At 34.0% G+C, this 72,089-nt stretch overlaps 5 protein-coding genes, 1 non-coding gene and 1 pseudogene across 8 annotated transcripts in view; 4 read left to right on the top strand and 3 right to left on the bottom strand.

Moving 5' to 3' along the window:
- Window positions 1-16,554: 16,554 nt before the first annotated feature.
- On the bottom strand, window positions 16,555-17,904 carry LOC131654916 (F-box protein SKIP23-like). Its single transcript, XM_058924840.1, has one exon. The coding sequence runs from the start codon at window positions 17,834-17,836 to the stop codon at window positions 16,667-16,669; it is 1,170 nt and encodes a 389-aa protein (XP_058780823.1). The 5' UTR covers window positions 17,837-17,904; the 3' UTR covers window positions 16,555-16,666.
- A 7,497-nt stretch (window positions 17,905-25,401) lies between these two features.
- Window positions 25,402-28,844, top strand: LOC131660312 (probable F-box protein At1g44080). Of its 3 annotated transcripts, XM_058929531.1 has the most exons (4): window positions 25,402-25,464; window positions 25,563-25,607; window positions 25,925-27,141; window positions 27,245-28,844. In XM_058929531.1, the coding sequence occupies exon 3, from the start codon at window positions 25,996-25,998 to the stop codon at window positions 27,121-27,123; it is 1,128 nt and encodes a 375-aa protein (XP_058785514.1). In that variant the 5' UTR covers window positions 25,402-25,464; window positions 25,563-25,607; window positions 25,925-25,995; the 3' UTR covers window positions 27,124-27,141; window positions 27,245-28,844. The 3 variants fall into 3 exon arrangements, with proteins under 3 accessions (XP_058785514.1, XP_058785515.1, XP_058785513.1); XM_058929532.1 differs by lacking the exon at window positions 25,402-25,464 and having other exon boundaries at window positions 25,471-25,607; window positions 25,929-27,141; XM_058929530.1 differs by lacking the exon at window positions 25,402-25,464 and having other exon boundaries at window positions 25,471-25,607.
- A 2,482-nt stretch (window positions 28,845-31,326) lies between these two features.
- Window positions 31,327-32,538, bottom strand: LOC131654915 (F-box/kelch-repeat protein At3g18720-like). The gene has a single exon (XM_058924839.1). The coding sequence runs from the start codon at window positions 32,468-32,470 to the stop codon at window positions 31,763-31,765; it is 708 nt and encodes a 235-aa protein (XP_058780822.1). The 5' UTR covers window positions 32,471-32,538; the 3' UTR covers window positions 31,327-31,762.
- A 7,710-nt stretch (window positions 32,539-40,248) lies between these two features.
- LOC131657546 (putative F-box protein At3g25750) lies at window positions 40,249-41,289 on the top strand (annotated as a pseudogene).
- A 22,205-nt stretch (window positions 41,290-63,494) lies between these two features.
- LOC131657545 (probable F-box protein At1g44080) lies at window positions 63,495-64,610 on the top strand. The gene has a single exon (XM_058926931.1). The coding sequence runs from the start codon at window positions 63,522-63,524 to the stop codon at window positions 64,608-64,610; it is 1,089 nt and encodes a 362-aa protein (XP_058782914.1). The 5' UTR covers window positions 63,495-63,521.
- Window positions 64,611-66,995: 2,385 nt separating this feature from the next.
- On the bottom strand, window positions 66,996-67,067 carry TRNAP-UGG (transfer RNA proline (anticodon UGG)). Its single transcript has one exon. It is a non-coding gene; the product is annotated as a tRNA-Pro (tRNA).
- A 3,151-nt stretch (window positions 67,068-70,218) lies between these two features.
- LOC131657544 (protein FAR1-RELATED SEQUENCE 5-like) overlaps window positions 70,219-72,089 on the top strand; it is a 9,473-nt gene continuing 7,602 nt past the window's right edge. Inside the window, exon 1 of the mRNA XM_058926930.1 lies at window positions 70,219-70,442. Within this exon, the coding sequence (XP_058782913.1) occupies window positions 70,219-70,442 (224 nt within the window). The remainder of the gene's footprint in view (window positions 70,443-72,089) is intronic.

Below are 72,089 nucleotides of genomic sequence, written 5' to 3'. Positions count from 1 at the left end.
TGATCTTGATATGCTTCTGAGCGTGATTCCATGACTTCAGTGCTTCTGCTTCTGAACTCAAGTTCTTATGATGCTTTTAATAGACCATGTTCTGATTCTGCTTGACCATCTTCTGATGTCTTGCCAGACCATGTGCTGAAGTTGCATACTGAACCTTCTGAGTCAAAGCTTCTTAGCGTTGATTTGTGCATACTCTTTATATATTTCCTGAAAGGGAAATTGCATAGGATTAGAGTACCACATTATCTAGAGCAAAATTCATATACATTGTTATCATCAAAACTAAGATTATTGATCAGAACAATTCTTGTTCTAACAATCTCCCCCTTTTTGATGATGACAAAAACATATATAAATGATATGAATTTGCAATCAGAATAACAGACGACAAAAGACAATTACACAGTTATAGCATAAGCATATAAACATAATGTGAATGTGTCTCCCCCTGAGATTAACAATCTCCCCATAAGATGAATAATCTCCCCCTGAAATTAATACAAGAAGAATTTTATAAATAAAAGACTTCCCTGAGTATTTCAGTAGAGACGTTCACATATGCTTGAACTTCAAAACATTCACTGCTTCTGATTTCTGCTTCCATAGGACAGCTTCAGAACATTGAATTTCTTTAGATCCTCAGAACATTCACAGCTTCTGATACCTGCTTCCATCGGACAGCATCAGAACTTGAATTTCTTTGATCCTCAGAACATTCACAGCTTCTGATTTTTGCTTCCAGCGGACAGCTTCAGAGCTTGAATTTCTTCTTACATCACTTCATGCTAGATTGTATCAGAACATTGTTGAATGTACCAGAGCATCATTAGAGCATCTCTACATCCTGAAATGTTACAGAACAAAACTAAACGACAAAAGTCAGCATGAATGAATCGGAACATAAAATATGTTTCGGAACACATAATATGTATCAGAGCCATATAAGCCAAATAGAATGTATCAGAACATATTCTATCATCAGAATATCTGAACATTCTTCCTTCTTGCTTCTGATCCTGAAGCTTCATAGCACTCAGCTTGCTTCAAGAATCCAAGAGCATATTCCTTTTACAGAATTTGCGATTCCTCATGATTTTGCTTCTAATGTTGAGCTTTCAATCCTGCAAAACAACTTAGAAACATATGAAGCTTGCAGCTTCTGTTAGTAATGTGGGGGCTTTCTTCCCAGCAACTGCTAATATAAATCAAATCATTTATCATTATTTCTCCCCCTTTTTGTCATAACATCAAAAAGAATGTAAAAGATTCAAATGTAAGCACAGGACAAATGGAAAGAAAACAAATAATCATTGATAAAAAGCAGAAGTACAAGGGTTATGCAGAATAAACTTTTCATTGATTAACCAAACAGGATTACAAAAGATGTATGCTGATACACAAGTGCAACAAGCAAGGAAAACTACAAGGAAACAAAGACTACAACCCTAGCCTAGTCCTAATCTAAGCCAGCATATCATGAATCCCAGCGTTGTTCTTGCTCTTGCTTGGCCATCAAATCTTGAAACTCTGCATGCCTGAGCAGCTCCCAGAGAAAGAAGTAAATGAATACAAGGGAGGAACTGAGAACAGTTCACCAGGAGAGAGCGTATTCTCAGATGGGCTTTCCCTTAACATAGAAGTTAAGTCCTTATGGAACCTAACTTCATCCAATATCTCAAGAAAGTCTTCTTCCTTTGGACAAATGTTGATAACAGCATCAAAGAAGAGATCTAACTTGAGAAAAACTTGGAATGCCATCCCGAGATATGTTTCTCATCCTGTAACCTATTAACCCTTCCATCCGTTCTATTCAAATAGATCAGCCACTTTTGAGACTTAGTTTCTTCAATTGGTTTAAAGTTTTGATGAAGGGAACTAGGCGAAGGATTCATGATGAACGCTAGATCGATGAAGAATGAACTAGGGTTTACGCAAAAGATATTCATAGAAAAGTGAGAGAAAGAGAGAGAGAGAGAGAGAGAGAGAGAGAGAGAGAGAGAGCGCGAAGATTGATTGAAGAATGCAAAGAAATGGAGAAATAAATAGAGGGAATGTGGGGAAGGAAACGTTCTTGGGAAGGGAAACGTTTGACGGATATAAAAACGAAAAAGAAAATAAAAGAAATGATGAATGGCATTTAATGTTACGTGACAAGAGGAGAGAGAAACTATGACAAATGAAGTGATAGAACAGTTACCTATGAAAGGCGCCTCCTCAACTGCACGCACGCTTGTCCAAATAGGATAGACACGTGTTACCATCTGGAAAGCTAGATACAGCTGTATTTACTATAAAAGATATTCTGAATCAACTTAGACAATGAAACGTTAGTAATAAACGAGTCACTACTTCTAATTGATTTAAGATCAGAACTTCTTATAAAACATTAATCCAATCTCATTTCAGAAGATAGCCATACATAAGATTTTCTCATCTTCTCATTCTGGGCATACATCCATACTGATATTCTTCAGAATGAACTTAAACCTATCTTCAGCCAGGGGTTTTGTAAAGATATCAGCCCATTGATGGTCTGTATCCACAAAGTTTAAAGATATAACACCCTTCTGAACATAGTCCCTTATGAAATGATGTTTAATCTCAATATGTTTAGCTTTTGAATGTAAGATAGGATTCTTAGATAAACATATAGCAGAAGTATTATCACAGAAAATAGGAATGTTACTCTCATATATCTGATAATCTTCTAGCTGACTTCTCATCCAGAGCATTTGTGTGCTACATCCAGCAGCAGCAACATATTCTGCTTCTGTTGTTGAGAGGGCAATAGTAGCTTGCTTCTTGCTGTACCATGAGATCAGGTGACTTCCAAGAAATTGACAACTTCCAGAAGTACTCTTCCTTTCTATTCTATCTCCAGCATAGTCAGCATCACAGAATCCTACTAAGTTGTAATCTTTGGATCTTCTGTAAACTAAACCAACATTAGTAGTACCTTTCAGATACCTCATAATTCTCTTAACCGCAGTTAAATGAGACTCTCTTGGATCTGATTGGAATCTAGCACACAAACAAACACTGAAGAGAATGTCAGGTTTAGAAGCAGTTAGGTATAGAAGAGATCCAATCATACCTCTGTACAACTTCTGATCTACCTTCTTACTTACCTCATCCTTACCTAGGACACATGTTGGATGCATAGGAGTTTTGGCTTCTTTGCATTTAGAAAGATTAAACTTCTTCAGAAGTTCTTTCACATACTTCGTTTGATGAACATAGGTTCCTTCTGATGTTTGATTGATTTGAATCCCAAGGAAATACTTGAGTTCACCCATCATGCTCATCTCAAACTCAGCCTGCATAGACTCAGCAAACTCCTTTCCAAGTGTAGCATTAGATGTTCCAAAGATAATATCATCAACATATATTTGACAAATTAAAATATCCTTTTTAAATGTTTTACAGAAGAGAGTAGTGTCCACTTTTCCTCTAGTGAAACCATTTTCCAGAAGGAAAGAACTCAAACGTTCATACCAAGCTCTAGGAGCTTGTTTCAATCCGTATAATGATTTCTTTAATTTAAAAACATGATTTGGAGACATGGAGTCTTCAAAACCAGGAGGTTGATGGACATAAACTTCTTCATCTATGTAACCATTTAAGAAGGCACTGTTAACATCCATCTGATAAAGAGTGATGCTGTGTTGAGTGGCAAAAGAAATTAATAGACGAATAGATTCTAACCTGGCCACTGGTGCAAAGGTTTCTGTGTAGTCAATCCCTTCTTGCTGACTATAACCTTGAGCAACCAGTCTGGCTTTGTTTCGTACCACTTCTCCCTTCTCGCTTAGCTTGTTTCTGAATACCCACTTGGTGTCAATGATGTTAAATCCTTTTGGTCTAGGAACCAAGTCCCATACATCATTCCTTGTAAACAGATTGAGTTCTTCTTGCATGGCAATTATCCAGTCTGGATCTTCTAGAGCTTGATCAACAGAAGTTGGCTCGATCAAAGAAACAAGACCTAATTGACATTCTGCATTGTTCTTAAGGAATGCCCTTGTTCTGATGGGATCGTCTTTCTTTCCAAGGATCACATCTTCTGAATGAGCTGAAGCAAGTATAGGTGATCTTCTGATTGTTGGCTCTTCAGAAATCCTGAGATTCTCTAAAGATGCAGCAACTTGATCTTCTGATCCATTGCTTTTGAGACTATCAGCTTCTGCAGCATTGCTTCTTGGTTCTACTGCTTCTGAGATATCAATATCAAAATCTGCAAAATTCTCAAACTGCTTTGGCTTTTCAAGACCAAGCTTATCATCAAACCTGATATTGATTGATTCTTCTACAATCAATGTTTCAGTATTGTATACTCTGTAGCCTTTAGAGCGTTCAGAATATCCAAGAAGGAAACACTTTTGTGCCTTAGAATCAAACTTACCAAGATGATCTTTAGTGTTCAGAATAAAACAGACACATCCAAAAGGATGAAAATATGAAATGTTGGGCTTTCTGTTCTTCCACAATTCATAAGGAGTCTTATTTAGAGTATGTCTTATAGAGATTCTATTCTGAATATAACATGCAGTGTTTATTGCTTCTGCCCAGAAGTGCTTAGCCATATTGGTTTCGTTGATCATGGTTCTGGCCATTTCTTGTAGAGTCCTATTCTTTCGTTCTACAACTCCATTTTGTTGTGGAGTTCTAGGACAAGAGAAATCATGGGCAATACCATTTTTTTTGAAGAACTCCTCAAAGAATTTGTTATCAAATTCACCACCATGATCACTTCTGACCTTTATGATTTTGCACTCTTTCTCAGATTGGATCTGAGTGCAGAATTCAAAGAATACTGAATGAGACTCATCCTTGTGTTTCAAGAACTTTACCCATGTCCAACGGCTATAATCATCAACGATGACTAATCCATATTTCTTCCCTCTGACAGATGTTGTTTTGACTGGGCCAAACAGATCAATGTGCAAGAGTTCTAACGACCTTGAGGTAGAAACAACATTCTTAGACTTGAATGCAGGTCTGGAGAACTTGCCCTTCTGACATGCTTCACAAAGAGCATCTGATTTATATTTCAGATTAGGGAGTCCTCTGACAAGATTTAGTTTGATAATCTGAGAAATCTTTCTCAAACTAGCATGTCCTAATCTTCTGTGCCAGACCCATTGCTCTTCAGAAACAGACATAAGACAAGTCACCTTCTGCTTCTCAAGATCAGAAAGATCAATCTTATAAATGTTGTTCTTCCTCTTGCCTGTAAATAGGATTGAGCCATCCTTCTGACTTACAGCCTTGCAAGACTTTTGATTGAAGATTATATCATAACCATTGTCACTTAATTGACTTATGGACAATAAGTTATGCGTTAATCCTTCTACAAGAAGTACATTAGTTATGGAAGGAGAGTTACCAAGACTTATGGTTCCAGAGCCAATGATTTTGCCCTTCTGATCTCCTCCAAACTTGATTTCTCCACCTGGTTTAAGCACCAGGTCTTGGAATGTAGACCTTCTTCCCGTCATGTGTCGCGAGCACCCAGAGTCCAGGTACCATGACATTTTGCTTTTTTGTCCTCTTTGCCGCCAAGGATATCTGCAACAGAAATTATCTTCTCCTTAGGTACCCACAATTTCTTGGGTCCTTTCTTGTTAGTTCTTGGGTTTAGCAAAATATTTAACAGGAGGAACAACATGATATTCTTTAGGTTTGTCAGCATGATATTTCTTAGGATGTGTCACATGCTTCTTGGTGTGAACAGTGTTAAACTTCTGTGCATGTGAAGTGAGCCTAATATCATGAGCATGGCCATATTTGAACTGATCATACAATGGCTTGTATGTGATCTTCAGATCATCAACAGGTTCAAATTTATGTGAGGTATCACCCTCATAGCCAAAACCAAACCTTCTGTTTCCAGAAACACCATATATCATAGAAGCAAGATGACTTCTGCCAATACTTCTAGATAAGAACTTTCTGAAGCTCGAGTCATATTCTTTCAGAATATGATTCATGCTAGGAATGGGTTTTTCTGTTTCAGAAGGAGATCCACTATCTTTGGATAGATTTAGAACTTTTTCCTTCAGTTCAGAATTTTCCAATTCCAGCTTCTTAGTTTCAAATTCAAACTGCTTTTTCAGCTTTTTGTATTTGATACTAAGATGAGCCTTGAGTTCCAGAAGTTCTGTTAAACTGGAAACTAACTCTTCTCTAGATAGTTCAGAAAATACCTCTTCAGAATCTGATTCTGATGTAGATTCTGATCTGCCATCCATTGTGGCCATTAGTGCCAGATTTGCCTGCTCATCTTCAGAGTCTGATTCTGAATCATCCCATGTTGCCATAAGACCTTTCTTCTTATGAAACTTCTTCTTGGGATTCTCCTTCTGAAGTTTTGGACACTCGTTCTTGTAATGTCCAGGCTCATTGCACTCATAGCAGACAGCCTTCTTCTTGTCAGATCTTCTGTCACCAGAAGATTCTCCTCGTTCAAATCTCTTTGAACTTCTGAAGCTTCTGAACTTCCTTTGCTTGCTCTTCCAGAGTTGGTTTACCCTTCTGGAGATCATGGACAGTTCATCTTCTTCTTCAGATTCTGATTCTTCAGGATCTTCTTCTTCAGCCTGAAAAGCGTTAGTGCATTTTTTAAAATTAGATTTTAATGCAACAGACTTACCTTTCTTCTGAGGTTCATTTGCGTCAAGTTCAATCTCATGACTCCTCAGGGCACTGATCAACTCTTCCAAAGAAACTTCATTCAGATTCTTCGCAATCTTGAATGCAGTCACCATTGGGCCCCATCTTCTGGGCAAGCTTCTGATGATCTTCTTTACATGATCAGCTTTGGTGTAGCCTTTGTCCAGAACTCTTAAATCAGCAGTCAGAGTTTGAAATCTTGAAAACATCTTCTCAATGTCTTCATCATCCTCCATCTTGAAGGCTTCGTACTTATGGATTAGTGCAAGAGCTTTGGTCTCCTTAACTTGAGCATTTCCTTCAGGAGTCATTTTCAAGGACTCATATATGTCATGAGTCGCTTCCCTGTTAGATATCTTCTCATACTCAGCATGATAGATAGCATTCAGCAAAACAGTCCTGCATTTGTGATGATTTTTGAAATCTTTCTTTTGATCATCAGTCATTTCGTTTCTCGTGAGCCTTACACCAGTAGCTTTAACAGGATGTTTGTAACCATCCAACAGAAGATCCCATAGATTAGCATCCAGACCAAGAAAGTATCTTTCCAGTTTATCTTTCCAGTATTCAAAATTTTCACCATCAAATACTGGTGGTCTAGTATAACCATTGTTACCATTGTATTGCTCAGCAGAGCCAGATGTAGATGCAGTTGGATTTGTTTGAACTTCACCAGCCATCTTTTACTGAAGCGTTTTTCTCTTCCTGAATCTTTTCTAAACACGGTTAAGTGCTTGCACCTTAGAACCGGCGCTCTGATGCCAATTGAAGGATAGAAAAACACTTAGAAAGGGGGGTTTGAATAAGTGTAGTTTCAAAAACTCGTAAGATAAAAATAATTTGCACAAGTATTTTTATTCTGGTTCGTTGTTAACTAAACTACTCCAGTCCACCCTATACAAGGCGATTTACCTCAACTGAGGATTTAATCCACTAATCACACAAGATTACAATGGTTTTCCACTTAGACAACTTCTAAGTCTTCTAGAGTCTTCTGATCACAACCTGATCACTCTAGGAACAAATGCTTAGACACAAGCTAAGACTTTCTTAGAGTATCCTGACCACCACGTGATCACTCTAATTACAACTGCTTAGACACAAGCTAAGACTTCCTAGAGTATCCTGATCAACACTTGATCACTCTAGTTACTTACAAATTAATGTAATCAATTCTAAGAGTATTACAATTGCTTCTTAAAAGCGATAATCACAAATTGTGATATTTCTCTTACAGATTTAAGCTTAGACTCACTAAAGTATTACAACAGTAATGTAGTGAGGTTGAAGATGAAGTTTCTGAGCTTTGAGTTGAACAGCGTTTCAGCAAGTTTTTCAGAATAAGTTCGTTCAGGATTTGTAACTTTGCTTCTCATCAGAACTTCATATTTATAGGCGTTTTGAGAAGATGACCGTTGGGAGCATTTAATGCTTTGCGTATTCCGTACAGCATTGCATTTAATGTTTCACTGTTTTGTCAACTACCTCGAGCCTTGCTTTTGCTGTGACTACTGACATTGCCTTTAATAGCTTCTAACGTTCCTTTTGTCAGTCAGCGTAGCCTGCCATCTAGTACTTGATTCTGATTTGTTCTTTGTAAATACTACGTTGAAAATCATCAGAGTACAAACAGCTTGGTGCAGAGCATCTTCTGATCTTCTGATCTTGATATGCTTCTGAGCGTGATTCCATGACTTCAGTGCTTCTGCTTCTGAACTCAAGTTCTTCTGATGCTTTTAATAGACCATGTTCTGATTCTACTTGACCATCTTCTGATGTCTTGCCAGACCATGTGCTGAAGTTGCATACTGAACCTTCCGAGTCAAAGCTTCTTAGCACTGATTTGTGCATACTCTTTATATATTTCCTGAAAGGGAAATTGCATAGGATTAGAGTACCACATTATCTAGAGCAAAATTCATATACATTGTTATCATCAAAACTAAGATTATTGATCAGAACAATTCTTGTTCTAACAGACATTAATCTGACTAATAGCCAAGGTCAAATTGCTAATGAAGGGTCTTTTATGCTTACAAAGACCACCAAAAGTATTGTTCTGAATGAGTTGGTGGAAGTGTCAAATGCTCTCCAAACTTCAATCACTTAAAGTACAAATTGAAAGAAAGATGAGTTGATCAAAGTGATCCACAATGTTAAAGAGGTGGAAGAAGACACTAGATGTGAAGAAGAATATCCAAGCAGTGAAGAAGAGGATGAAAGCTCTGAAGATAGAATCTTGGGAAAGAATATGCTTAACATGATGTGCCAGACATCTAATAAGACAAGAGCATGTTTGCTGAAGCTGGCTATTAAAGACAATTTTTTTACCTTTGTTTTTTTTATGGTATAATGATTAACTACTCCATCCTTAATCTTCAACATTTGGTCTTAATGCTACTAGGTTGTTCTACTCATGACCTGGTTGTGTATGTGCAAACATACTAACCTATGCATAACTGACATCTAGCTGCTAGTTTGGAGAACTAACCCTTTGCCAAATTATGGCAAAAAGGTGGAGTAGTGGTGTGTGATCTTTGTTAGTGAAACTAAATAACATGTATTTGTTTAGTATTGGTTCTTGAAGTACTAATTATGTGGTAGTTGTTTAGTACTGATTCTTGAAGTACTAATGATGTGGTAATTATTTAATACTGGTTCTTGAAGTACTAATGATGTAGTAATTGTTTAGTACTGACCATCTTGGTAAATACTAATGTTAATGTGTGTTTACATGCTGGAGCATCGGGCAAGACATCCGGCTCTATTGATGAGCTTTTGTGTTAGTAGATTTTCATATCCCATTTATTAACTACTAATTGTTTGTGTTTTGCAAGATTAAGCATGTGAAAGATTGCATGCTAATAATGATTGGTTTGTAGAATTGTATGCTACTAACTATGTGCTTACTCAATACATGCATGACTAAATCTGTGAATGATTGATGTTGGATTATCTTTTTGGTTTAGAGCAACTAAATGGATTGTGTGTAAGCATCTAATCTTGAAGCTACTGACTTCTGTTGTTGCTGCTACTGTGCTTAACTCTGATAAATGGAATAATGGTGCTGCTACTGATTGAATGCTTTGATTAATTCCAATAATCCTACTGGTTGTCACTTATTCTGATTAGAACAAACTGTTATATCTTGAAGAGTTGAACAAAAATATCTTGAAGATTTGTTTTGTCACAATTTTTCAAAGTGGGAGATTGAAGTTCCTTGTGGATTGCCTCTTTGGAATTGGATGTATTTTAGCAAAACAACAACATGGAGAAGTGTTAAAATCGTTCAAGATTAATCTAGATTGCTTAAGTTGTATGGAGGTACATAAGGGACACATGCTGGACACGATGTCCTAGCATGTTGCTACAACATTTGGGCCTTGCGCATTAGAACTTTATTGTTGCATTTTTTAAGATTCTCTGATCAAAGATTGGATCAAATTTTATTGTTGTTGATTTAACAATATGTTTAGGTGATTTGTTTTACAGCTGAAAGAACAATAATTCAGATTTAAATGGAGATTTAAATTGAAACAAATAATATCTTGTGGAGAGATTTAAGGAACAAATAATATCCAACAGATTCTGCATTATTTCTGGACGAAATCATATCAAATATCCATGAAGAAAAGCCCATAATCATTATGATATATAAGAAGCTCGAACCAACATTAGAATTCAAGCATTCACATTGAAAATCTTAGAGTGCTAGGTTTACAAGAGTCTTTGTTATTGCTTTATGTACACCATCATTGCTTGGAGAAATTTGTAGAGACCCTCTTGAAGACCGGAAATGCGAAAAATGTCATTGTGAAAGAAACAACACCAACTGCGTTATCAATCCATATTACTGATTTTGTGATGGATTCGAAAATCGTATGATGAATCCAAGTAAGAACCATACTATTACACCGAATTCATGGAGCATAAAGAGGATTAGAGACAAGAGGTTTGATTAGGGTTCCATCTATAAAATTTTCTGTGTTTTTGGAAATCAATGTGATGTGCATCGATCGAGCCCAGGTGTGATAGTTCTTATCATAAGCAATGAAGAGACAAGAACTAACGCCAATTTTTTTTTTGGATGGAGATAATACAGATTTGTATAGTAGATTTCGTAGAGAAATCAATGAAACTCTGGTAAGCCATTGACCTAGAAATTAAGAATAAAAAGCCCCATTGCAATTGAAACGCAAAAGGAACTATGAACGAAGAGAAAATACAGAAGAAAGGAAAGAACAATGGCTATCAGAGTTTCACAAGCCCTGGTACTATGTTAAGAAATGTGGTTGGACGTAACTCAACTCTACAAAACTGGCTTGTAGAGGAGATTGCTCCTACTAATAAAGACATGTTCAAGTCATATATTGTCCGATGTGTGACTCTTAACACACCCCTCGCACTCAGGACTAGACAACTGAAGGGTGAAAATAAATGATAGGTGACCCCGATATATTAAACGAGACTTTGATACCATATTAACTTTGAAGAACTCGTGAGAAATCTCCATGGTAGGGACGAAGAGATCAAAGAAGAAGAAGAAGAGTTTGTTAGAACTTACAATATGATAAAAGTTGTAACGGTATTATTGTTTTCACTATAGTTGAAACTACGTGTTTATATACAAAGTGAATACATCTCAGAATGAAAGATAAACTAACATATCCTAGTGTAAGAATAATAGAACTACCTATATACATGTTATTAAACTACTGAACAGGTAACAATTATATATAAAGCTAATACAACCCGACACATGATAAAAGTTAAGATAAAAATTCTTTCCATATACCAAGTTATGTTGTGAGTTGTATAAGCCGATGTTTTATAACTAGATTTCCATATATCTTAAATTTTTTGAAATTATAATTTATTAAAACTACAATGTTTATAATTTTAAGAATCTTAAAGCATGCTCTTCTTGATTTTTTATTTATTTTATCTTTTGCATATAATATTTAGAATTGCTTCGAGTTTAAAATTATACAATTTAAAATAAAGATGTTGTCACCAATATGGATACCTAATTTCCTCTTTAATGGAAATAAATATTTTTAATTGTTGATTAAAAAGGTTGGATATAATACTTATTAATTAATTTTTTATTGATGTGATTTTACCTATAATATATTGTATAAGATACCGAGAAAACAAATTCGAGTTATTAGTGAACTGAGATGGATATTTTTGTAGGTATAATTCTTTCAATTTTTTAGAGCAACATTGTAATATATTATTAAAGTTGTTAATACAATATAATTCATTGGACAAAAGAATTTAGGTCATATTCAATACATTATACTTCAAATTTGAAGAAACTATAATGATATATTTTATTTATTTTTGGTAAAAAGTAGTGACATATATAATTGCAATAAAATGACTACTACAATCAAATTTAAAAAACTAAAATTTATAATAGACTAAGTAAATAGTCAAATAAAATAAATAGGAAAAATATGAAGAAAGTAACTTCAATATCTTAATATCTTAATCAGTTTTATATCTTTTTAGATATGAGAGATTTTGAAGTTCGTACATACGATCTCTTGCACATTAATTAGTTACAATAGAGTTTTTAAAGTGTTAAAAATAAGCATATTATATACACGATAAAATTTCCTTGTGTTCAGTTTTTTAACATCGAGGAGGTGGAGAACATCAACTCATTTGATTCTCATAAACAATAATTTCAATAGAAACAAATATTGAGTATTCTCATAAACAATAATTTCAATAGAAACAAATATTGAGTATACTTATTATTTAAGTGTCAATATTGAGGAGAAAATCCTTACATAATGTGAAGTTGAAATTATTAAATAAAAATATTACCAAACACAATAGTCATAAAACTACTAATCTAATACTAATAATAATAAATAAATATTAAATTGATAAAATGGAGAAATAGACACCTTGTATCTAAAGTTTTATGGATAGAACAAAGCTCTTACGAAAAATAATAATAAACTACAGATAAATTATGAGAATGTTTGGACATACTCTAATTTAATTATTTGTTCTTGAGATAATTAAGGAGTTTAGCCAAATGTTTCGGATGAACATAATTACACTCTACTCCGATTTACCTCCGATCTCTTGCATTTACTTATTTCAAAGAAAATATAATTTTCATTGTTTCTTCTTGTCATATTCTATCTACCTTAAACCTGCAAAAACATACAATGTATTTAACATGAAAATAAAATAATTTAGTATGAGATTTAATAATAAGATAAACTAATCTACAAATTATTTTTGAAATAATTTGCACAACTCATTAAAATACACAAATCTATAAAACATAGCAATGAAAGAAGAACTTCGGGTTGAAGTTGTTATCGATAATAGACAAAGTGAAAAATTCTAAAAAAATAGTAAATAAGTGAAATGATATAGAAGTGAATAAATAATGAATGTGTGATTAAGGTTGTTTATAAAAGGTGTGGAGGAATGCAAAGGGACAAAAGTAATTCAAAGGTTTGTGTTATAAATTTATCACCAATTAATAAAAATAGTAATTAATCAATTTATTAATTAAAATTTTATATTAATGTAATAAATGAGTGAATCATAAAATTTTTTTTTGAAATAATACTCCACCGTTTTAACAAAATTTATTTAGTAATAAAGAAAATTAATTTGGAGTTACGGTGGAAAAGTTGAAAAAGAGTAACTATAAAACTGATCATACGTTTGATTTCTAATATGAGAGAATCAAATAATGATGGTTAAATTTTGTTTTAATGAAATTCATAATTGTAGCATTTATTATAATCCACCGTTTATGTTTTATTTAGTTTATACTCCACCATTTAAAAAAATATATGCTCAATATTATACATAAAATTAATGATAATTATTTGATTTTTTCTTGGAATAATATGTAGTGATTGGTTGCCATTACATTTATTATAATTAATTCAAAAGAAAATTTAATTTAAATAAAATATTATTAATCATTTATAACAATAGTTTGAATTTTTTTAAAATTAATAAAATATAAACTTATGTTAAATTTATTTTTATTTTTAAATATAAAATAAATTAAATAATAAGGAATTTTAATTTTTTTGTTACAAATTACTTAAATTTTATTTTTAATTAAAATAAAATATTATTAATCATTTATAAAAATTGTTTGAATTTTTTTAAAATTAATAAAATATAAACTTATGTCAAATTTATTTTTATTTTTAAATCTGAAATAAATTAAATAATAAGGACTTTTAATTTTTTGTTACAAATTACTTACATTTTATTTTTTAATTTAAATAAAATATTATTAATCATTTATAACAATAGTTTGAATTTTTTTAATAAATTAATAAAATATAAACTTATAAATATTATAAAAGGTGTGGAGGAATACAAAGGGACAAAAGTAATTCAAAGGTTTGTGTTATAAATTTATCACAAATTAATAAAAATAGTAATTAATCAATTTATTAATTAAAATTTTATATTAATGTACTAAATGAGTGAATCATCAATTTATTAATTAAATTTTTTTTTATAAATAATACTCCACCGTTTTAACAAAATTTATTGGGTCATGCTAATATGTGCCCTTAGGGCACATGTTAAGACATGTTAAGGATACTATAATTAGATAAAGTTAGATATAATTAAATGCAATAAAATCATATTTAAAGTTTCGAAACTTTAAATATGATTTTATTGCATTTAATTATATCTAACTTTATCTAATTATAGTATCCTTAACATGTCTTAACTTGTGCCCTTGGGGCACATGTTAGCTTTTCCCAAATTTATTTAGTAATAAAGAAAATTAATTTGGAGTTAGTGTGGAAAAGTTGAAAAAAGAGTAACTATAAAACTGATCATACGTTTGATTTCTAATATGAGATAATCAAATAATGATGGTTAAATTTTATTTTAATGAAATTCATAATTGTAACATTTATTATAATCCACCATTTTTGTTTTATTTAGTTTATACTCCACCATTTAAAAAAATATATACTCAATATTATACATAAAATTAATGATAATTATTTGATTTTTTCTTGGAATAATATGTAGTGATTGGTTGTCATTACATTTATTATAATTAATTCAAAAAAAAATTAATTTAAATAAAATATTATTAATCATTTATAACAATAGTTTAAATTTTTTTAAAATTAATAAAATATAAACTTATGTTAAATTTATTTTTATTTTTAAATATAAAATAAATTAAATAATAAGGACTTTTAATTTTTTGTTACAAATTACTTACATTTAATTTTAAATTTAAATAAAATATTATTAATCATTTATAAAAATAGTTTGAATTTTTTTTTAAATTAATAAAATATAAACTTATGTTAAATTTATTTTTATTTTTAAATCTGAAATAAACTAAATAATAATGACTTTTAATTTTTTGTTACAAATTACTTACATGTTATTTTTTAATTTAAATAAAATATTATTAATCATTTATAACAATATTTTGAATTTTTTTTAACAAATTAATAAAATATAAACTTATGAATATTATATATTACATATTTATAAAATTATTATTAATATTTATGGCTGAATATTATATTATATTATTATTATGATAATTTTATTTATTTATTTCTAATATAGGGTTAAATTAGTAAAAGTCAAAATTAAGATTTTTGTTTAAATTTACTATGAAGGTGACATGTGGCCAAATTTTGTTTAGAGATACTACCAAGGTGACATGTGGCTAGGGTTGCCATCATGACAACCTTGGATTTATATATAAGATAAGATAGAATGTTTATTATAAGGACATGCCATGTATCACTAGTAGAAGTACACAGAAGAATTTTTAGGGGCCATCGGGCATGTGATAAGATGAATTGGGGACTGAAAAGATAAAATGTGTTTTGGCCTATTTTGCCTATAGATTGTTTTGAATTTTCTAAAGGGTGTGGAGAATGATAAAGACATACTAGTATTCAACATTTAGCAACTAAAGAGTTTCACTTCATAATTAAGGCTTGACCTTTGTGAGATTGCAATTAGACTTGATTGATCAAATTCACCTTAAATCTTCAAAAGGGCATAGATATATCTTAGTAGCAGTATACTATTTTTTAAGATGGGTAGATGCAATCCCTTTGAAATTTGAAATATAAGGAACATAAATATGTGATAGATTTCATCGAAGAAGAGTTCCAAGTTCCAACCTCTCAAGAAAACACTTGTTGAAAAGCTCCACAGATTGGCTGCAAGTTCCAACACAGCATATCGGAAGAGTTTGAATGATGAAACGCCACCTTTGAACAGGAAAATAATGGTCTGAGTCCAACACAATCGAAGGCCCCTCTCGGACAAGAAATTCTTTCATTTGAGAAGCTTCACAGATGTTGCAGTGGATCTTTATGCACTTTTGCTGATATAAACCAAAAGCAGGGATTGCACAACTTTAGAAAAATATCAGTGTCTCATCAATGAGACTGCCCTGAGTCAACTGTACATTCAGGTTAGCATCTTTTCTTATTGAACATAAATCAAAGCCCAGACCAAATACAACTCAAAACACCCAACAGACTGTCGCTGATAAAATGTACTCAACAAAAATTCTAAAGGATGTAAACTTTGAATGACATGGTAAAAGAAACTCCAGTGGTCAAGACCATTTGATTTTAGGTGCGGTGCAATAGATTCCATGTTCAAATCACATAATGGCCTGTTATCTAAGTCTAAACATTCAGCCAAATGATATTGGTTAGTAATTATCAGCATACATATATCTTCTCTAATCTAATGCATACCAAATTCAACAAGTATGTAATAAATATATTCATATACAATACAAGTTTACAGTACAGAAATAGTTTACTTTACTGCATTAATACATTGATCTTATTTTGCAATCTAGAATCTCTATACACAATAAATGAATATCCATCCACATTATAATAACAAGGCATGCTTTTAAACAAAGCATTGGGAAGGAACACATATACCAATAACACAACTGAGAGTGAGATTTCTCAACTTAGCAAGGATTTGGAGAAACCCAAATTGGAAGCGGCCATCCTAACCAAGAATATGAACTCCGAGGATAACTCGGCAACAACGGGTCAATGATCTGATCCAACAATCTAAACATGCCAAAATCATGTTTCCCATAAGCATCATCATGATTCGACTCCGAATAATCATCAGTGAAATAGATACAATCCCCACAACATCCTACAAAATCACCCGCCGAAAAACACAGCGAAGAATTTCCACCTACAAACAAAGCCCTATTACCCAACGTTTCGATCTTTTTCCACGCCATTGCATTCCAATCCATCTTAAAAACCTCAAATCCCGCAGTCTTATACACAAACATATGAGATTCAATCCCCCCATCAGAAAACTCCTGTTCCAAAACCCGAGTAACCAACAACATTTCCTCACCGGAAAACACCACATAAAATATATCCCCGGAGAATTCAACCGGAGTAATCGTCTCAATAACAGAAACTCTCGGAACATCAACGTCACACACCGCAATCATCCCACCCTTACTCACAGCATAAAACAATCCTTCATGATACACAACATCTTCCCAAAACTGAAAAATCTCATCACTCATAAAAACCCAAGAATCATACCCCTTTTTACAGAAAGCCAAATTGTTAAACCCATCAACAATAGCAAACGCTACAAACTCATCCTTTTTAGGGCTCGATGATAAAACAATCTTCCTAACAAAATAGTTACACATTTGTCTCAAATTGAAAAACCCTAAATCACCGTTAGGGTTTCTAACCAAATACTCGCGACCAACATTCGAATAATCGAAGCTCACAACATTAGGGAAAGCATGAAGCGGAGGAAGAAAGAGAGTAACGTTTGTTACGGGGTTGAAAAGACGAATCTGAGGGGTTTCGTCGAGGATTACGAGGAAGCCGTGGGAAGAACCGCAGATGCGAGTTCGGTGAGAGGAAAGAGGGAGATCGATGAGGTGGGTTTTGTGGGTGGAGATGTCGAGGAAGGATTGTTGAGAGAAAATGAGCCATGGGAGTTGAGGTGGGAGATGGAGAGGGGTTTTGGGGAGGGAGGAGAACCAGGTGCGGCAGACGGATCGGAATCGGAGGTAGTCGGAGTAGATTGTTAGCTTTTGAGAAATTGTTTCTATGATTTCTGGAGGGAGGTCAGTCCATGATACATTCATTTTTTTTTTCTTTCTGAAAAGTTGGAATGCTTCTTGGTTTTGATTACATCAAGACCACATTTTTTTTTCTTTTCTATTTTGATTAGAATGGAAATTTTATACACCACATGTTTTATTTAATTAGAAAAATGTCTTTTTCACTGGGTTGATAAAAACTAATGAAAATTAAGTAGTCATCCTACCAAAACTAACTAACATCATGTGCAAACACAAATTATGAGTAGCTCCACTCTTTAGAGAGAGAGTATGCACATTAGTTTGATTGGAAAAAAAAAATCTTATAATTGCTTCCATGGTAGTAGCACAAGGGTGAGTTGAAAGAAACTCCTTGTTTGACCAAATCCTATAATTTTCAAGTTGTTTCAAGGTCTCTTAGTATGGCCAGTTATTCTTCAAGGAGGATAATATCAATCAGGCAAAAATAGAAAAATCTACGAAGTAGTTTCATAGAAATCTAGAAATCTCCCAAAGTATGATATTCTTTGACTTTTTAAACAACATTCATTCATACTAAGCTTGACAAAGCTGTTTGATGGAGGGATCTTAGAGATTATTGAAGATATTTTTTTTTTGAAGATTTCAATTAGTTGGAGGGTCAAAAACTTGAAACATGATGTCTTGAAGAGATTTAATTTGATTTAAATCGAATTAAATAGTTCACTTTTCATTCAAAAACACCTCATAATTTATTTCTTTCAAATTATCCAACAAAAAAATATAGAAATAGAAGAATTTAAAAATGGAAGGTTGGCGACAAACCAATCAAAATAGTTCCCGGTGTCAAAGAGATGAGCATGATCCAAAGATAACGAAGTTTCAAATTTCCTTATTACTTGAGACTTGAGAGTCACACGGGGTCTCTGAATAAAGGCTTTAGAAAAATTACCACATCCATGATAAAAAAAGGGTATGTTGTGACGTGTCTCGAGGATCGAAACGAGATTGTAGGTGTGGTTCTATGTGATGAGCAATGTTATGATGACATTGTTTATGGTTTTGATGATAAAAAAAAGAACAAAGCTAATTTAATAATGAACATTATCAAAGTAAAAAAGAATGGAGTTTATCGAAATAAGTTGTTTCAAAGCCTCTAAGTATAGCCAATTATTTTTCACGGAGGATAATATCAATCAGGCAAAAAGGAGAAAAATCTACGAGCTATTCTTAAAAGTAGTTTCGTGAAAATCTTTCAAAGTTTGATCTTCCTTGATTTTTTTAAACAACATCCGTTCATATTAAGCTTGCCAAAGGTGTTTGGTGGAGGAATCGAAGAGATTTTTTTTTAAAGATTTCAATTAGTTGGAGGATAAAAAACTCAAAACACGATGTCTTGAAGAGATTTGATTTGATTTAAATCGATCTAAGTAGTACATTGTTCATCCGAAAACACCTCATAATATATTTCTTTCAAATTATCCAACAAGAAATAGAGAAATAGAAGAATTTAAAAATGGTAGGTTGGAGACAAACCAATCAACATAATTCATGGTGTCAAAGAGATGAGCTCGATCCAAAGATAACAAAGTTCCAAATTACATGATTACTTGAGAGTCACAGATGGTCTGAGTAAAGGCTTTAGAAGAATTACCACATATATGATATATAAAAAAAGGAATGTTGTCACGTGTCTCGAGGATCAAAACTAAATTCTGGGTGTGGTTCTATGTGATGAGCAATGTTATGATGATATTGTTTATGGTTTTGATGATAAAAAAAGAACAAAGCTATTTTAGCAATGAACACTATCAAAGTAAAAAAAAGAATGGAGTTATCAAAAAGCGCAGCTATGAAGGTCCCAGTGTTAAGAGCAATGATAGTCAAATAAAAAGGTCAGCATCAAAAGGAACTAAAGTTGTAAAAGTTCGCATGATCACATATATGTTTGTAATTTTACCTGTTTAGGGAAGTAATGTGTAATTAAGTATGAGTAGCTCTTAAAGTATCGAGGCAATGCACACAAGCACTTAAAACATTTTACAAAACATAATTTATTTAAAACATTTCTTAAAAATCAGGTATGCCCACTAAACTAATCAATTAGGAAGCGCCGTGACCAATTACGAAAGCAAAATCTCGCTCTCTAATTTATTTGAACTTGCATCTAATCAATTAAGAAGCAAATTCCCCCACATAATTGTCGCGGCGGAAAAATTGAGATTAAGCTATTGATTAACTTAACTCACAAAGCAAGAGTCACCACCGAACTTTATTGTTTCTAAATAGGAAAAAGGAAAATATCGATAAAACCCAATAAAAAGAGAAATCTAGGTACGAGGGTTGGTTATGCAAGGGGAAGGTATTAGCACCCCTCACATTTGTGGTACTCCACATAAACCTCTTGAAAATATGTGTTTTTAGGTGTTAGCTAGATATTTCGACACCATGATTGTTACTGAAATATATATGTTAAAGATATTATGACTTTTCGACGAAATAGCATGTTACTAAGAACCTGTCGAAGTCGCCTCTGAAAGGAGAAAGTGTTGGACGTAGAAATATTTTCTAAGTTTTGTTGTTGTTTCGACGAAGAGAAGCGTTCGACAGGGGAGTTGAGTTTGAGCGAAGATATAAGTAACTTTTGTCCTTATCTGTTTTGTCAAAGGACGCATGGAGCTCCAGGGCGAAAGGAAGGCATGCCGAGTGAAACGTGGCATGCCCTGATCGAAAGACTATTGAAAATAGTTATTTCAAAGTAGTATATATAAATGCTAAGACTCTAAGTATCTGTGTGTTGAGAAAAGAGTTCTTTTGAGAATGTACGTTTAACACCATTCTTATCCTTTTTCCGTTTTATAACCCTTTTCCAAAATTTATGTCCTTATCATTAAACAGAATTTATGTTTTTATCATTTCCATAATTTATATTCTTGCAAGTTACTTTTAATTGCTTTTTACCTTGTTTTTTTTACAAGTTTTATAATATTACTTTAAAGAATCACGTAGATTAAACAAACTTTTCAACAAGAACACAAATGCAGTCAAAGTGTTCTTCATTATCAAAAATAAGATTTGAAATATAAAGCACATGTCCTAGGATCATTCTAGTTGATCTTGTGAGTAACCAAAAATTCTTGTTTTTAGAAGACTAACGCTTGTTTACCAAATTTCACGGTAAACATTAGGCTACACCGATATTGTTTGCAAAAAGATCGAGGTGATGAGAGAAGAAGTTTTTTTATTACTTTTTGTGCTCGTCAAGACCTCAAGAGTCTCGTGCCTACGTGTCCTCCATATACAATGAAGAAGTCATAGTCTCGTAGTTCGTGGTGATAGTAACCATAGAGGTTTGTTGATTTATTTTAGCGAGAGGTACTCGATCGCTTTTAAACAGAAACAATGCTACGCGACACATGATAAGAGAATGTTTGCATCACTTCAAGAATGATATGACTGAATCATGGATTTATACAGATTCTGGCCATCATCACATTCGAATGGCAAATGCTCGATATTCACATGTGGAAGCATGTTTGTTTCGTTGTGAAATTAACTAAGTGTCTCTCATTTGTGAAAAAGGTTTTAATTTAAAAAACCAAGTGGCAAAAATATTTGAATTAGTTGAAGTTGTTTTTAGAGTTTTTGAAAGTGTGTAGATATGCTTAAGTGTTTTAGCATTTATTTGGGAAAAAGAGTTTTCGACCACTTGACAAAATTAAGGTTTATTATGAAAAAGTTTGAAGTTTGAAAAGCAAGGTTGATGGCGATGCACAAGATGATCGACTTACAAAACTTGAGATATGGCTTGGTATGTGGACCAGGAATGCAGTGGTTTGGTCGATGGCGATGCACAAGACAATCGACTTACAAGAAGTAGAATAGGGCTTGGTATATGGACTAAGAGTGCGAGGGATTCACAATTTATTCAAGCACAAAAGCAAGAAAGCAAATAAAGATGAGGATAAAGAAAGCAAATAGAATAGGAAGTGTGCTTGTGGAGTTTGGATGAACTCTAATTTGAACAAGCATTACACTCATCTAGGAAATATGTGCATCAAGTATTTTGATTTTTGAAATATACATGGGTCAAGTTAAATATATGCATCATGAAAATGGGTTTTTGAGTGATTTACATAGTCATGAGTCGACTTTTGACTTGTATAGATCGACTCATACTTAAGCTGATTTGTGAAGTTTGTCAAAAACCATTCTGGTGACTTTGCACCAACCTATGCATTAACTCATGACTTACATAGGTCGACGAATGCATGCTGCAGGTCGACGCATGTAGTGCATTGTCTTTCTAGACCTCACTGCCTTGTTTTGGTTGACTCACACACACATACACTGACCCAGAGATCGACGCAAAAAAGTCCTGAGTCGACGCATACTGAGCTGAATCAACACCAAACCTCACTGTCTTGTTTAGGTCAACGCATGAAGTCCAGAGGTTGACCTGTCGCTCAATTCTGGGCATTTTTTGTGCATGAATTTTCCAGATCTTGCTCTCTCTTTTCACACACATATAAATATATTCATGCTCATATTTCAAAATAATTTTGAAACTTGAAAGATACATAAGTCTTCTCATCTTCATTCTTCTTCTTGTTCACTACACAATTACACATAATCATTCTTGTGTTGCTGATATATGATCAAGCTTGATAACGTCCATAGAGAGGAATTGTATATTTCTTTGGGTGAAGAGTGATGGTGGTTTCATTGAATAAAACCATTGGGATTTTGTTCTCCAAGATCAAGGTGATTTAGGGGTTTTTGACAAGAAGCTTTGGATTAGATTCATCCGAGTGAAAGTTTTGAAGAACAGTGGGTTCGGTCAAGGGAGTAATAGTAAACGGAGGATCAATAAAAGTTCTTGGGTGACAAAAATTTGCAATTGTAATTTAGCCGAGTGAAAGCCTTGAAGAACGATGGGTTAGGTAATGGGAGTAGCGGTAGTCGGAGTATTGATTCGAGATTGTTGGGCGACTTGGTCTTGTTTAAGGTCAAAGGGAGAGAAGATAAAGAATTGACATCAAAGCTGAGTTTTTTTGTTTATTGCTTTAACTTTTCTTGTAATAACAATTTGCAAAGTAATAAAAACTATCTCAATTCTCGTTTGGAATTGGGGGCAGACGTAGTCGTAGCGAGGACGAACGACGAAATGCCTAAACAAATCGTTGTGTTCCTCTCTCCTTACTTCTCTATTACCTACTATTAATATGGGTTCACATTTGTTAACTCAAAAATTAGTCTAAGTGTTAAATTGTGATACAAAATTGTTTTTGTATAGAGAATTGTAATTATCAATTGCATTTGGATTTCACAATCAACCACACTTAAATCACATTGACTTATTAACTATTGCACTCGTTTGTTGATTTGCTTGTGCAACAAACTGTTTGCACAACACGTGTTCGATAAATTGCCTTAGCAAATTTATCTAACTCATTCTCATTGGAAGTAGGTGATTAAGGGTTAATCCTTCAAACAAATATTTTTTTTTGAAAAACATATTGATTTATTTTTTTTCAAACTCTTTGGCATAGCAATTTTCTTCGTGGTTGTAGCATATCTGATTCTACCAATAACAGTTTGGAATTGACGCGAATCGATCCCGAAGCGCTTATGCAAGCCATCCTTAAAAACAATTTTAAAAAGCGAATAAATTTTTTAAAGGGATCTATTCTCACCCCTTCTAGATTCTGAACCTAGCGTCTAACAAATTACACAATAAATAATTGACGCCCGAGATAATTAGGATATTTAGAAAATACCAAAAAATACATAAATTTAATTAATTTATTAATTAATGACAAATAAATTATCTTGTGTATGAAATATATATATTATTCTTAACAACTTTCTAAATAAAAATAAAAATAATTATAAGGTCTGATTTTATTTCAATCAAAGTCACACATAAATCATTAGTATTTTATTTAAAAGAAATTTATCATTAATTAATATAAAAAAATAGATAGATATTTATAGGGGTGGCAAAACGGGCACGGCCCGCGGGGAAAGCCCGTTTTACCCGCACTTTTTCGCGGGGCGGGGTGAGGTTTTAGGCCCGCTCCCTTTAATGTGCCCGCCCCGCCCCGTTTTTTGCGGACTTTTGCGGACATGAGTTTTTTCATACAATTTTACTATTTTTATGCCTAAAAGCTTCATTGCCTGTGGGCTTTCCCCGCCTCGCCCTCGCTTTTTTGCGGGGCGGGACAAAGTTTTAGACCCGCACTCTCAAATATGTCCGCCCACCCACCCCATTTTTTCGCGGGCTTTTGCGGGACGGGCCTAAACGGGGCGGGCATGCCCGTTTGCCACCCCAAGATATTTGTTTCTAATACAAAATGTAGGCCAAATATTTGTCACTAATAAATATAATAAAAAGACACAACACATTTATTATTGATGCATAAAAAATTATGGAATAAATGTTTATGTTTGATTAATATAAAAAGTAGATAAATATTATCATTCATGTATATAAAAAATACAAAAAAAATATTTGAACAAAAAAATTAAACCCAGTTGAAATTTTTATTTTTTTGTTATAAATTGGAGTATCTTCCGCGCATAACTATTGTTCGCATCGAGCAAAACAGATGGCTAGTAACAGTATGTTTGATATTCAGTGATATTTGAGACAAAATGGGTTGTACTTGCAAGGCACTCCGATGCCAAAGTAAGTAAGGAGACAACAAAGGTATGAGATTTTGGGTAAGAATTGGATTACCCTGCTCTCTAGGGATATAGGGCTATTCATAGTGTTCACACGGAGCATAATGGATCTCATATCTTTTTGGGCTTGGGCGTGTTTTCCGGCCCAAAATATAAAGGACCTTTGACTAGGTCTTGGATAGTCGTGCCAGGGAGACTAGTCGTTGTAGGGGACAGGATCCCAGCGTGCTCGGCTAGTCCTCAAACGTGCTCGGACTGTTAGGTAAACGTTATCCCCTCTTGACTTTTGTGGTTGGGCCAATGCTTATTGGGCCAATTTATGCCAAGAGTGAATTGGGTCAAGTGGGACACTTGAGCTAGTCCAGAACAACTACTAAAATTAATCTCTAATTAAGCTGAAAGAGATCCGGCATCTCATTCAAGTGCTCTCCGATTGAAACTTTTAAAATAAATCATAGCAATTTGATGCACTAATTAAAAACTAAATTTAGGGCGATCATAATTATTTGATTCAATTATTTTAAAAATATAGAAATAGACTAGTCCATGAAAAAACACATATTTGTTACTTATTAATGAAAACATTAGTATAATTAAAAAAAATTGTCATTAATCACTAAAAAAAATAATTAATACACTAAGTAATTAAAATATTTAGAAAATATAAAAAATACATAAATTTTATTAATTAATGGAAAATAAATTATATTGAGCATGAAATGTATATTTCAACAACTTCTTAAGTGGCAAAATTTAAAAATATATTTTTCCAAAATATACCAATGTTTGATGTGGGGTTTTGATTAAAAAACAACAACATACTAATCATTTTTATTTATATTTATAAATATACATAAAGTTTTAATTAATTAATTAATGACAAATGCATTATTTATATGAAAAGTATATTTTAATTTAAACAACTTTCAAAATAAAAATAAGAATTATTATAATAACAAATGCTCATGAACTGAAAGATCTATAACAACAAGCGACTTCTTTTATATGTTAGGGTTTCTATTGTTCTTCTTTTGGTTGTTTCAATGTTTTGTCTTTCTATTGATAAATAATCACACAATTTTACTTTCTTGAATTGTTCTTTCAGATATTTGTCGGAGAGATCGTGGAACAAAGATTAGGATATACACAGGTTTCCTCTTATTCTTCATATAAAGAACGCTTATAAGTCCTTATTGTTTAATTATATTAGGGTTTAGAGTAAAACATAACTAAACATTATCAATATTCTACTATATGTCAATATCATTTTTAGCTTCATAGTATCGATGAATCGAGAATAAAGGAACTTCAGTGCATGGTTGTTTCAAGAGAATTTTTTGTTTTTTTCAAATTGATGTCAAGGTTGCAGTGATTCAATTGTGTTTGTTATGAACATGTTTCTAAAAAGCAATATGATATAATTTTTGTCCATGATTGATTGAGAGAGGCTAATGGTTGCTATGCTAGGTAGAATCTAAAAAGTAAATCTTTTCTGGAGTATTTGATTGAGTATATATGAGAAGCAATCGAGGACCGTAATGATGAATAGCAGTACAAGTCTTGGTGTTCCTCCGTTCCCAATAAAAGAGGGAAAAAGAATGAGCGCAGAGTGGGCTGAGTTACCGCAAGAAATCGTTGAATATATATCGAAAAGGTTGACGATCTACATAGACTATCTCCGATTCCGATGTGTATGTCGACCTTGGAATTACTATGTTCCCAAAATCCCTCTCCATCTACCTCCTCAACTCCCATGGCTCATGCTTTCTCATAATTCCTTTTTTGACCTCTCCACCAACAAACTCCACCGCCTTAATCTCCCTTCTTTTTCTCACGAGACTCGTATCATTGGTTCTTCTCATGGTTGGCTTGTTATTATCGACGGATATGGCTGGGTTCATCTTCTTAATCCTATAATATGTGCCACAGTCTCTCTTCCTTCTCTCCGCAATTTTCCTGAGTCGGTTAGAATGCTTTTTTTGGATCATAATATCTACCTTATCAAAGTTGTCTTGTCAGCTAGCCCTTTGCTCAACAAGGACTTTGCCGCACTCGCTATTCTCAGTCGTAGAAACTTAGCATTCTGCAGAAAAGGCTATGATTCTTGGGTTCTCTTCAATGCAAATGAAAATCACCACTGGATAGACGCTGTATACAAAAACGGTCTGTTTTATGTTGTGAGCGTGATAGGAACGGTAGCGGTTTGCGATGTTGAGGGTCCCAGTATCTCTATTATTGAGACGACGATCTCTACTGGTTCCTTGCATAGAATCTGCTATGTAATGTTCTCCGGGGAGGACATGTTGATGGTTACTCGGGATTTTACATTGGAATTTGAGCCTCTGGAGTTTGGGCCAGAACCCGATGTTTGGACAGTAGGGTTTGTGATTTATAAGTTGAATTGGAATTTGCTCAAGTGGGAGGAAATTCAAACTTTGGGCGAACACTCGTTATTTATTGGAAAGAATTATTCGCTTTCCTTTTCTGCTGCTGATTTTGTTGGATGCCGTTCTAATTGTGTCTATTTCACTGATGATCTTGCTGGGAAACGCGATTTTGGCATCTATAGTTTATCAGATGAGCGCATTGAGCAGTTGCCCTGCAATCCACAAAATTCGTATTGTTGTTTTGGGTGTCCAATTTGGGTTACACCAAATCCGCAATGAGCTAAAAATCTCAATGATGTAAGTTTAGCTAACTGCTATTTGTTTATTTGTATATTAGATGGATTCCCTTCTTTGAGGTGAGAAAATTACTCTTATTTATGACCATTGTCTTGTTTAACAGCTTGTTTACCATATTTTGATGATGCACACTACACTCAACATAATGAGTCATGGACATCTCAAGAAGTGTGGCTTTACCTGTACCGTAAGACAGATGGAAAATTCAAAGCAATCTTTACTATGGTTTGTGTTCTTCTTTTAACGGTAATGACTTTTGGTGGTAATGTCTCATTGAGATCTATTGTTGCAGCATAGCAAAATCGGTGTATTATTGCAATTACCTAGTTTACTGTAATTTGTCTTGTATGTGAATGTTGTCTTGTATACTATTTATTTTGGTGAATTTGGCATGGTTTAATTTTCAAAAGAAAATTGTGTCATGCTGGATGAAAATAGTATTTTGATGTTAAAAATTTGTAGAGTATTTGAGATCAAATTATGTGTTTTAGACTTAAATCTCATCTATTTAACTCTTATTGCTTATTGTTGTTTCCCTGAAATTTTCCAAAGGAACCACTGAATCATCTATCCATGTAATCATCTATCTATGGTGCACTGATAAATAAGATGCAGATTTATCTTATATACTGAAACATACTGGGTCAAACACCATTGGCCCTGAAGTGAATTTAGTAACTTGAGTGAGATCCTTGTATGGTATGCTTCACAAGAGTTTTAGTGCTACCATTAGGAACAACTTGCTTTTGTGTCTTCATTATATGCTTATTGTTTGTTTAGGACAGAGTAGTCAATAGGCACCATTAGCAGAGGTAACACACTGCTATGATTCTTGGGTTCTCTTCAATGTGAATCAACATCATCAATGCATAGATCATCAATGGATAGAAGCTGTATACAAAAACAGTTTGTTTTTTGTTGTGAGCATGAGAGGAACGATAGCGGTGTGTGATGTTGAGGGTCCCGGAGTCTTCTTTATTGAGATGACGATCTATACTGATTACTTGGATAGAATCTGCTATGTAATGTTCTCCGGGGAGGACATGTTGATGGTTACTCGAAATTTTGCATGGGAATCTCAGCATCAGGAGTTTGGGCCAGATCCCGATGTTTGGACAGTAGGGTTTGTGATTTATAAGTTGAATTGGAATTTGCTCAAGTGGGAGGAAATTCAAACTTTGGGCGAACACTCGTTGTTTATAGGAAATAATTATTCGCTTTCCTTTTCTACGGCTGATTTTGTTGGATGCTGTTCAAATTGTATCTATTTCACTGATGAACTTGCTGGGAAACGCGATTTCGGCATCTATAGTTTATCAGATAAGTGCATTGAGCCATTTCCATGCAATCCATAAAAGTCGTATCGTCGTTTTGGATGTCCAATTTGGGTAACACCAAATCCGCAATGAGCTAAAAATCTCAATGATGCACACTACAGTGTACACTCATCGTATTGAGTCCTGGACATCTCAAGTGTTGCTTTACCCGTACGGTAAGACAAATGGAAATTCAAATGCAGTCTTTACTGTGGTTTGCGTTCTTCTTTTAGCGGTAATGACTTTTGGTGGTAATATCTTAAAGAGATCTATTGTTGCAGCATTGCGATATCAGTGTATTATCGCAATGTGAGGATGAGTTAGGTAATTGAGACATTAGCATTCAACTCGAACACAGATCCGAATACACCTCGTTTCGATTAATCGATTAAATTATTTAATTTTGATAATTTGAAATGTTAGATGTATCTTCAATGTTTTGATATTTTATTTTGTATTAGCAGTAAATAAAACTTTTATATTAGCATATGCATATATTATGAGATAGTTTTTCTTAACTTTAGTAAATATGTGGATAAAAAGATAGCTGCACTCAAATTTGTTCAAATCCAAACAAATATGATGTAGATATGTGGTGAACCAAATTTCACAATTCTTTGTGAAGATTCTTAAACTGGAAAAACTACAAATAAATGACTTAACGCGGTTCAATATTTATTGATTGAACTTAAATAATATTTTGAAATTGTGTGACAACAATACATTTGTTATTGACACTCATAAAAAAACAATTGAAAGTATTTTCTTTGTGATTGACAAAATACGACATGCTTCTTTTAAGTTGGAACAAAATACACTATGACTGTCACAATCGTTTTAACAAACTATCAATGTTACCCTAAAACCAAATACACTTTAAGTCCCATTATATTCGGGAATTGCTAATGTCACCCTTTAAGGTGAAATGAAAATATTTCTTAAATCAAAATATTTCTTAAATTTTGAAGATGCATCTTTAAACGTGTTTTTTACATCATTGCAACATGATTCAATTGATTTCTACTATTTTTTTTCAAAAATTTGTTTTGAAGATGTACATCCGGAACAATACTACCATTTTATTCCTAATTCACAAGTTAGCGGCTTTTTCGAAAATGTATCTCTAGAATTATGAAGCGGAAAATTGAAAATGTGGCCTTTTTGCATGTCAATCTATTTTGGAAATATATTTCCAAAATAACCAAACGTCATATTTTGATAAAAATAACTTGCATGGTCAAACTCCATTGCCAACATTTGTCAAAACCCTTGCAAAAAAGTCTTTCATTCTCAATCAAGATTTTTCGTTCAAAAAGTTCAGTCTTGTATTTAATCATTTTAAAAGGAGCAAAAGAAATTGGAACTCAAGGTAAGATCATTCATTTCATTCTTTATTGCTCACATTAATCTAATTTTAGTGTTGTCAAAGTTACGTTGTTTCCGGAATCGTATCTCCGGATTCTAGATGAAATTCTAAGAAAAGGCATTTTCAGAATGTCCCCTATTTCAGTTTTTAAATATTATGTTTTGGTTTGCATTAGTTATGGTGCACCGAGATTGTTTCTCAAAACCTGTTGTGTCTATGGATGTCAAAAGTGTAATTATAAAAGAGGTATATGTTTGCAAATAATTTATAACCAGACATGAGTTCGAGTCCCGTGATCATATGCTTTAATGGATATACACGGAGTATTCTAAATTGGGTTTTGGTGTTGTAATTGGAAGGCTCGACAATGGTTCAAATAGAAGAACTAGATTTGTGACGATGAGATGTGAAAATCAAACGATATGACACCGGTTCGAGAAAATGTGAGTGTCATTTTAAATTGCATGGTTATCTGTTGTCGAATAAAAAAAAATGAAACTTTAATGTCATTTGTGGTTTACTTGACCATGACCAATGTGTCAAGTTAGTCGGACATTTTAAATTTTATATGTTTTTAATTAATTATTTTGGTGAAGAATATATATGAGTTATGTGATTTTTGGGGTTTATTATAATACAAATGTGCAACTTCAGTTGCATTCTCTTTTGTGTCTAACAATGTGTGCTAGTTATATGAAGAACTTAGAGTTTGATTTCTGACGGACGCGTGTCGCTTTGTGTTCCGTTTTATTTGTGGGACACGATGATTTTCTCCCTATTCCGTTCGTCTCCCCATTGAGACACGACACACACATACCTTCACATTATTTGTTGCCTGTCTGTTGCGACTCTTTTGCAAGTGTATTACTCGGATGTGCCGATACACATTCCGTCTCCGACGCACAATTTATTTTCACGTTATCATCGTTACTTTAGCTAGATTTAGCATTATTCTATCAAATAAACGAAAAGATACTTAATTTTAAAAGAATGAAATAAGATTATACTTATATAAAAAGAGAGAATGTTCAATTTTATACCATTAAATAGAAGAAGAAAAATTAGGGAACTGACCTCTTCAACACACTCTCGAGCGGACAAACTTAAAACATCAAGTCGAAATCTTCAATCTCACCCGTAAAAATGGAGGGTCAAATAGACTGACTCAGCTGCCCAACCCGTTTTCTACCATTAAATATATTATATATTGTTAATATAAAAATGCACTAATCTTATGTGCATCTCTATCTCATTTAAAAATGGAATGTGGTGTTTCTCTCTCGTGTTTACTTAAACGGTTAGGATGAATCCTTGGCTGTCAAAGTTGAATTTTCTCATGGTGGAAAAATCTTCCTACATGTTTATAGCATGGTCATTTTTCACTGAAATTTGGTCTACAAGTTTTTGTTCATCATTTTGTATCTTAGAAATATAGAAGCAACAATATGGGGAAAAGTTAAACAAAACAGTGGCCACAGTGGCCATAAATAAGAGTGTAACTTTTCTCACCTCAAAGGAGGGAGGGAACCCATACAATATACAAATAAACAAATCTTACATCATTGAGATTTTTAGCTCATAGCGGATTTGGTGTAAACCAAATTGGACATCCCAAAGGACGGTCTAAATTAAGTGGATAGTGGAGCAATAGCTCAATGCTCTTATTGTATACACTATAGATGCCAATATGGTCATCGTTAGTGAAATACATATCATTTGGATTACATCCAACAAAATCAGCGGCAGAAATAGAAAGAGAAGATCTCCACCCTACAAACAACATGACTCTGCCCAAACTTCGAACTTCTTCCCACATTAGCGCATTCCAATTCATCCTTAAAATTCGAATCCACATTCCCTGACATACATCTTTCTTTAGTAAACACGAAGAGACCAACAACATGTCCTCCCTTGAAAACACAACATCGTACATTTCCTTTCAAGAATGGACAAAGTTTGTCGTCTCAATAATGGAGACTCGAGGACCTTTAACATCATACACCGCTATCACTCCTTTCGTGCTCACAGCATAAAACAAACCGTTATTGCATACAACATCCATCCATTCGTGAAACGCATTCATTCTGAGGAGAACCCAAGAATCATAGCCTTTTCTACAGAATGCTAACGCACCAAAATTAAGAATGGCTAGAGCAGCGAAGTCGTCACTTAGCGAGGGGCTAGAAGACAAGACAATTTTATGAAGGAATTGGTTACAATTAGATTTCAAAGGCTTTCTAACAAACTTTGGCAAAGTGTAGAGAGAAGGAAGAGAAAGTGTGACACATGTTATAGGGTTGAGAAGACGAACTTTGGAGATATCGTGGAGAATGACGAGCCAGCCAAAAGAGGAACAGCAGATTCGAGATTTGTGAGAAGATGATAGAGGGAGATTGAGGTGGTGGATTTCTTTGGTGGATGGGTCAAAGAAGGAATTGTGAGAAAGCATGAGCCATGGGAGTTGAGGTGGTAGTATATGGAGAGGGGTTTCGGGACTGCGACAAACGCGTAGGAATCGGAGATAGTCGGAGTAGATTGTGATTCTTTTGGATATTAATTCAATGATTTCTTGTGGTAATTCAGCCCAGTCTACGACCATTCTTTTTCCCTGGAACGGAGGAACGCCAAGACTTGTACTGCTATTCATATCATATACAACGATTAACCTCAATCAACAATTATCCCCTGTGATGGACAAAAAATGAATATCATGATTCTGTTTAGAAACTTGTCCATAAAACACACACAATAGAGTAAAAATAAACAAACAGTAGAAGTAATAAATATGAATAACAGTAGAAAAGTTTATCATGAAATTCACAAATACTAATGTGAAGTACAGAGTTGTGACATTTGAAAGTAGTAATTTTAATTAAGGATAAAGCTAACATGTGCCCCAAGGGCACATGTTAAAAAGCTTAAATATAGTAAATTTGTATTGGAAAACGTAATAAACATATTAATTATAAACTTTTTATGAAAACAATGCACAATTTTTTAGAAAAAATTTCTACATTTAGCTCTTAACATGTGCCCTTAGGGCACATGTTAGCATGACCCAATTAAAAGTACATAACAGAGTCAATAAACTTGCATCAATACAATCAATTTGAAAAGAAAAAACAAAAACTTGTTCCATGAAACAACCTTTAATTCTTCACTCATGAACACTATAAAGCTATATTATATATTACAATATTTATAATGTTTAATTTTGTTATACTCTTGTAAACCCTAAATATAGAAAACATAAAGAATAAAGAAAAGAAAAGGCATGGAAACCCTAACACATTTGAATATAAAAATGAATCAGATTAGTAATATGTGTTTCTTACTTTACCGTTTTTAACTGTAATGAAAATCAATACTCTCTTTCTTAAGCATTTGGCACACATGAAGTTCTAAAGAGAAGAGGATTTATATAGCTTTTGGGCAAATCGGCTGCTAAGAGAAGAAACTAAATATTTCTTTCGGTACTTGTATCATTCTATTTGGGCCACATGAATAGTATTGTCCGGATTAGATTTGAGAATTTCTCATTGGGGCCTAATAGTGTGAAAAATACTCCTTGAAAATTCTAAAATGTTTTTCGGATATACATATTTGAAAGTATACCTTTTATATGAGAAAAAGGTTTATACACTTATAGTGTAAAATAATTTTACATTGTCAGTGCATATAAATTAAACTATTTTTATATTTTAAAGATATTTTAGATATGCATATCCGAAAACACTTTCTTTAATTTTTATTTAAACATTGAATTTAAAATATCAGAGGTTTTTTAAGATATGTATATTTGAAAAAACTCTATAAAATTTGAAAATTTTGGAATATTCGTTAATTTAGATATATACTTCCGAATTAACCAATATTTTAATTTTATTTTAAAAAAATATTTATTTATAATATAATTAAAGTGACTTAATACTAATAAAAAATAACTTAAATACAAATTGTTATAAATAACGAATAAAGAAATTACATAAAATTTTAATTTTGTAATAATTTATTTGTCATAAATTTTTTTTAAATTATAAAAGTAGTTATTTTTTAAATGACTACAACATAATATGGTTCAAATGTCTGAGTAATAATACACATAATATACAAATAACACAAAATAATAATGTCTATTTATGCCCCCCATTGGCTATGTGTATTGTCTCTAATGTCAAAGTATAAACCTCACACTCTGTACTAGAAATAAGCCTCCACTGCATGATCTTTAATGGCATGCGCAGAGCTAACAACGTTACCGACAAACCATTTAGTAATTCCCTCAGATGGAACAACAAGGACTGGTTGTGGGATGTCTTGGACATACCCAAACTGGCACAAACACCTCTCAGGTAAGTGTCTATCGATTAAGGTCTCCCATTGCTGATAACCGGGAAAATGGAAGTGTCATCAAACTCGCGATGCACTCTATGCTCTACATAGCGTGTCCCGATGACATCGTCTATAGTCAATGCATTAATCCTCCTTTTGTATGCCAGAACACCGCCTGTGTGTGAATTAATGCTTGGACTTACATCTTTTGGCCTGTGTGGAGCCAGCAATGGTAGGAATAACCCTCCTCTCACAAATGGAGGGAAAATGCACGTATATCCAACATTGGACAAGAACATAGGCAAAATCATAAATAAGAACCAAATTAATCAAAACTAATAAATTTATATATTTGAAATAAACTCATATAACCGGTAACCTGCCTAGTCTCAAAGACATTCGTCTCTCCAAGTGCATTATATAGAAAATTCGGTGCAACCCACCCCTATGCCTAGAGCTGTCAAAATGGGCTACCTGGCCCTAAACGGGTCGGCCCATGCGGGCCTCGGGCTTTTCAGGGTCGGGCCCAACAAACCCATATTTAAATGGACTCCATTTTTACTACCCAGGCCCAGTCCTGTCAGGGCTGCGGGCTACCTGACCCTAATAACCATACAATTGCATGCAATAATACTTTTATTATATATATATATATATATATATATATATATATATATATATATATATATTATATATATATATATATATATATATATATATATATATATATATATATATATAAATATATATACATACTAATTTTCATATCTAAAATTATGATTTCTATATAATCTATATAAGTTACAATTAAAATGTAAAACAACATATCACCTTAATTTCAACTATTCAAAATACATCAGAAATTACCCAATGTAGCACACAAAATTAAATAACTTGTTCCAACAAATTTTAAGATATAAATATTCATGACAAATTTATAATTTTATAACAATCATAACAACAAACTGTTATAAAATTTTATAACAATTATAATTAGATTGATGGGATATTATTTTATAGCAAATTATTATATATATGATTTGTACTAACTCTATCCTACCATAAAAATTACATCAGAACTTTTAAAATCTCATTTCAACCTTATTTTTAATTAGAATACATCATGATGTCTTTTCTATACTATCTACGTAATTATATTAGGATGAAACCTTTTAGTTTGAAATTAAGTCAAACCATCAACTTTTGTTTGATATTTATACCTTTATAATACAAAAAAAATAAATTAAAATACATAATACGCAAATTGTTTATAACATACCCCTTTATGAATTAGGAAAGGTTTTCGTGCTGGCGGGCTACCCATGACCCATACGGGCCGACCCATATTTTTAGGGCTTTTTCGGTCTGGGATTAAAAAGGCTCGGATGTAAATGGGCTTGAAAAATAAGGCATAAGTCCTGACTTTTTACGGGCCTAATGGACCGACCCATGGGCTTCGACCCATTTTGACAACTCTACCTATGCCCAACTAACATGGTCAAGGATACTAAACAACCACATGTACCTCGCATCAATATATACATGAGACTTATTCACTATGATAGCACATCTAACAAGATGTAGCATGTATACCCAACGGTTGCCTCATACATAAATTGTTGCACCAACTTGGCATACCTATAATTTTTTTAGCATGAATCAGTCTTTTCCACAATTCTTTAAATTTTTTATTAAAATCTGTGTTAAATATGTTTTAATTCTCTATAAATAAACAAACATTCAATTTTAGTCCCATAAGATTTTCCTTCAAACAATGACCCTTCTAAAGTTTTCGGCCCATAGTTTTAGTCCCTCCCGTTAACTTCTCTTAACGAAAGCTGACGTGGCATGTCACGCGGAAGAGTTTTAATGATTGAAAAATGGTTTTACCTACGAACAACAATTAAGTGTCACTAAAATTAGAATTTTCTTAATCTTATTTTTTTTCTTATAACAATCACACCTTTACCATTGACATTCAAGTCACAACAGGTTTTCCAATTTGACAGATTATTTTAAAAGAGCTTAAAAACTATATTGCATATTGGATTGTATTTGATTGGTGTTGTGACAGATTCTTAGTTTTTAACATGAACCTTCATCTTCTAAAATATTTTTAGTGACGGTTTTTGGGCTATAGTAAAGGTTTTTGGGCTATAGTGACGAATTATGGTTTTTGACATGAATCTTCATTACTTTTAGTGACGGTTAATGGGATTTATGACATATTTTTGGTTTTGAACATAAATCATAAGATACTTTTAGTGACTGTTACTGGGCTTTAGTGATGCATTCTAGGTTTTGGACATGAATCTCCATCTTCTAAAATACTTTTAGTGACGGATTATGGGTTTTAGTGATGGATTCTGAATTTTTGAACATGAATCTTCATCTTCTAAGATACTTTTAGTGATGGTTATGGGATTTAGTAAATTATTCTTGGTTTTTGACATGAATTTTCATCTTCTATGATACTTTTAGTGACGATTTCTTGGGTTTTGGATTTGAATATTCATCTACTTTTAGTGACGGGTTATGGGCTTTAATGACAGATTCTTGGTTTGTCATGAATCTTAATCTTCTTAAATAGTTTTAGTGATAGTTTCTGGGTTTTAGTGAAGGATTTTGAGTTTTATCATGAATCTTCATCTTCTAAGATGGTTTAAGTGACAGTTTACGGGTTCTATTTACATTTTTTGAATTCTATTTCTCGTTTATGAGTTTTGTCATGAATCTTCATCTTATAAGATAGTTCTAGTGACGGTTCTAGCTTTTACTAACGATCAATCTTCCATGTGGCAAGCCACACCAACTTCCAATAATGGAAGTTAACGGGAGGAGCTAAAATTATGGACGAAAAACATTATGAGGGCCATTGTTTAAAGAAATTTGTTTGAGGGACTAAAATTGAATGATGATATATTTATAGGGACCTCTAACATATTTAACCCTTAAAATTTATAAAAATATAAATAATAAATAAAATAAATTATCTAAAACACCATAATTATAACCCCAAACTTTCATCTTTCTTATTCCTCTAGGAAAAAGCTTAAAATTTGAGATTCTACGAATAACTATATAATTTACCTACTTCAATAAAATGTCTAAGTTCAATGCTACTTACCATAATACTTTCATGTTATGCTCAAGCTCTACTTCTGTTCTATGACCTCAAGATGGATCAAATTATCTAAAAGACATTGATCATGCTCTTATCTCCTTAACTTTTCTCCCACCCTCATGAATTCACTCAAATGATAAAGGTATCACTCAATCGTCATGCAAAAATCATTTTATCATAAACTTGATTAATTTCTAAATTATCTATCAAATCCAAATTATTACACACAATTTTTTTCTAGTCTTAAAGGTTATAACATGACTTGGACTAAGGTAGGATAAATTTGGAAAAATAGAATAAATTTTTGGAGTTAGGCATTCAATCATTCCATTCACGCGTTTTAGATATAACTCTTTTTTTTTTTTTTTTTTTTACCAAAATCAATACTTCAAGGAAAAGTCATAAACTATTATAGACTTTTTTTTACTTGTATCCATTTGTTTCATTTTTTTTAATCATCCCATTGTACTTTCGGTTTAGGTACGACAATACCATTAGCATTGCTTATTGTAATTTGATTAGGACCATTGATAATGGAGTTCCATACACCCTTATCAATAGAGTTGATATGGATACACATACAAGCTTTCCAATAATCATAGTTTTCACCAGTAAAAATAGACGCTCTATTGTATGCCCCTTTTGGTTCGGAGGCCATAATATAATAAGTGTTTTTGAAGCACGGAATAAACCGATCTTGTGATACCACTTGTTAGACGAAGACAACTTATCTAGAGGGGGTGAATGTGAGAAGACAAAGAACAATAATAAATAAAATAAATTATCTAAAACACCATAATGATTTCTTAAAAATGAAAGCAAGTCCGCAACAAGGTAGAAGAAGATTCAAGACAAGAAATACAATAATTTTTTATTCAATTCGATCAAACAATTTACTATGAGACATAGAGCAACTCTCCGACTCCCTATACTTCCAAGAGTTGTTAAAAATATTACAAATTAGTTCAAGAAAACAGTCACACGAGTTCGTAAGAACAAACCCTATTTTCACTAAAAAAAACACTCATTAGCCATGTGAAAACCACTTCACAGACCAAAATATCACATCGCAACATCTAATTTAGCGACGTGACGAAACATGTGGCATGAATGCAAGTCGCAACTTATTTGTGACGTGAAAAACACTATACAATTTTTCTACGTGAAAATCACATCAGAACTTTTATTTTTTAATTGAAAGTAAAATCAACTTCACTGTCATTGTCTTATACATCTTCACTTCCAGCAAACACACTAAGGGCACAAGCGAAACATGAGGAAACACAACAACATCCCAAAAGAGAAAACTGGACGATTGAACTGCATGTGATTGGAAACGAGGCCTTTGCAGAGGCGGCAGTGTTTCCGGAAAGGCGGCTCTGGTGTGGTGGAGCTCAGACGGAGCGACAAAAGTTGATCGCTTTTGTTGCGGTCGAATTCAACTTCTTGCGTTTTATCTTCAAATATCTTCACATATTCAGTTTGTTGCTTTTGTGGTTGTTGTTATGTTTAGAAAAGGAGATGGAAGGTGGTGGAGGTATGAAAATGGTAGAAAGAAGATGTTTGAAGAAAAAGGAAAATGACTTTTGTTTTTTTCTGTGATGTTGATGCATTCACTTCTTTTGCTGTGTTTGTTTGTATGACACTGATTAGTCACGTGATTTTCACATCACAAATAAATTTTTGAAAATTTTAAAATATCTCCCAAATACAAAGACATCATAACACGTGTAAACTTGATTTTCCTTTTTTAAAATTTTAAGTGCATTGCGACATGAATTCCACTTCACAAATGTTCCTTTTTTTTGCGATGTGATTTTCACGTGGTTGCCCTCTTTGTTTGTGGGAAGATGAAGATATCAATCATCTTTTTAGTGGTTGTCGAGTTTCGTTAGTTTGGTGGATTAAAATGTGTGATTGGTTCTATGTTGATTTCCCTTTCGGTACTTTGTCTCTCCTTGAGCGACTTTCATCTTTGAAGGCTTCTACGTGGTCTAGATATCCTTTGGATTCAGGTTGGATTTTTGGTTTATCTCTTTGTTGATCGATTGGGTCGTGTAGGAACAACATTCTTTTTTACTGCTTGGGTATGATGAAGTTTTTATCTTGGGAGTGGTTTCTTTCGACATGTAAACCCAGTAGAAATTTGCTTTGGTCAAATTGGTGTGTCTCTCGGACTAGATGCTTAGCAGCTTTTTAACTTTGCTTGGTTGGTGTTGGCTTCCTTTTGTATCATGTTTTTTATGGATTGTGCACTCCAAAATTGGTTTACTACATAAGATATAATAATTGATATCAAAACACTCGATAACTAAACTTTTAAACTTTAAACTATATTAACCAATTTATAATACTTAATTAACTAACTTTATTTTATAACTTAAAACTACTTTCTTTCTTTTTTTTTTATTTTAAATATATATTAATCAAACTCTAAACTTTAAACTGTATTAATTAAATTTAAAAAAAAACGCTGTTCCGAGGGAATTGAGTGTAGGAGTATGAATTAGTGAAAATATATGATTTCTCTTTTGAAAATGTTATATTTTGAAAAGAAAAGAAAGTGAAGAAAAGAAAATGTTAGCATATTGACTAGAAATCAAGAGTATTCCATTTCCCCCTTCTTTGCTTAGCATTTCGGTAAAACTTGTTCGAGTTCGAAGAAGCGTCTCAAGTAAGAAACATATATTTTGTTTATTGTTTATGCTTTCATTTCAAGATATTTAGGGTTTAGCACTTCATAGTCACTCCAATTTCAACACTGCTACTGTTCTTGTGTTTGTTGTAAGGAAAAGTTTCTAGAGAGACCCATCATTTTCATTTCTTTTGCTAATGTTCTTGTGTTAGTTGTGAGGAAAAGTTTCTAAAGAGACTCATCATTTTCATTTCTTTTCCATCATAGGGGACATTTCTTGATTGAGAAGCAATCCAGTAGCATGATGATTGATAGCAAAGCAGATGGAAAAAGAATGGGCGTAGTAGAGTGGGCTAACTTACCACAAGATATCATTGAATTCATATCTAAAAAGTTGACAATCTACTCCGACTATCTCCGATTCCGATGCGTCTGTCGCACCTGGAATTCCTATCTTCCCAAAACTCCTCTCCATCTACCACCTCAATTCCCATGGCTCATGCTTTCTCACAATTCCTTCTTTGACCCCTCCACCAACAAAATCCACCACCTCAATCTCCCTCTATCTAACACTCTTATCTGTGGCTCTTCTTTTGGCTGGCTAATCATTCTCCATGATATCTCTGAGGTTCGTCTTCTCAACCCTATAACCCACGTCACATTTTCTCTCCCTTCTCTCAACACTTTGCCAGAGTTTGTTAGTAAGCTATCAAATAATAATAATAGGCAACTCCTTCGCAAAGTCGTCTTGTTATCTAGCCCCTCGCTTGGCGACGACTTCGCTGCATTCGCCATTATAAATTCAAGTGTGTAAGCATTCTGTAGAAAAGGCTATGATTCTTGGGTTCCCTTCAATGTGAACGGATATCACCTATGGATGGACATTGTATCCAAAAACAGTTTGTGTTATGCTATGAGCATAAAAGGAATGATAGCGGTGTGTGATGTTGAAGGTCCTCGAGTCTCCATTTTTGAGACGACAACGTCTGTCAATTTATCGAAGGATATTTTCTATGTTGGGTTTTCCGGGGAAGACATGTTGTTGGTCTCTCGGAATTTACTAAAGGAAGATGAATCTCAGACAGAAATGTTTCGGACTTTAAAGATGAATTGGAATATGCTAAATTGGGAAGAAATTCATACTCTGGGCGAAAACATGCTGTTTGTTGGGCTGAGGTCTTGTGTTTCTTGTTCTGCTGCTGATTTTGCTGGATGTCGTCCAAATCGTATCTATTTTTCTAACGATTATTTTGGGAAAGACGATTTTGGCATCTTTAGTTTATCAGATGAAAGCACTGAGCTGTTGGCCAGTTATCCACTAAAATCAGATTGTCGTTTAAGATTTCCAGTTTGGGTTACACCAAATCCGCGATGAGCTTAAAATCTCAACGACCTGATTTGACACTGTTTCACATTCATAAATATAAAAGCAAAATAGTGTCTAAAGTTGCAGCATAGCAAGATGTAGGTGACTACTTAAAAACTCTGGCTTGTGTTCTTATTGCAGTAACTAGTTTACCTTAAATTTGTATGCGGCTACTTAAATACATTGGCTTTGAATCCAATTGTGGGATCAATTTCCCCTCAGAGTTATTCTTCTTATTACGATGCACTTTATAGATATGCTATTCTGTTGTTTACTAAAATATTATTGATAAAAATAAGAAGAATTCATATAACAAATGTCGAATGAAAACTTATATAAGTACACATGAAAATTATCAAAATTCGAACTATTGTTTCAAATGAAAACTATCACATTCAAGTACAGATGCAATTTCTATTCTAAGAGATTACTAAACCAAGGTTGAAATGGAGTTTAAAGCTCACTAATACATATACATGAGTGGAATGAAAACAGTATCTTTTGTTTGTATGGTCTGCAAGCACCTTAGAATTTGAGTCAAAGTGAACTTGGATTTTCCTTTTAGGGTTATTTCACCAAACACTCATTGTGAAATTTTGAAATATGGACATAAGTTTCACTCTGCTCGGACGATCCTCCGTTGAGATCGGTGAGGAGAAATTTTTCGCCGACACTTCGATCTCGTCTATTGGCACTTTCTTGGCTCCCGATGTGTCTAATAGTATTGTTTGACAGTATAAAATAAAATCTAGATAAATATTTGGATTTGATACTCAAATACGGTGGCATCTAAGGTGAACCCCCATTTAAATGCTTCACCATGGACCATGACTATAAATAATTAGATTTGGTATAATATCATATCTTATAGTATTTTCGTTGGAATTGGACTCTCAAGTCTTTGAGTAATTCCTTATCGTTAAAGATGACAATGAAAAAAATAAGAATAAAAGTAGGATTAGGGTTTGCGGAAATTAAAAGAGAAGAAAAAAGTTTTTTCTGCAGAGTTTCTCTCTGCCTACAAACTGTGGAAATTCTGTTATTCACTTGCAACTGCAACTTCTATGAATACAAGTTATTTTAAAATAGGGGTTACTCCTTCTTTATATAGTTTTAGGTTTGCTTTCTCCCTGAGCCAATGTCCAAAACATAAAAGCCAAAAATACATATTTTAGACCTAAATCTAATCCAATTAAATCTGTGTGTAACAAACTGTTTCTACACTTTGATAGATTTATTCGACACACCTTGTGTTTGAGCAATAACCTACTTCGACACAAGGAATTACAATTTAACACACCACCTAATTCATTGTGTCTAAGTATCTACATTCATCATAGCTCTTAGTCTTTTGAATATTTCAACTAGCACTCCCTTCGTCATGATGTCTGCAATTTGATTCTCAGTTCTGCAGTGTTCCAGATTCATCTTCCCTTTAGCTACCTGCTCTCGAAGATAGTGGAACCTCATTTCGATGTGCTTGCTTCGACCATGTGCTATCGAATTCTTCGCCAGGTTGATAGCTGATATGTTGTCGATCTTCATGGTAATTGCTTCATGATCTTTATCTGTTATCTCTTCGACCAAGTTCATCATCCATGTTGCTTGACATGTGTAACACCCCAAATCTACCCCGCAATTATAAGCGAAAATCAGAGTGCATTTAAAAAAATATTCATCAGAGATGGGATGTCACAATTCGACTTGAACCAACAAACATACTCTTATTGCAATCAACACAGATACATAGCATTCGGAAAACAAGACTTTATCCGACATCTTCCAATTTCAACTATAAACATCTTCATTTTCAACTTAACACAAATTTCATCATAGAATACAACAATCAAGTAATAACGACTAATCCCCCCAAGTGCTACGTATCAGAGAAATGGACACCAACTCGACTATCCATAAAGCAACATAAAGACTTCATAGCAATAACCTCGAACATCCACGACTAATCTTGAGTATCTGCCCATTTCCCATGGTAGGGGAAATATCCGCAAAGGGGTGAGATATCTTACAATATAAAGGAATGCATGATAAATAATATAGGAGATATAGATCATACATAATTTCACCACTTCGCATCACATAACATCTTACAACAAGTTTCACCGCAAAACAACTTATCAATATAATACAACTTTCAAACGGCAACAATATCATTAATCATTTAAGACAACATATTCAAATTCACAATTATAATATCGTCATGTCACAACATACAAATCATCATCTCAACAATGCAAATCACCTAATCAACTCATGATATGGCATCAATGTCAACAATCAACCATGACAATTTATGCAATTCACAAGTAAGATCCCAACACATCACGATAAACATCTCATCATCAAGTCAACACATCACCACAAACATAATAAAATAAGACTCAAATGCAATTCACATGTGACTCGACTTATGCAAATGCATGTGGTACCATTTGGAGTAAAACTCCCACCGTCTCAAAATTTGCCATTGGGCACACCGTCGCTATTTGCCATCAAGGCCACCGTCGCTATTTGCCATCAAGGCCACCGTCTCTTTATGCAATGGATGTGACTCAATAAATGCAACATCCATACAAACCACATAAACAATACGTCACAACATCGTCTAAATCACCATCGAACATTATCAATATAATGTCGAACTTCGACAACAACAAAATCATCATCATTCATAAGAATGCATCACTTCTCAATCACGTCACTATGTTGCATCATCATACAACAATAATTCACCTCACAATACATCACAATACAACTTATCAACATTGACCATACGGTCTACGACAACAACAACAATTTCCACATACTAGCGACAACGACAACAAATTCATCATGTTAACAACAACCACAAATTCATCATATTATAACAAACATCAACGATTCATCATATTGCCAACAACGTCAACACATTCATCGAATTCCTTAATTCAAGTAATCATCATAATACATTATATTCAATTTCATATATATTGTTAAGTCATCGCATGGCATCATCGTCGACTCATACATATCAAATACGCACAATTAATCGCATATAGCATACAACGTCTTTATTAATCATGCATATCATCACATACATCATTATCTCATTCATCATAAGGAAGGTACTTATCATCATCTCAATAACATTGTATCATCATAAGAAAACATACACCAAGTTATACTACAACATAGTTATGTCAATTCATCGCAAAGAGCATACTTCATATATTAACACAACATAGTTCATCAATTAATCCTAATAAACATAGTAGGAAACTATATCATATGGATCATTTTATTGTATCATGGTATAGTTCATTGTGTTAGCTTTCCAACGCTTCAAGCGGCGCCTAAAACGGAGTTACGAATCAAAAGTTACATCATTTCAAAGTTTAGAAAAAGTTCTGCAAAACAGGGTTCGCGGCGCCAACAAAGTTCGCGGCGCGAACTGAGCAAATCCAATTTTTCCTGAGTTTCTGCCAAGCAATTCGTGGCTCGAACCATAGTTCGCGGCGCGAACTGGCAATTTCAGAAAATCCCAAATCTCAGAAAACAGCATACGAAACCCATCCCAAAACCCCTAAACTCAACCCAAATCAAGCTGAAAACACCAACCATCATGAACAACAATAGAATACATGTTATAAACACAAATACAACACATATTATGGATCTTCTAACATCATAAAATCATCAACATCAATTAAAACACATTTCAAATCATAAATTTACACATTTGTTCATAAACCCTAACATCTCTACACACAACTTCCATGGAGAATAACATACAATCTAACCCACCATATACATCATCATGCCAACCCTTAGAGAGTAAGAACCCCACCTGTCATACCCCAAAATTTGCCCATACTATTTCTCCTATTCAAATTCAAATCAAAGCATAAAGCTCAAAGACACTCTCCTAAACAAAGGTTTAAGAAACTAGGGTTTTGTTTTTCTCAAAAAAGAAAACAACTTCTAAGGTTTCAAATGAACCCAATGGGCCCAATCTTTTTTATTCAGTCATGACCCTTAAGCTATCCAAGACATCCAATCCAATTGCCACGGATTATTGAGTTTTATTTGATTTTATATGAATTTTTTATTCATTTAAAAGGTAATATAATTCATGTAAATAAAATAAAAATCAAAGACTTTGATTAGGATATGTTTTTAACCAAATTCAATCATCAATTAAACAAAATATTTTTGGCTACTTTATCATTATTATTTATATTTAGTTGGGTCATACTCAATTAAATATTGAATAAAATGCATAAAATAATAAATAATTGGATTAATTTTTCAATCACACCTAAAGACCCAAGCATCAAATATTGGAAGAAATCGTGTCAGGCACATAAGGATGGATCAAAATTTCCAAAATTGGAAAGATTATATACAAGTTCCAAATGAAATCTCCATATTTCTCCAATCAAAGATTTGGTTCAAGTTTTGCAAACCTAATTGAATTCACTATATATGCTGACTTGCAAAGTGGAAATTAGGGGACGATTTGCTGCTGTAGAGGACGATAAAAAGCTTCAAAAATCCAAGAACAAGGGCATTTGCGGGTTCCAGGTGTCAGTGAGTTTCAAGCCAAACACAAAGCCTCAACCGATTCCTGGAAGTTTTCTGAAGACACTGCAACTCTCAGCATCGGCAAAAAGCTCAGAACCACCGCTACCTCGCGCTACGGTTTGCGTTTTCGTCTTCGGGTCTAATTACACCCATACATGCATCTTAAACAAATTTTGCATCTATATTTGTGTGTATATCGATGATTTCAAGCTATCTGGATGTTTAAATTGATTTTGGTTGAGGTTTGAATGATTTACCATGTTTAGGGTTTCGAATGCACAATTTAGGGCCAGGTGATCAGGGACTTTATCAAGCCGAATTGATTGGATTTTTGTGACCAAGGGACGTTATTCATTAGATCTGGGCTTTCGTTTGGTACTATACAGTGTTAATTTGCAGGTTTTAGTGAGGAATGCCTATGGCCACGGAACAAAACCGTGGCTGAAAGTCGTCTTATTTGCAGAAGACCAACGAGGACGATGAAGGGGAAAGCGCGCAAAGCTTTCAAAATTTAAATGGTTCATTGTTTTGTTTATTTCGTTTTTCGTCCATAGCACTAACAGCAAGCGTTCCTTGGCCTAATGGTAAGTGGTAACGCGCCATATTGGTCCTATTGCCCTCCCCGTCGCCGGTTCGATCCTCGGGGATTGTTTTTTCTTTACATTTTACATGTCACCTAGCGATCCAGTGCTTCATCCCTGACGCAGCCTCATAATACCAACACATATCTCGGCCGTTGGATCTTGATATGCGCAAATCCAAGAGTCCTGAGATTGATGCTCCACGGTGGACGTCCAGAAGACCACCACACCAGAATATTAAGATAAGTTTTCTAATTTCTTTTTATTTTTAATTATATAAAGTCTTTATTTATTTATTTATATATATATAAATTTTATATAAATATTTTCTCTTTTTACAAAACTCTAAAAAAAAAATTAACAAATTTTTTTTTTTTTTTTATTTTATCATCGATTATTCGATTTTATTTTATTTTAAAATAGTTTAAATTGTTAAGTTGTTTTAAATTAGCAAGTTAATTTCGATTAATTCATTAAAAATAAATCTTGATATTTAAAAAAAAATTCAAAATTTATTTCTGATTGATTTAATTAATTAGGTTGAAAACCAATAATTAATTAAATCCAATTTTATTTAATTTACGCCCCAATCAGGGTTTGCGAGAATTAGCCATACACTCACTGCTTCCTGTTATTTTTCTGTCAGTTCTCAATGGTCAGAGTTAATGCTTCAGGCAAACCTTTGCCCACCAACCCTGTCAGGGCAAATGCCAAGCTAAGTATTCTTCACTCATTTACTTTTAACTTCTTTATTTTTGTTTTATGGTTAATAGAATTCGCCTTCGAATCTGGTAATGCACTCACCCTTCTTTGTTTGCCATTTTTCCTTTTCAGGGTTTGTCGAATGCCAAAGCTACGCTGTTGGTAACCCTAAACCTCATTTTATTTTATGGCTTTTATTATTACTTGTGTCAAACCCTATTAAGGGATCCGCTGGTTACAATTTCCCTCCCCCATATCTGTTTGATTATATTATTTAAATGCGTGGTTAGTAAGATAGGGAGTGACAACCATTAAATTGAATTAGCCTCACTAAAGTTACAAGATAATATATTTGAATATAATCACGTGATTGTTGCACACACGCACGCTTTTGGGGTAACCTCTCTGTTGCCTTGTTGCCTGTTGCCTGTTGCCTGTTGCTTGTTGCCTTCGTGTTTTTGCAGAATAAGCCACGTCCCTCGAATTCGAAGATACCTCAGCCATGTTGCCTCGATAAAAAGGTCACGACCCTGAATGATGCTGCCTTCGATACACAAATGACCTCGACCCTCGGATGTTGCCTACGGAAAAAGGCTGAGGTATCTTCTGGCTGCCTACGAAAATGGCTTATTCTGATCCTTGCCTTAGACTACCTGCCCCTCTATGGCATGGGACAGTCTTATGGCAAAGGATGCTTCGATGACCCTTCAACCTCCAAACGAAAGGCTTCCTGCCCTCTTATGGCAAGGATAGACCCTTTCATTCTGAAAGGCTAAAAAGAGACCTATCATCTGAGTTTAAGGTAATTGCCCCTAATTGCCTTGCAATGCTCAAATCTTTTTATTATATTCTTTCTCATAATTTTTCAAAAGGGCAACGCTCATTTACGAGCTAAAGTCCCTATCTCTTTCATCTACATTTTCTAAACAAACGAGCAAGCAAAGCAATTAAGAGCCCATGGAAAACCATGGATGCAAAGGGTGCCTTACACCTTCCCTTTGCATAAATTACCCCCCCGAACTTAGATTTCTTTAAAAAGGTTTTTTTTCTGTTTCTTTTTGCCTTTCTGAATTTGTTTGGATAAAATAAAAGTCGGTGGAGACTCTTGCTTAACCGCGACATTTTCGATCGATAAAAAGTCAGTTCACCGTATTACAGAACTGGCGACTCTGCTGGGGATTAAATTCGATAAAAGAGGGGTTACCTTAAGAGTTTAGGAATCACTTAAATGTTTTCTATTGTTTGCTTTGTTTGTTTTATTTTTCAGGGGCGTTTTGGGAATTAACTGATGGACGAATCCTTTTCCCGGATTCAAGAACACTTAAGATTAGGAGTGGCATAGTCATGGCGACCTCTTTCACATATGTGGGAGATGAGTCAATATGAAGTTCACACTTGAGTTAGGACTCCATATCATATGCACACCTTTCTCAAATGAGGGGGGTCTATGTATGTGTCTGTGGGTGCGCCGGAGCTCAAGGACCTTTAGTTACCCTTAACCCATCCTGGCCTTTAGGAACGTAGTGGGGGGACTACTCTTGACAAATGTTAAGAACTAGTCGCTACCCGATGCTACAATTCAGATAGGTTCTTTCTCAAAGTATCATTGCATGGTGCGAATGCATCATGTCCGAGGGTGCTTTAGAAGGGCTGACAATTCTGGATAACTTGTAGAACTTGTTGCTGAAATCTCCTTATCCATAGAAATGCCCTTGGGAAGGACACCTGATCTAAACTCCATGCAAGCCTTAAGCCAAAAATTGTGTGACTTGTATGACTTGTTTGTGTTTGCTACTAACCTTTGTTTCCTTGTAGGTTTTGTTAAAACGACTTGTTTGTCCTTACTATCTCACACTACGCCCAATGCACTGCATTCACATGACATCATGACATCATAAGCATAACATGATTTAACTAACCCTTTCAAGGATCTTAGGAATTTAGGGCGCACAATTTCAGGTACTTTTATCAAGGACTGAATTCCTATCTAGGGGCAAGAGGATTTATTTTTCCTCTGGCCTTATGCCTTCCAATTCAAAGACATCGCACCTGTCAAGGGGCAAGAGGATTTATTTTCCTCTAGCCATGTACCTTCAAAATCAGAAGTTCCCGAATCAGAGGCTATGACCCACTGGATATGGTGAGCTTGATTCCCATAGAAGAACATCCAAAAATCAGAGTTCTTCAAACGAAGAAGCGACCAAATCATTTTTTACGTTGCTAACTAAATTTCCGGAGATCTTTGAAAATATTGCATCTGCATTGCATCACAGGTTTCCACCACAGGTTTCCCACCTCCTCGCTGTTTATTTCAGCACAAATGGATCTCGAGCAATCAGTCAAAAATCTTCAGGCTCAGAACAACCAATTCCGAGAGATGATCTTTAACTTGGCCAAGGGGCAAGAAGAATTAAAGGCACTCCTATTCTTGGGGTACAATTACAATGCGAGATGCGCTTATTATTCGAACAATCCTGGTTATGGTGTAAAGGATGGTAGACCGTTGAAGCGTGCCATTAAAGATTTAATCATGACACTCAAATCAGAAAAGACCACGACAATGAAGTCACGACAACTGAGTTACGACAACAAAGTCACGACAACCGAGTCACGATAATGGAATCACGACAACTGAGCCACGATAATGGAATCACGACAACTGAGCCACGATAATGGAATCACGACAACTGAGTCACGATAATGGAATCACGACAACTGAGTCACGATAATGGAATCACGACAACTGAGTCACGACAACTGAGTCACGATAATGGAATCATGACAACTGAGTCACGATAATGGAATCACGACAACAAAGTCACGATAACTGAGTCACGATAATGGAATCACGACAACTGAGTTACAACAATCAATTCACTCATATGATCCAGACGCTCAGGGCAATCAAGCCAACGAATTCTAACACCTACTATAAACCCAATGCGAGGTGCGCATACCATTCCAACATTCTTGGACATTACAAAAACAATTGATGGACATTGGAGGAATAAGATTCAAGATCTAATCGATAACGGGGAAATAAAATTCAACCCGAAGTCCTGTGGTGATCACCGCTCCTATGCCTAGTCATGACAAGATTGATTGATGTCTCGACGGACGAACTTTTGGATCATTAGACCTAATTTCATTTGCAAGTTCTTTCCTGTTTGTTTAAACATTTGACTCATGATAGACATTATCTGTTTTAATAATCATCATCAGTGCATTGCATATGTTTGTCTTGAATAAATTATTTCGTTACCACTTATTTTAAATTATGTCTTTACTTTGCATGTGTTTTATGATTTCAACTCCTGCTAAGCTGTAGGCCTTTTAAGGGAGGATGACGAAAACGATACCGCAACCTCATACAGTATGCTTTTGAGCGGACTATGCTGATGATGTACAGGCATTGTTTCAATTCCTAAACAGTGGAGATATAAGGATGTTAATCCCTCGTCAACCCCTTTGAGCCTAAGGAGTAGAAGTTTTCTTTCTTGAACAAATTAAAACCCTTGATCATAACCTGGGGCAGGGTAGTTCTCAGTTAATTTGGCTGTGCATTCTATTTTAAGAGAATCATTCAGTACACATTTCAACAAAGGTTTCAATCACAAGCGTTCATCCGCACGCATCAAAGAAGTGTTGAAGATGTCAATCAAAAGCCAATGATGGTTCATCAATCATTAAGAAAGGCAGTCAATATCCTCCAAAAAAAAAATGAAAAAACATATATACAAAGAAAAGCCTGCTAAGTCAAAAATCAAAAAAGATGACTTAGGCAAAAATCAAGGCATCCCGCTGACTGTAATCTCAAAAAACAAACAGTTCAGGCAAAAGTTAGGGATATCAAAAAGAAAAAAAGAGAAGTCAATAAATTCCTGAACAACACAACGTTGTGACTACCAAAAGGAAAAAGAGACTGCCATCTCAAAAAGTTCTCTTTGCTTGTGAACCATCATCATTATCAAAGGTGCAAATCCAAAAGTCTCTTGGAACCTGAATGCATAAGTTGAATTAACTGAGCTTAGGACTGAAGATCATCACGAAGAGGGGTGGGTACAATCAAATTTTGAGCCTTTATCCTTTGTTTCTTAAACCGTGAACCAAGCCACGTTACAGCCCTTAAAAGTCCTAACTGAAGCATGGTTAGTTCGAAAGCATACTGTCACCAAAAAGGTATCCTGACTCCTTAAGGTTTACCAAAAATGTTGAGTTGATATTTCATGTTTTTATAAACATCACGTTGTTACAAATATCATGTTTTACAAATATCGCGCTTTTGCATCTCCTGCTTTAACGTTTTTCAAAAACTCAGGACAAACGTATGCATTGCATCTCATGAATTCATTATTAAACAAATTCTGCTACATAATTTCAAAATGTTAGCAACAGAAAGAATTTGCACATGGTACAACTAATGACTAAAAGTTATCCCGACAGACAAAATCACTTCAGAAGTAATGTCTCTTATGTATTCAAGGGGGACGACATGGTTTGCCCAACCAATCTGGGGCAATCAAGTCAAGATTCAAAAAATCTCTCAAATGCCAAAAAGTCAGAGGCATACATCCCAAGTGGGTTTCAAACTATTTCCCAATCAATCTGGGGCAATCAAGTCAAGATTCCGAGATGCTCGAACAATCAGGGGCATACATCCAAGTATATCTAAAGCTAGTCCCCAATCAACATGGGACACTGTCTTGAGCCTATGATTACTGGGGGCATATCGCCCATAGTGTACATCTCATAAAGTCCTCGCGAGGAGAATCTCTTCAAGTTCCTACTAACAGGGGCAAATCTATGAAAGTCCAGTTTGACATCTTGATCAATACTCAGTGGTGTGTCCTAATCAAATCCAGGAATGGTAGTTACTATAATCCTGGGGGCAATGTTCAAGGCACCCACACTTTCCCGCAATTCCATTTTCACAAGATCATATCCCCACAGAGTAATCATTAAGAAGATATCTTCAAATACTCTCGACAAAAGACATAGCTCCTCAACAGAGTTTACCTCTTCAACATTGCCGGTTCCCCGACACCTATCTCCAATATGGTTTATTAATATCTCTAATCCCCAATCAGGGAACATCAAGTTACTGATCATCCCCAAGCAAAAATCATAAATCCCCAGCTAAGCATCTCCAAAATAAGATCAACAACAGAAGGATCCGTCTTCTCAATCAAGATGTGTCAAATAGCATAAATCATAGTCATACGTCATAAATCATGAACATATTCATACATCGCATACATTTCATACCAAGTTCTCATTTATTTTGAGGGACTCATTACATAACACATGCATCATGACATTATATAAATTGCTATACCTATTGCAGGATACAGGCACAGACAAATGAACGAAATCTCCAATCTTCCAAGATCTAATTCATTTACCACGAACGGTGATGACACGATCATTTTCAAAGATCTAATTCAGCTACTACGAACAGTACTGACACGGTCATCTTCCAAGATCTAATTCATTTACCACGAACGGTAATGACACGATCATTTTCAAAGATCTAATTCAGCTACTACGAACAGTACTGACACGGTCATCTTCCAAGATCTAATTCATTTACCACGAACGGTAATGACACGATCATTTTCAAAGATCTAATTCAGTTACTACGAACGGTCAACTCTCAGAGGTCTAATTCTATCATCACGAACGGTGTAGACACGATCACTGACCTTCCCAGTCTAATTCGGTTACTACGAACGGTGCTGACACGACAAGAGAATCTAATTCTATCATCACGAACGGTATAGACACGATTATCTCTCCAAGATCTAATTCGGTTACTACGAACGGTGCTGACACGATCGACTCTCAAAGATCTAATTCCATCATCACGAACGATGTGGACACAATCAACTATTTCCTAAGTCTAATTCAGTTATTACGAACGGTACTGACACGACAAAAAGATCTAATTCTATCATCACGAACGGTGTAGACACGATCATCTTCCAAAGTCTAATTCAGTTACTACGAACGGTGCTGACACGACCAACTCTCCAACAAATATTCCTCAATACAAAAAGTTTTCAGCCTAACGCAAGGCATTCTAGACATCTACGGATGCAATTTGGATTAGTCTGACGCACGACTTATCTTTCAGCCTAACGCACGGTCTTCCAGACATCTGAGGATGCAATTGAGAATAGTCTAACGCACGATTTATTCTTCGACCTAACGCACGGTTTTCCAGACATCTGCGGATGCAAGCTAGACCCAGTCTAACGTACGACTCAACCTAAGTCTAAGGCTCAGAAACAGTCTAACGTACGACACATTCTGACTCTCAAGTATATCAAGTCGGATGGCATCTTCAAACCCATCTCCATCATACATCTTCTCGAAACACCTGGATGGCATCTTCAAACCCATCTCCATCATACATCTTCTCGAAACACCTGGATGGCAACTTTAAGCCCATCTTCGACAAAAGTCCCTACTTCAGCTAGGGCAAATTTCTTGGTATTCTAGTGTTCAATCATCTTCCACCTTCAGATACCGACTGGCATACAAACCACTCTACATCTTCAGGTTTAAGATAATTGAACAGGGGCAGCTGTCATACCCCAAAATTTGCCCATACTATTTCTCCTATTCAAATTCAAATCAAAGCATAAAGCTCAAAGACACTCTCCTAAACAAAGGTTTAAGAAACTAGGGTTTTGTTTTTCTCAAAAAAGAAAACAACTTCTAAGGTTTCAAATGAACCCAATGGGCCCAATCTTTTTTATTCAGTCATGATCCTTAAGCTATCCAAGACATCCAATCCAATTGCCACGGATTATTGAGTTTTATTTGATTTTATATGAATTTTTTATTCATTTAAAAGGTAATATAATTCATGTAAATAAAATAAAAATCAAAGACTTTGATTAGGATATGTTTTTAACCAAATTCAATCATCAATTAAACAAAATATTTTTGGCTACTTTATCATTATTATTTATATTTAGTTGGGTCATACTCAATTAAATATTGAATAAAATGCATAAAATAATAAATAATTGGATTAATTTTTCAATCACACCTAAAGACCCAAGCATCAAATATTGGAAGAAATCGTGTCAGGCACATAAGGATGGATCAAAATTTCCAAAATTGGAAAGATTATATACAAGTTCCAAATGAAATCTCCATATTTCTCCAATCAAAGATTTGGTTCAAGTTTTGCAAACCTAATTGAATTCACTATATATGCTGACTTGCAAAGTGGAAATTAGGGGACGATTTGCTGCTGTAGAGGACGATAAAAAGCTTCAAAAATCCAAGAACAAGGGCATTTGCGGGTTCCAGGTGTCAGTGAGTTTCAAGCCAAACACAAAGCCTCAACCGATTCCTGGAAGTTTTCTGAAGACACTGCAACTCTCAGCATCGGCAAAAAGCTCAGAACCACCGCTACCTCGCGCTACGGTTTGCGTTTTCGTCTTCGGGTCTAATTACACCCATACATGCATCTTAAACAAATTTTGCATCTATATTTGTGTGTATATCGATGATTTCAAGCTATCTGGATGTTTAAATTGATTTTGGTTGAGGTTTGAATAATTTACCATGTTTAGGGTTTCGAATGCACAATTTAGGGCCAGGTGATCAGGGACTTTATCAAGCCGAATTGATTGGATTTTTGTGACCAAGGGACGTTATTCATTAGATTTGGGCTTTCGTTTGGTACTATACAGTGTTAATTTGCAGGTTTTAGTGAGGAATGCCTATGGCCACGGAACAAAACCGTGGCTGAAAGTCGTCTTATTTGCAGAAGACCAACGAGGACGATGAAGGGGAAAGCGCGCAAAGCTTTCAAAATTTAAATGGTTCATTGTTTTGTTTATTTCGTTTTTCGTCCATAGCACTAACAGCAAGCGTTCCTTGGCCTAATGGTAACGCGCCATATTGGTCCTATTGCCCTCCCCGTCGCCGGTTCGATCCTCGGGGATCGTTTTTTCTTTACATTTTACATGTCACCTAGCGATCCAGTGCTTCATCCCTGACGCAGCCTCATAATACCAACACATATCTCGGCCGTTGGATCTTGATATGCGCAAATCCAAGAGTCCTGAGATTGATGCTCCACGGTGGACGTCCAGAAGACCACCACACCAGAATATTAAGATAAGTTTTCTAATTTCTTTTTATTTTTAATTATATAAAGTCTTTATTTATTTATTTATATATATATAAATTTTATATAAATATTTTCTCTTTTTACAAAACTCTAAAAAAAAAATTAACAAATTTTTTTTTTATTTTATTTTATCATCGATTATTCGATTTTATTTTATTTTAAAATAGTTTAAATTGTTAAGTTGTTTTAAATTAGCAAGTTAATTTCGATTAATTCATTAAAAATAAATCTTGATATTTAAAAAAAAATTCAAAATTTATTTCTGATTGATTTAATTAATTAGGTTGAAAACCAATAATTAATTAAATCCAATTTTATTTAATTTACGCCCCAATCAGGGTTTGCGAGAATTAGCCATACACTCACTGCTTCCTGTTATTTTTCTGTCAGTTCTCAATGGTCAGAGTTAATGCTTCAGGCAAACCTTTGCCCACCAACCCTGTCAGGGCAAATGCCAAGCTAAGTATTCTTCACTCATTTACTTTTAACTTCTTTATTTTTGTTTTATGGTTAATAGAATTCGCCTTCGAATCTGGTAATGCACTCACCCTTCTTTGTTTGCCATTTTTCCTTTTCAGGGTTTGTCGAATGCCAAAGCTACGCTGTTGGTAACCCTAAACCTCATTTTATTTTATGGCTTTTATTATTACTTGTGTCAAACCCTATTAAGGGATCCGCTGGTTACAATTTCCCTCCCCCATATCTGTTTGATTATATTATTTAAATGCGTGGTTAGTAAGATAGGGAGTGACAACCATTAAATTGAATTAGCCTCACTAAAGTTACAAGATAATATATTTGAATATAATCACGTGATTGTTGCACACACGCACGCTTTTGGGGTAACCTCTCTGTTGCCTTGTTGCCTGTTGCCTGTTGCTTGTTGCCTTCGTGTTTTTGCAGAATAAGCCACGTCCCTCGAATTCGAAGATACCTCAGCCATGTTGCCTCGATAAAAAGGTCACGACCCTGAATGATGCTGCCTTCGATACACAAATGACCTCGACCCTCGGATGTTGCCTACGGAAAAAGGCTGAGGTATCTTCTAGCTGCCTACGAAAATGGCTTATTCTGATCCTTGCCTTAGACTACCTGCCCCTCTATGGCATGGGACAGTCTTATGGCAAAGGATGCTTCGATGACCCTTCAACCTCCAAACGAAAGGCTTCCTGCCCTCTTATGGCAAGGATAGACCCTTTCATTCTGAAAGGCTAAAAAGAGACCTATCATCTGAGTTTAAGGTAATTGCCCCTAATTGCCTTGCAATGCTCAAATCTTTTTATTATATTCTTTCTCATAATTTTTCAAAAGGGCAACGCTCATTTACGAGCTAAAGTCCCTATCTCTTTCATCTACATTTTCTAAACAAACGAGCAAGCAAAGCAATTAAGAGCCCATGGAAAACCATGGATGCAAAGGGTGCCTTACACCTTCCCTTTGCATAAATTACCCCCCCGAACTTAGATTTCTTTAAAAAGGTTTTTTTTCTGTTTCTTTTTGCCTTTCTGAATTTGTTTGGATAAAATAAAAGTCGGTGGCGACTCTTGCTTAACCGCGACATTTTCGATCGATAAAAAGTCAGTTCACCGTATTACACCACCCTTACCTTAGCAAAAGCTTCACCTTCTTCAATGGAGTCCTTCCTCTTCAAGCCATAGTTTTCCTCTTTCTTCCCTTCTTTCTCTCCTTTCTCTTCTTTCTCTTTTTTCCCCTTCTTTCTCTTCTTTCACCAAATGAGAGTTATGTCTCTAAAACCCTAACTCTCCTACTATCCTTATTTTCTTAATTGGGCTTAACCCACAATCCAACCTCATATTCTATATTTGTTTCACTTAGGCCCAATTCATAATCTCTCTTTAATCACTCAATTAAGCCAAATAACACACATAAATAATTAACCACACAACATAACCGAATATTATTTCCAATAATATTCCACATTTACCATCGATCCATGAATTTAACAATACTAACTCACAATTGTACATCTATAACTAATCCGACTTATTAATCTGACCATAACTTAACTGCTCAAAGCAACATATTAATCCATTACGCCTTTAGAATAATACCGATAAACCTCGACTTCAACTAATTCCAATGAATAAATCCTCGATCAATTTAATTAAATAATTAATTAAATTTGGGGCGTTACAACTCTCCCCCACTTAGAATATTTTCGTCCTCGAAAATCCATCCGACATAACCGTCCTCAACTTCGCTTCCAATTCTCCAATTCTCAATTGCGTTTGACAACACTTCGACTACCAAAATAGCTCAATCTGACTTAAATCCAGTGTCAATTATTCGACATCTCAACGACATACTCGTTAACAACTTACCAACCACCTTAGGAACCTCCCTGCTTATCAATACTTATGGTAGCAACAACCTTAACTCGCTTATACATGGAGATACAATCTCACTTCATTAGCTTAGCAACAGAGTCATCACTGCTTAACAATACCCTAACATATGATCCTTAAGGTAGTAACAATCATAACCTTCTCATAATTGGGTGTTCAACACCACACCATTATCGTATTAACAACATTCTCAACACCAGAACACATACTTACTTCCATTCCCTTAATTATACATGGCAATCTTTAACCAACACCAACAGCTCTATCTCCGCCTCGTCATATCACTCTTATAGTGACGTCAACATAGTCAGCATACTCAACTCAGTCATAGTACAGAATATCACTTCTTACTTGCAGAGTCTAACAACAGTATAACGACAACAGAAACCAAATAACTATAGCGTCAACTTAACAAGATTACTTCGACGAATACACCCAAATCCATCATCAACTAACAATTCTAGTATTGTCCTTAAAAACTCGGCAAAAATACCATATTTCTGATACCTCGTTCTCATCTTAACAGCCCACCAAATCATACATGCAGATACAAACATATCATTCCCCTAGGCTTCCGATACCTAGTTCTTCACCACTAACAACACACACCCATAGCAACTTCGCCACCTTACACATCCGCTGCGCAACTCTGATAATCCATCTTAAGTCACTGTCCACGTTATATCTTTTCGTCAATCATATGGTTCACAAGTCTTAATCTAGTTCAAACTTCCTTAAGCATCCATCACAAAATCGCTGTTCACTCGACATTCTCAATCCCTCACTTTGCGACGTTATCTCACCTATAAACCAGCTTCTCTGACTTGTTAGTTACTTCTCAACTACTCTTGGATACTTTTCCATTAATTCATACCAACCAGAGAACAACTATCTTCACGACGTAACATTCATCCATTTATGCACTATCAAGCTAGCAAGATACGTCTATGCCATCCAATCACGATTTCGTCTACTATCAACAAGTAATTAATGGTGATCAAGTCCTCAATTTGTCAATAGATAGCCGACAATCATAATGGAGTATAAACCATCATTACCAACATTAATAATATTCTTTTCCAACTTGTACTCATGTCCCTCGAAGCAATATGATTCCGTAATTCACTAATCTTCCAAAATCATCCGAAAAAACTAACACCGGCATCTTGCAGCTACTTCCTTAAGCACCTCTGACGATTCATCAGAACAAAATTCATGTACACCATTATCCGCACTTCTTATTATTGAAATCATACTCATCTCTTCGCATTACCAATTCTTACTCGCGCTTCAGAAAGTTTCAACAACTTCAACAGCTTCTACTACTGTCTCAATCACTTGCATCAACCTTACAACAATACTTCTTTTAATCACTGATCCAACATCGACATCTTACGCAAGGTTGCTCAACCAACAACTTCACAGTCTATCAGCAGCACTGGAACATCGCACTTTCTAAATTCCATCTTCTAGAATTTATTCTTGTTACTTAACAGTTACCTTCATAAACAATCGTAACTTAAACCACACTTGCATATCACCAATCGCTACGTAGCTCCTCATCCTTCGAGAAGTGAACATCAAAAATTCCTACTCATCCTCTTCCTTAAGATGCTCCACTTAATTAGCAACAAAAATCTTAAATCCAAGTCATCTTCGATTCAGGAAACAACAAACTCCAACAACACTTGCACTGTCGCCCTCAGCAGCATACTACATCCTACAACTGAAACATAACGGAGAAGCATAGCTTCTCCCCCACTTAGCTTCAACCCAACTCCTGCAGACAAACGATCAGAAGAACCACAAGTACCAACAGTGTTTCACACACTCATTGTGTACACGGGAATAAACATCATTAGACAACATTGGCCGGACGGACCGACCTGCTCTGATACCACTATTGTAACACCCCAAATCTACCCCGCAATTATAAGCGAAAATCAGAGTGCATTTAAAAAAAATATTCATCAGAGATGGGATGTCACAATTCGACTTAAACCAACAAACATACTCTTATTGCAATCAACACAGATACATAGCATTCGGAAAACAAGACTTTATCCGACATCTTCCAATTTCAACTATAAACATCTTCATTTTCAACTTAACACAAATTTCATCATAGAATACAACAATCAAGTAATAACGATTAATCCCCCCGAGTGCTACGTATCAGGGCAATGGACACCAACTCGACTATCCATAAAGCAACATAAAGACTTCACAGCAATAACCTCGAACATCCACGACTAATCTTGAGTACCTGCCCATTTCCCATGGTAGGGGAAATATCAGCAAAGGGGTGAGATATCTTACAATATAAAGGAATGCATGATAAATAATATAGGAGATATAGATCATACATAATTTCACCACTTCGCATCACATAACATCTTACAACAAGTTTCACCGCAAAACAACTTATCAATATAATACAACTTTCAAACGACAACAATATCATTAATCAGTTAAGACAACATATTCAAATTCACAATTATAATATCGTCATGTCACAACATACAAATCATCATCTCAACAATGCAAATCACCTAATCAACTCATGATATGGCATCAATGTCAACAATCAACCATGACAATTTATGCAATTCACAAGTAAGATCCCAACACATCACGATAAACATCTCATCATCAAGTCAACACATCACCACAAACATAATAAAATAAGACTCAAATGCAATTCACATGTGACTCGACTTATGCAAATGCATGTGGTACCATTTGGAGTAAAACTCCCACCGTCTCAAAATTTGCCATTGGGCACACCGTCGCTATTTGCCATCAAGGCCACCGTCGCTATTTGCCATCAAGGCCACCGTCTCTTTAAGCAATGGATGTGACTCAATAAATGCAACATCCATAAAAACCACATAAACAATACGTCACAACATCGTCTAAATCACCATCGAACATTATCAATATAATGTCGAACTTCAACAACAACAAAATCATCATCATTCATAAGAATGCATCACTTCTCAATCACGTCACTATGTTGCATCATCATACAACAATAATTCACCTCACAATACATCACAATACAACTTATCAACATTGACCATACGGTCTACGACAACAACAACAATTTCCACATACTAGCGACAACGACAACAAATTCATCATGTTAACAACAACCACAAATTCATCATATTATAACAAACATCAACGATTCATCATATTGCCAACAACGTCAACACATTCATCACATTCCTTAATTCAAGTAATCATCATAATACATTATATTTAATTTCATATATATTGTTAAGTCATCGCATGGCATCATCGTCAACTCATACATATCAAATACGCACAATTAATCGCATATAGCATACAACGTCTTTATTAATCATGCATATCATCACATACATCATTATCTCATTCATCATAAGGAAGGTACTTATCATCATCTCAATAACATTGTATCATCATAAGAAAACATACACCAAGTTATACTACAACATAGTTATGTCAATTCATCGCAAAGAGCATACTTCATATATTAACACAACATAGTTCATCAATTAATCCTAATAAACATAGTAGGAAACTATATCATATGGATCATTTTATTGTATCATGGTATAGTTCATTGTGTTAGCTTTCCAACGCTTCAAACGGCGCCTAAAACGGAGTTACGAATCAAAAGTTACATCATTTCAAAGTTTAGAAAAAGTTCTGCAAAACAGGGTTCGCGGCGCCAACAAAGTTCGCGGCGCGAACTGAGCAAATCCAATTTTTCTTGAGTTTCTGCCAAGAAGTTCGCGGCTCGAACAATAGTTCACGGCGCGAACTGGCAATTTCAGAAAATCCCAAATCTCAGAAAACAGCATACGAAACCCATCCCAAAACCCCTAAACTCAACCCAAATCAAGCTGAAAACACCAACCATCATGAACAACAATAGAATACATGTTATAAACACAAATACAACACATATTATGGATTTTCTAACATCATAACATCATCAACATCAATTAAAACACATTTCAAATCATAAATTTACACATTTGTTCATAAACCCTAACATCTCTACACACAACTTCCATGGAGAATAACATACAATCTAACCCACCATATACATCATCATGCCAACCCTTAGAGAGTAAGAACCCCACCCTTACCTTAGCAAAAGCTTCACCTTCTTCAATGGAGTCCTTCCTCTTCAAGCCATAGTTTTCCTCTTTCTTCCCTTCTTTCTCTCCTTTCTCTTCTTTCTCTTCTTTCCCCTTCTTTCTCTTCTTTCACCAAATGAGAGTTATGTCTCTAAAACCCTAACTCTCCTACTATCCTTATTTTCTTAATTGGGCTTAACCCACAATCTAACCTCATATGCTATATTTGTTTCACTTAGGCCCAATTCATAATCTCTCTTTAATCACTCAATTAAGCCAAATAACACACATAAATAATTAACCACACAACATAACCGAATATTATTTCCAATAATATTCCACATTTACCATCGATCCATAACTTTAACAATACTAACTCACAATTGTACATCTCTAACTAATCCGACTTATTAATCTGACCATAACTTAACTACTCAAAGCAACATATTAATCCATTACGCCTTTAGAATAATACCGATAAACCTCGACTTCAACTAATTCCAATGAATAAATCCTCGATCAATTTAATTAAATAATTAATTAAATTCGGGGCGTTACAACATGCACAAAGAGAAGCAGCTATGTACTCTGCTTCGCACGATGATAGTTACACTACTGGTTCTTTTCTCGAACTCCAAGCAATTGGTGCACCACCTAGCATAAACACATAATCAGCTGTGGATTTTCGATCCTCAGCATCACTACACCAACTCGAGTCGGTGTAACCCACTAATTTGCATTTTTTCCCTTATCAGCTGCAGAAAACAGAATGCCATAATCGAGAGTTCCTTTCAGATACCTCAGTATCCTCTTCGCCGCTGTTAGGTGCGATATCTTTGGCTTCTGCATGAATCTACTTATCATACCTACACCGTATGCTAAGTCAGGCCTTGTGTGACAAATGTATCTCAATGACCCAATAAGTCTTCTGTATTGAGTTGGGTTTACATCCTCTTCATCTGATTCCCTCGACAACTGCAGTCTTGGCTTTGCAGGTGTCGAAGTCGAATTGCATTCTTCCATCCAAAATTAGTTTACTACATAAAATTTAATATTGTTATCAGAACACTCGATAACTAAGCTTTTAAACTTTGAACTATATTAACCAATTTATAATACTTAATTAACTAACTTTATTTTATAACTTAAAACCACTTTTTTATTTTAAAATATATATTAATCAAACTCTAAACTTTATCAAGTTTTAAAAAAAAAACTCTATTCATGAATTTGTGAAGAGGGCATTCAGTGTGGGAGTATGAATTAGTGAAAATATATCATTTTGCTTTTGAAAATGTTAAATTTTGAAAAGAAAAGAAAGTGAAGTTAAGAGAGTAAAATTTGTTCCAAGCTTGTCGTTAGCATATTGACTAGAAATCAAGAGTATTCCCCCTTCTTTGCTTAGCATTTCGGTAAAACTTGTTGAAGAAGCGACTCACTGTTTCACGGTATTCTTTTGCTTTTCATCTCATTCCTTTGTATATACAAATGTGTAGCCGTTTCCATTACTTGTATTCTGTTGATGATTTCAATTCATGATATTTAGGGTTTATCATTTGTAGCATTTCATAGTATTGATGAATCAAGAACAAATGAACTATTGTTGATTTAGATTACTGTAACTGTTATTGTGTTACTTGTGAGGAAAAGTTTCTAAAGAGACTCATCATTTTCATTTCTTTTCCATTATAGGGGACATTTCTTGATTGACAAGCAATCCAGTAGCATGATGATTGATAGCAAAACAGTTCTTGGTGTTCCCCCGTTTCCAATAAAAGAGTGGGCTGAGTTACCACAAGATATCATTGAATTCATATCTAAAAAGTTGACACTCTACTCCGACTATCTTCGATTCCGATGCGTCTGTCGCACCTGGAATTCCTATGTTCCAAAAACTCCTCTCCATCTACCACCTCAATTCCCATGGCTCATGCTTTCTCACACTACCTTCTTTGATCCATCCACCCACAAATTCCACCACCTCAATCTCCCTCTATCTTCTTCTCACAACACTCTTATCTGTGGCTCTTCTTTTGGCTGGCTAATCATTCTCCATGAAATCTCCGAGGTTCGTCTTCTCAACCCTATAACACACGTCACACTTTCTCTTCCTTCCCTCTACACTTTGCCAGAGTTTGTCAGAAAGCCTTTGGAATCTAATAATAACAATTTCCTTTACAAAGTTGTCTTGTCGTCTAGCCCCTCGCTTAGCCACGACTTCGCTGCATTCTCCATTCTAAATTTCAGTCAGTTGGCATTTTGTAAAAAGAGCTGTGATTCTTGGTGTCTCTTTAGTGTGAATGAAAATCACGTGTGGACTGATGTTGTATCCAAAAACGGTTTGTTTTATGTTGTGAGCACGAAAGGTATGATAGCGGTGTGTGATGTTGAAGGTCCTCGAGTCTCCATTATTGAGACGACAAACTCTGGCAACTTATTGAAGGATATTTACTGTGTTATGTTTTCCGGGGAGGTCATGTTGTTGGTCTCTCGGTCTTTTCCAGAGATAGATGTATCGCATACAAAAATGTTTCGAGTTTTAAAGATGAACTGGAATATGCTAAATTGGGAAGAAATTCATACTCTGGGCGAAAACATGTTGTTTGTAGGGCTGAGGTCTTGTGTTTCTTTTTCTGCTGCGGATTTTGCTGGATGTCGTCCAAATCTTATCTATTTCACTAACGATTTTTTTGGGAGAGACGATTTTGGCATCTATAGTTTATCAGATGAAAGTGTTGAGTTGTTGGCCAGTTATCCAATAAATTCAGATGGTCGTTTAAGATTTCCAGTTTGGGTTACACCAAATCCGCGTTGAGTTAGGAATCTCAATGATGTAAGTTTTGCTAACTGCTACTTGCTTATTTGTATATTATATGAGTTCCCTCCTTTGAGTTGAGAAAAGTTACACTCTTTTTTATGATCACTGTCTTGTTTAACAGCTTGTTTACCATATATTGATGATGCACGCTACACTCACTATATGGAGTCCTGGACACTTCAAGATGTGTTGCTTTACCTATATGGTAAGACAGATGGACTCTTTACTGCTCTTTTTAATCCTTTTTATGCGTATTCTGAATAAAGCGAGACAGTGTCGCCCGAAATAGTGTCTTAGTTGCAGCATATAGCAAGATGTAGGTAACTGCTTAAATACTCTGGCTTGTATTCTTGTATTCTCGCCCGAAACTTGTATATGGATACTTAAATACTTTAGTGAATTTGGCAAGGATTACTATGCTATCAAACAGTAAACACTAGCAGAGTAGAAAAGTTAAATTTTGTGTTTTAGACTTAAATCATCTCTGTTTTAGTTTTATGACTTATTATTGTTTCTCTGAACTTTTAAAAGCTGAGAACCAAATTAAAATGAAGACCTATCTAGAAGTTAATATGGCTTTGAATCCATTTGTGGAATCTATTTCCCTTCAGACTTATATTTTTCTTATTAGTAGGAATTATGATTATCAGGTATATAGCTTCTGCTTCATTGGGCATAATCTCAAGTAATGTATAATGGGTATACTAGACATTAACTTCGAAGGAATCAATTGTCAGTTTCATGTTTAGGAGAATTCAATTTAAAAGCCAATTTGCATATATATATTTTTAATTTAGAATGCCTTAGTTTGGCTCAAATATCTATATATTGTAGATGTTTGCAATGACAGAATACATTTCATAATATTTACTAGTGATCTCACAGCTGATTGAAGAGGTTAATGCATGATAAAACTTTAATGTTAAATAATTTTAATGCCAAAAGAAATTTTAGTGCATATGATAAAAGCTTGATGAAAAATATGATGCCATTTGACAACAGCTGATGCCGATGAATGACATGCGCAAAGGAATAAGATAGGCAGATTAATGAAATGCTCAGATATGTCATGCATACATAGGATATACACATACTTCAGATAAATAACACGCAAAACACTGATGAAACACATAAAATTAGGTACTACATTACAAGAAATTAGGTACTACATTACAAAAGTATAATATGATCAATCATAGACAAAGGGATACATCTTCTTATGCATGTATGGAAGGAATTTTCATATACTCCTTTACAAAATATGGAAGGAATTTTCATATACTCTTTTACAAAATATTAGATGAAATGGAACCGTACATATTTTTTAATTACATATTTTTTAATTATCTTTAATTATCCTCTTATTGAGTAGTGATTGGCTACTTCATTGATTAAATTAATACTTCGACATTCTTGAATAACTGATTCAACGTTTAACAATGATATGGTTCTTTCAAAACTCAATGCGTTGAATCTTTTTTTATGCTTGTTGAACAATCAGTGAACAAGCCAACATCTTCATGGAAACTATTTTCATCTTCCTTCATAGTGATCTTAGAATAGTATCTTCTTTTCTCTTCTCATGATCCTTATACCAATTTTAAACATAGATACTAAATGACAGAATAAGTCAACATTACGAATAATCATGATGTAACATAAGTATTCAAGTTTTACAACTACTTTTCTGATTTTCTACCCACAATTCAACTTTGTTAGCTTAATCCAGAATGTATAAAATTCTGGATTATAGAATTGTCTACGTAATAATATTGGATTACTTCAAATGATTATAGAATTGTCATAATATTGGATTACATCAAATATCTCTATGTCATTTAGATAATGACATAAATCATGTAGCAATATGGCTATGAAACATATTGATTTCACTAGATAAGAAAAATTAAAACCATACCCTTTATATCATTTTACTTATATCTTTAATTTTTAAAGTCACGAAACTTGATTTAGCGGTGTAGAATTATAGCGAGACTTGATTTAGCAGTTCGCAAATTTATAATTAAAAAAATTAATTGTGATGATAAAAATTAAATGATAAATTATTTGATAGGTGAAAGAGATAAAATTAAAATATTTTTAAAAAAAATGTAAGAGGGAGAGGAACCATACAAATATAAGGTAAAATTTCAAAAAAAAAAAAGAAAAAAAAAAGAAAAGAAGGGTGTATGCATAGGAATGAGCAAAGATCTAATGGCCCAAAACATCACTAGCCCGTTTAACAATATACCTTATTAAAATATTGCAAAAGTATATCTTTCAAAGCAAAGTCACATTCGCCTTCAGAATGAGAGAGAACAGACTCTGAACCAGTTTCAAAGAGAAGAAAACAACAGTTCACAAAAAAAGCCTAATGAAAATGGGGCATTCGGAGAATCGAACTCCGGACCTCTCGCACCCAAAGCGAGAATCATACCACTAGACCAAATGCCCTTTTATGTTAGCTTAATAATTTTATAAATTATAATACAATCTTAATTTGAGTTAAGATAGATGGGTTACGTCAGCAATGATAGACCATCACAGCACCACTCAGTTGAGGTTACAGATTAACGGATGAAGCATGTTAAAATGAGATTCAATTTTTAATGTTTTCTTATGCATAGACGAATCTGAGTTTTATTGCCATTATATTTTTTTATTTTCATTTTTGATTAAAAGAAAAAGCTAATCTCTAAACAAATAACTAATTAAGAATTATATTAGGTAGTGACATCTCAAAAATATCATGTCACGATAATTTAAAACAACTTGGAGGAGGATGGATGGTAAACTTTAGACCCAACTCTGGATTACGAGCCACCGTTGCAAGTTAATTTGCTATACTATTAGTTTTTCGGTAGATTACTTTTTTTTGGGTAGATTTGAAAAATCTTCATTTTGCTCTCTTTGGTGCACCAATAGTGCAACACATGCAATAAAACTCATATCCGCGAGTAACCGTCTAAATCCATTTTAGATCATTTTAAATTTGACGGAAATTTTTTTGTTTCGATTAAATTCAAGTTTTAATTGAAATATTCTACAATTTCAAAATACGAATATGAGACGGGTAATTTGAACATTAATACTCATTCTGAATCTTTCTCCAAACTTATTCTAATGATAATTTAAAATACTTAATTTTAATAATTTAAAATATTAATTATTTAATTAATACATTGATATTTTGTTTTTACTTTATTATTTGAAATATATGTTTAAAAGTTTTCAATATTATTTTAAATTATAATTTTTAATGATTATTATAGTTAAGGTTTGAGTACGCCTTGTACTCTATCTCTAATATAATTGGTTGCTTATAAACAAATCTTTAACAACTTCTCTTGTCATTTGATAAATCTTGAAAACCCTTTAAAAACACACATTTAATTATTGCTTACTAGCTTCATTAAACCATTAGGAAGGTATTTTATATTGGTTAATTGATTACCATATTAAGGTTAATCGATTAAAATTAGAGCTGTCAATATGGGCTACTCGGCCCTAAACAGGCCGGCCCTGGACTTTTCAGGGCTGGGCCAAAAAGGCCCTGTATAATATGGGCTCGAGATTTACTACCCGAGCCCGGCGCTAAATGGGCTTCGGGCTACCCGACCCTAAATGGGGTTTTTTATTTAAATAATTAAAATAAAAACTCCATTATATTTATTATAAATAAAATTAAAAATTATGTTATTTTAAACATTTTTAAGTACTATATTATCTCTTATAAATACTATAATGTGTTTCTAAATACAATATATGTCTAAATTGTATAAAATAATACTTGAATATTTATTATCAAAGAAAAATTAATATAATAAGATGAAAAAATGTTGATTATATTAATGTATAATATTGTAAAAGAGACAGATTGAATAAAATAGAGATAAAATTTAGTGAAGTAAGAATAATCAATATGCTATTTTGGAGTAAGATAATATAAATATTAATATATATTTTTAAAATTTATAATTATGCGGGCCTGATGGGCTACCCACGGCCCATATGGGCTAACCCTAATGGGTAGCGGACTTTTTAGGGCTGGGCTAAAAGGCCCTGAAAAATATGGGCTCTAATTTTAAGGCCCAAACCTTATGATTTTTCAAGTCCGACGGGCCGGCCCATATGGGCTAGCCCATTTTGACAGCTCTAATTAAAACTCCTTATAACGTCTCTTAATTGATTAATGAGATTTTAATTGATTAATGACATTAATTTTAAAAACCTTTAATGTTTGGGTGAATCAATTGATAATCGTCTAGGGTAATTCGATTATATAATTTATTAGGCTAATGGATTGTTTCCTTTCTTAATTCAGATTTTTTTCTAATAAAAGAGGTTTTTCTTCATTTTATTTCACACTATTTTTCTGAATATAAACCTTTATACTCTTCTTTTTACTCTATTTCTCTCTAAATTATTTTTCATTAGAGTTGTCTTAGTGAGAAAGAGAAAATTCATTCTTAAAGTTGTGTTGTACTGAAATAAATTTTATTCATGAATGTGATTCTCTTGTGTAATATATTTGTTAGAGACTTTGGTGGTTACAAGCTAAACTAGAAAAAATATTGGGGAAACTCAAGTTGTAAAATCTAAAGTAGTTTTTAGTGGAAATCTCAAGTTGTTTTTATGTAAAAAGACTTTGTTAGAGACTTTGATGACCGTGTAAAATCTCAAGTTGTTTTTAGTGGAAATTTCAAGGGTTGGGTCAGGAGTGGGTCAAGTGGTTGGGTAAAGTATTTATAAATCTATGGTGCAATCTCTCTATCCCTAATCTATTTATACTCAGTTGTTTATTTTCATTTGTAGTGTTTCTTTCTTTTTTCCATTATTCTGTTGTTATTTACTTGTTTGATTATTTATACTAACATAAACTATTTTCAAAATTAAAGTTTTTTATAGATTATTTTTGGATTTTTGAATATCACAATTCACCCTGCCCCCTTATGTGTTTGAAGTCACTTGGACAACAAATGGCATCAGAGTCTAACTTCTGTTATAAGACTAATCATCCATGGAGGTAGAAATAACTTCAAAAAAATCACTATACTAGATCACATCCTTTAATGCAGAAGGATATGCTTTGAGAAAAGAGAAGAAGTTAATCTTCATAGAAATAATGAATTATGATATTTGTAAGATTTTTAAAATTGTTGTGTTTGTTCTCACACATAAAGTTAATAATATTGTGAAAAACAAAGATAGAGATGATTGAACCAAAGAAGAAAAAGAAAAATGCAATGCAATGCAATTTGAAAGCAAAAACCATTATCACTATAGCTTTCGAGCTTAATGAATTTTTGCGTATTTTTTACTACGAGTCTACAAAAGAAATGTGAGACAACCTTCAAGTTACTCATGAATGAACAATTGAGATAACAAAAGTTAGAATGAACACATTGACCTATGCGTATGAACTTAGAATGAAACCTTAAGAAAATATTCAGTATATACAAAATGCTTTATTCACATTGTGAATCACATGAAAACTTTGGGTAAAGTATTTCAAAATGAATTAGGTATAAAAATTCTTAAATGCTTAAGCTGTATTTGGAAATCTAAAGTCATTGCGATTTCTAAATATAGGGATTTACATTCCATGGATTTGGCTACTTTATTTGGTAAATTGTTGGAACACACAATGGAGCTGAAAAGGCTAGCTGATGATGAAAAAGGTAACAAGAATAAGAAAAGTCTAGCTTTCAAGACCGAGGAAGAAAAAGATTCTGACTCTGATGATGATTTGAAATTTTTTTCTTCCGAAACTTCAAAATATTTGAAGTATGACAAGCAACAAGATGTTCAACACAAGAATGAAGGGAGGTCTTCATTTATTCCTACATGATATCAACACACAAAGAAAGGGCACTTAAAACCAAACTTCCTCAGAACCAGAACCAGAGAAAGTACTAAAATTAAAATCATAGAAACTTCAAGAAACTTCAAAAAGAATCAAGGAAAAACTATATAGATTATGATGATAATGATATTGAAAATCATGAAGATGATGAGGTTACTTCATACTTAACTTATGATGACTTATTTCACATATGAACAAAATTTAAATAAAGAATCAAGTAAATTAAAATATTTTTCCTCTACCTCTAAGACCATTATTTCTTCCCATAAAGAAGAAAATAAAAACACGTTGGGAGAAATAAATAGCCTTAAAAAGAAACAAAGTATTTTAAGTCAAAATTCTTCCTCTTCTCATTAAGCTTCATTTAAACCTACTAAGTATTAATATGATGTTTTGAAAAACAAAATTGATGTTCTACATAACACGCTTGATATGTTTACTAAAGGAAGAGACAACTTAAATCTTCTTCTAGGAAATCAAAGAGCCACATATAATAAAGTTGGTTTAGGTAATGAACTTAATAATAACATTAAAAACTTCAATAACATATGTGTTACGGCCGGCTTTAAAATTTTAAGTTTATTAACTTAAACTACAGAGTCGCCACCTATGTTTTTATTTTATCCTAAGATAAGGGTAAACATGGGATAAAAACCTAATAAGAATTTCTAGGTAAGTTGAGAAATTAGGGTCGAGGGAAGGTGTTAGGCACCCTTAAACCTTTCTTAAGGTTTTCTAAATGTCTCTAGGGTAAGAGTTTTATGGCAAGGTTTATGGTATATAAAAAATTGTGGTTAAAAGTGCACAGTAGTTTAAAGAATAAAATCCCAAACCTACTTAATTTTAGGGAAAGGGGACTCGCCTTGTTGCCAAGTGCCTACGTACCTCCTTATGGAGGATCAGAGTCTACGTAGTCCGGTGTGTTTGTTGGTGTTTTTTATGGGATTGTACACCATTATTTTTGTATGTTGAAGTGTGTTTTAGTGAGTTCACGCAGTTCGCAGTTATCGTAGTCCGTAGTTTTATAAAAAATAATTTTGTGTACAATCCCTATTTTGTGTATTTTTGTGTATTGAATAATTAATAAATTATAAGTAGATATTTTGGTGTTTTATTAGTATATAGAACTTTGTAAATTAAAAGTATAATTTTATAGATCAGAAGTATGATGGTAGAAAATAGATTTTTTTATTAGTTATTTAATGAAACTTTATAAAAAAAGATTAATAAAAACAAAGCAACGTAATTTAGAATTATGAATATTTCAATAAGTTAATAGTAAAACGAATCCTTCTTATATTTTTAGATATTAAATTAAACAAATTCTATTAATCTAAATTAGTAGGATAATTAGTTATTTAGATGTATTTGATACATGGTATTCAAGAGGTTAATTATCAAAAAGAAACATGTGTCGTTAAGTGTTTAGGTAATATTTAAAAAAAGTTTAATTGTTGTATTATTAAAATAGATTATTAAATAAAAGGTTAGTAATTTTAATTAAAAGAACAAAGGGTGTGTTTTATGTTGATTAGCAAATTTTAGGAGGTGTAAATATTATATGTCTGGTCCAATATGATTCAAGATCTGTTTGGACAAGGTGAGGGTGT

The sequence above is a fragment of the Vicia villosa genome, linkage group LG3 (genome assembly GCF_029867415.1).
Source record: "Vicia villosa cultivar HV-30 ecotype Madison, WI linkage group LG3, Vvil1.0, whole genome shotgun sequence".
NCBI lineage: Eukaryota > Viridiplantae > Streptophyta > Magnoliopsida > Fabales > Fabaceae > Vicia > Vicia villosa.
Note: the sequence above shows the minus strand (reverse complement) of the source record. Positions and strands in the feature narration are given on the sequence as shown.

Coding starts and splice junctions, on each gene's coding strand:
- LOC131660312 (XM_058929531.1), top strand. CDS start 25,996: ATGATGAATAGCAGTACAAGTCTTGGTGTTCCTCCGTTCCCAATAAAA.
- LOC131657545 (XM_058926931.1), top strand. CDS start 63,522: ATGATGATTGATAGCAAAACAGTTCTTGGTGTTCCCCCGTTTCCAATA.
- LOC131654915 (XM_058924839.1), bottom strand. CDS start 32,470: ATGAATAGCAGTACAAGTCTTGGCGTTCCTCCGTTCCAGGGAAAAAGA.
- LOC131654916 (XM_058924840.1), bottom strand. CDS start 17,836: ATGAATGTATCATGGACTGACCTCCCTCCAGAAATCATAGAAACAATT.